We start from the raw sequence: 71876 nt of genomic DNA, 5'->3' as shown, positions 1-71876 counted from the left end.
ACCATGAATTTTTTTTGGCATTTAATTTAAAAATTAAATTCTACTGATCTTTGATTCCTTTCTGCTCTGTAATTTTACAAAAATGTAACTGTGTGTATGTATATGATGTTGATAGCAATGGATTTCTGCTTTTGGAGCTGTGTTTGTATTTACCTGCTCAAGCAAAAAAATGGGGCGCAGCTGAAGATACTCATCTTTCTTTGTCAGGGTGATCTGGTTTTATTGCCCCAAGCCAAACTTCATGTTTTAACATATTACTTGCAGTAATGGGATTTTGAGGGTCTTCCCATCTGCTGTATCCAGCAGGGATGACAGAAGTGAAGTTGGCTTCTGATTCCTTTATCGTTTCACATGACAAACTTATTCAGAGGAGATGCTTTAAAAAAATACTTTCCAAATTGGGACGTTGTCTCCTTTTTTTGCTGTAACTGCTCAAAGGATTTGCCATGGGGTATGTGGGACAGAGGGAGCTGACAGCCCCTTAGCATGCTCAGAGTAGTGCAGATTTTAGCTGGAGGGAGAAGTGTGAAACCTTTCATCTTGTAATGAATTTTTTTCTCATCCCACCCTGCCACCCACCAACAGAAAGTTTTGGGTCTTGCCACTGGTACAAAATGATTGGGGGGCTTTCCAGGGCTTATTTTAAAAAGATTTTTCCTGTTTTTCCAACTTTGAATACTGTGCTTGCTTCCATCTATGAAGAAAAGAGATGAGTAGTCCTTGGCCCAAGGAGACCACAAAGTTTCCCATCCTCAAGGAGAGTTTCCTCCAATCACTGTGAGACCAAAGATTAGAAGATGGGGTTGCGGGCTCAGCTCCCAGGACCATTGCAGCCTTCCTGGCTGACCACAGCTGGGTTCTCCAGCATCTTTTTTGCTCATCTTCCCCATCACCAGCTGGACCTTGTGTACCTCCTGCTGAAAGGAGACACAGGCATTTGCTGGTTCTGGGAGACCCCAGGCAGATGACACAGATGAGCTGTTGGGCTCCAGTTATTAATAGTTTCAGGAATTGCTATTAATACACTTGGAGCAACGGCGAGCCGTACTCCTGCAACATGTGACAACAAGCTAAATTTAAACAGGTTAAATTAATTTCAGCATTAGAAGTAATTTAAATTCAATTATTCATTTAAAAAACGTGGGACCTGTTAAGTGGCTGCCCATCAGGCAGAGCTGTCATGTCCCCGGTTCCTCCTCTTTCCCACAGTTGCTGTTGCCTTTCCACGGAGGCATGAGCACTCCGCTCCCCAAAGCCAATGTGTGGCAGCTTTGGGCGCTCAGAGACCAGAGCTTCTGCCTAATTAAAAGTTTCTGATATGTGTATTTGGTGTTTGGAGAGTAGCAAAGCAGTGGTGCAGCCGTGCCAGCACTGTAAAAGATGAAATTCAAAGGAACAGTAGAGGAAATATTAATATTTTAGAGTGTATGTGTGTGCAGGAGCACCTTTCAGTGCTGTGTAGAGGGAGTCAAGCTTTCAAGTGCCTTGATGATGGATCTTTGTTTGTCAATGAGCTCTTATAACTTTAACAGTTTTAAAACTTTATTATATTTTCAGTTTGCCAGTGGAGGAACTAGAGTGAAGTGGTTTGAGCTGGGGAGGAGAGGATGAAATGTGAATAGAGGCTACAAGCAGCTGGTGCAGGACCCTGGAGAAGATTTGGCAAGATGATGGTGGTGTAATGTGAAGTTTGGCCAGCAGTCCATCAGGCTCTCCTGCGAGGTCATTGCTTGCCCAGTCGCTGCTGTCTTGCCCTATAGAAACAAGCCTTTAATTCCCTGAAGCCAGTGTGTATTGCAAAACCCATCTTTCAAATTTCTCGATCCAATTTACTTTGATAAAATGCATGAGATACCTGTCAAACCGTTGCCTTCATTTTTCACGCTTACTTGGCACTTGCTAACAGTCACTTTTGTAAGTTTATTGACAAGACAAATGGCTGGCGTGACAGCACCCAACCCCTTTCCTTGTTTTATTTATCGAACAGTTAAAAGTTTTTCTTTAAAAAAACCCCACACCCACAATCAAAAAACACAACAAAAACCCTGCCCTGAGGCATTTTTCCCTTTTTGCAGAAGGTCACTAAATACAGTTTGGTTTTCCTCTCGAATAGACAATACTCTAGGGAAGTCTATGCAATTAAAAAGGAAAACTAAACGTTATTGTTACCAGTGTTGAGAAACGAAAGGTGTGACAGTAACCTGCAGGGAATTGCATTTGAAGCTGGTAAAAGTATTGTTGTTTTATCCTTATTACTTTTACTCTGGGAGATTAATTGTGTTATGAGGCATTATTTTATGATGAGACTGTTCCTGCCAAGCCCATCTGTGGCTGCGTCCAGGCTGCTCTCTTGAAAACTTCTCATTCTCAGGACTCGATATTGCAAATTGTTAAGGGTGTGTTAATCATTTCGGAAATCCTGTTGAAATGACTTCTTCAGCAGGTGCGAGGCGTGCTTGGGTGTTTGAGTCCTTAACCTCCAGTTTCAGTGTAAAACAGCCCGAGTTCCTCCTCTGCCTTCAGTCTTTTGGGGTGTTTTAGGGTTATTTGTAACCTGGGTCAGGTCAGTGGTTGGTTTATAGGGGCGCAGTGACCAGTGACACAGGAAACCTCAGCAGCAAAGGTGCTGACACTCTGCTTAGCTACCGTAGGCAATTATCTATTGCTTCTTGTTACTCTTAATCCTTTATCCAGTGTTAAGTGGTAAAGACCCACCAGTTTTCACTGATTTCCAGATTAATAGTTGTGGTTTGATACTTTTTTTTTTAAATTTATTTTATGTTTTAATTAATCCAAGCTGGGAGAGATGGGATGACAGAGAAAGTATGTGCAGAGATCACATGTGAGAATTTAAAATGTCTTCTTGGAGAGGGCCTTCGCTTTCAAGAGAGCTTACTCCTAACCTAAACCAGCTGCTGCTGCGTTTAAAGAAGGGAGCAAAGTGAATGAAAACCTCCTGTCTTGGAAGATCAGAAGGTTAGGGAAGATGGTATCAGTGCACTTTCATTAACCAAACCCCAGAGTTTCTTTGACTGCTGATCTTCTTGGATTTTAGATGTGGGATTGGGTCAATATTTGGATGGAAAACCTCTAAGGGAATCTCCAATACCTCATGAAGCACATGGCTTCCTGAGACATTAAATGGAGTGGATAGGACAGATCATAAGCTTGCACTGTAATATTGCAAAGAAATAATTTTGCAAATATGAACTCTTTGGATTACTGAATCATTACAGTGCAGGAAATAGCGCATATGGGGTGCATTTTACTACCCTGCTGCCCTGCCTCGGTTTTGGGGATGGCTGTTTTTTCCTGCCATTACCAGCTCTGGTCATAACTGATTTATTGCATGTTGGTTACTTTTGTCTGGAGCATGAGGACCCTTTGGTTCAGCCAGATGTTGGAGTAGGAAGAGCAGTGAGTGGCGCGGCACACCAACCTGTGAGGGTCCACCTGGAGCTGGAATAGGACATAGGTCCTCAGCCCTGGCTCCGGAGCACCTTTGTACAGCTTATAAACCCTGCAGAAAAGAAAAATGGGTTTCTTCATGCTTTCCTGCTAGATTTCCTTTCTTTTGGTTTGTGGGTTTCCTTCTGTTTTTGAGGTGGAGGGAGCTGAAGCGCCAATTTGAATGTGTCTTGTTAAATGTGATTTGACCTCTTCCGATGAACAACACTGTATAAATATTATTACTTGGCAAGTGAACCGAAAAAATGGCTGTGTTTCAAAAGTAATTTACAGAAAGTACTCTTACAAAGTACTCTTACTCTCTTACAAAGGGGAGACCTTCTCACTCTCTACAACTATGTGAAAGGAGCGTGTAGCCAGGGGGATTGGTCTCTTCTTGCAAGTAACAGGCAATAGGACAAGAGGAAACAGCCTCAAGTTGCACCAGGGGAAGTTTAGGATGGATATTAGAAGAAATTTCTACACTGAAAGTGTTGTCAAACCTTGGAACAGGCTGCCCAGGGAAGTGGTGGAATCACCATCCTTGGAGGTATTTAAAAGCAGGGCAGACATGGTGCTGAGGGACGTGGGTTAGTGATGGTTTTGTCAATGTTGGACTGTTGGTTGGACTCGGTGATCTGAAAGGTCCCTTCCAACTCAGAAAATTCTATGATTCTATGAATTCCACAGAGTGCCTGTTTCAAAGAGGCACATGTGATTTCTGCAGGAGAGTGTGTGTCCATAGGGATGGGCACAGGGAAGATGCAGAATGCTGTAGTCCACTGCCTCTCTGTGAAGAGATGCAGACCCTGGATGGACAGCAGGGCTAAAAACTCTTCACATGGGGATTGTGTCCCAGATTTGTTATAATGACAGCAGATCAGGACCTCCGCACTTCCCAGTCTTGTTTTGCCCTCCTATAGATGCCACTGACTTGTACAAAGTTCTCTTCAGGTGTACAAATGCCACAGAAGAAATAACAGGAACATTTTGTGTCTTAGTTGCAGTTTTAGTAGTATTAACTTTTTCTTTAACTTTTTTTCTTTCTTTCTTTGAAATGTGAGTCCTCAGCTTCCTTTAACGGAGCTCTGATTTTGGAGTAAATTTTGGCTTTCTCATCTTCTCAGATCTCAGAAATGTCCATTATTTTGACAGTAATTCAGCCAGCAGAGAGGAACCAAGCCATGACACTGAATGTTTCCTTACTAAAAGATGCCTAAGTATTCTTTGTAGACACTTTTGAATTATATCCATGAATTATGTCAGTGGAACTAACGATTATTCTCAGTAAATCTCACTTCTGTCAGAGGTACTTGAATAAATTGTATAGCTGGATGCATTTAAAAATACTTAGTAACACTTATAGCAGTGTTAGAAATAAAAATATGGGTAATAGATCATAATTTCCTCTCATTTCAAACACGTATTGTTTGTAAACATCCCATACAAGAGACGGGAATGAATATGGCATTTGCAAATGTTTCAATTTGTGCCAGAACTAAGGGTATGATGCAGTCTATAAATTCATTTTCATGTGCAAGTTGCTTTAGGACTCTTGCTATAGAAATTAGGTAGGGTGTTTGGCTGGCTGGTTTCTGTATTTTATCTTTATCATTATGTTTAGGCCCCTTTGTCATCACCCAACATTTGTTACTAATTGTTCAAACCCTGTTTTGATGGCAGGATTATTAATTTATTCATGGGGTGGAGGATCGGCAAGGGGTTAATCTTCACCACAGTCCAGCGATTCAACAAGACATTGCTGCTGCAGTTACTCTGCTTTGAAAGACCTGATGAGCAAAGAGCAATGTCAAAAATAAATATCCATTTTCTTGGGAATTTTTAATGACCTGTTTCTTTAGACAGGGAAGCAGAGCACAGCTGCTGTGTGCCTGAGCTGGAGCCTGCAGTCAGGCACAGGCGTTTTAGTCTGGGACCTCAGAAATTAAAAGAAAGCACCCTTGGAAGGCCAGAAATTAAAAGTTTGGCTTCAGCAACTTCTAATTCCAAACTTAGGCCTTCAGAGTGAAATCTAACTCCCAAGCCTATAAAGTAGCTGGTTTTTTTCTTCCTTTTGTCTCCTAAATGATACTGCTAGCTTCACCTCTAATGCAACACTTGCAAGCTAATATTTTATTTAATTTTCCTTTAGCCACAGCTGGACTCACCTGGATTAGGGTCAGACAGGAGGAAGCAGATATTTTTCCATGCTGTAATGTTATTTTTGACTCACAGATGTGCTTTGCTGGAAGCATGGTAGGAAGTATGTCATCCTCTGACAAACCACTTGTTCACAGCCAGTCCTGGGATAGATTCCTGTTTCAATGGGCTGGGGCTCTTGGCCATCAGATTAGTTGAACATGACTTTCACAGTGAACACGGAGTTTGACTAGACTAAGCTGCAAAATATTAACAGAAATTGAGATAAGGAAAAAAAAAGCAAGCTGGTTTCCTGTTTCCAATGGTCAAACTCCAATGAATGTCAAGCACAATATTGTGCAAATATTCGTCTTGATGACTAGTGGGATGCTTGATACAGTTTTGAATTTAATTAGAATATTGTCTTGATCCAAGCAGGATATTATGTGGAATAACAAGTGTTGGACACAAAGGAAACCATGTGAAATCTTACCTAAAATATTTAACAGTAGTGTTATTTTGTTCCTCCTAAATCAAACAAACCAGTTGAATTGTTTATCTTTGAGCCATGCAGAAGAAAAGGGGATGCCAAATACGGTTTAAATCTTTTGCTTGCAACAAGAATCTGTCCTCTGAAACACTTTCTGATGAAAACAAAGGCTTTTTGCTGGGCTCCAGATCAGCATAGTCCAATTGGTTTGTCTTTGCTTCAGGTTTGGATTTGGTTTTGGCTTGGCTTGGCTTTGGCTTTCGCAGCAGGGCAGTTGCTTCCCCTGCCACCGTCGATGTTTATTCCTGACAATCTTGTTGAAACTATTTTGTTTCCTCCTTGTTCCATTCTGTTTTTTTCAAATATTATTCACCTGGATAGAGTTACACAGGGCTAACTTTACTTTACTGCAAACATTGTTTATAAAGCCACGGAGGAACCACACTCATGCTCCTGGTTCTGGAGATGATGGGAACAACACGTCTTGCTGCCTGCAGGTGACTGTAGCTCACGATGGGGCTTTGCTGTGAGCCCAAACCCTGGGGCGACCAAGGCTCAGCTGGCCAAAGCCCTCTCTGAGCCAGTGCCAAGATTTTCCAGTGGACTTCTTGCAAAGAGGACCAGGTTTTGTCTTGTAACTTCTTGCCTTTACTCTTGTAGGAGAGAAACATTGAAGACGATGCCAGACTTTCAGACTAAATCCAGTCCTTGGCTGTGTTATCTCCATTTGATCTTGTGCCAATATTGTCCTTGAAATAGCTTTTCTCCTCTCAGCTTGCATTTCACTAAGTCAAACAAACTGTCCTCTTTTAGTCTTCCCTTGTATTATATGTTCTCCGTTGCTTCAGTGATCATCGTTACAGTTCTCTGCATCTTTGCTGGAAATCATTTCTCTGAGATGTAGTTAAAAGGATTTCAGGTGAGGTCACATCAGGGACTTGTACAGCAGAACGGCTATCTCCTTCTGTCGAATGTGTCTTGCTGGGTATGTTTTAACAATTAATTTTCTTTTTCTGCTTCCTGTTGCTTACCTTCACCCTTTGGTGCACCTGAGTCTCTCTTTGCAAAGCCTGTTTTTCTAGCCAAAGACCTCCCCACAGATTTCCCCCCCTTCCTTTTCTTATGAACATGCTCATTTTCTGCACCATGAAGCTCCATCCTGGTCCTAGTGCTCTTCAGAGTCCTTCTACTTCCCCTGTGTGAAATTTCATTTTTCTTCATTGACGATACTTCCTTGCTTCATATCATCAGCTATTTTACTCAGAATCCTCCTGCTTTGCATTATGAAAATATTACATTAAATTGGTCTGGAGACCAATTCTGGAGCAGGTCCAATGGTGATCCTGGTTTAATCATCCTGTTATTGGAGAAAACCGTGTGAGACTTCCTGATGACCAATTTCTTATGTCCTTTACAATTCTGATTGCTATCATTCCAGCTGGATGCATGGTTACGTGGCATTATGGCAAATATTCTAGTCCAATTTCAGAAATTGGGCAAGGCGATAGTAAGGATTACCCACTTGATAAAGAAAAGGAACAAAAAAAAAAAAGGAAAAAGAAAACAAAAAGAAAGTAGAATATTCTGTAGTAAAACAATAAATAGTGTGGACACAGGTTTTTTGGCAGATCGTGCGGTGGAGCAAAATCTGCCACAAAACCTGAGGGAGCAGGTGCCCTGGGTGGGAGCAGGACGAGCAGGGGGTGACCTCTCCAGGACAGGACAGACAATTTATTCAACTCCATCCCTCTGGGGCCGAGTCAGGCCAGCATCTGCCATTTCCCCTGAGTGTGATGGTCTTGAGTTATTTAACTCTAACTTAATTGTTTCTGCAATGGATGTTTTCATTAATTTCTTCCCAGTGACTGCTGCTACGGGGAGTCTGGCTGTTTATCTGGAAATAAAAGAGTTATCACCTGATAAAGTTGGTAATAACAGGCTTTCTGAAAGCTGAAATGTGGATTCCTTGTAGACATTAATGATGTGATATTTATTTATTGCCATGTTAATCTAAAGGTATTAAAATGGTTCATAAGGACTGGCCATACCTTTCAGTGGACCAGCTGGTCAGACTGATAAAAATGGGCAAGTTTTTAGGCATGCTGGTCCATTTATTTCAGTTCCGGTCAGTTTAGTTGGTCTAATAAAAAGATATAAATTCTTACATGCTTGAATTCTCCTGTATGCTGGTCACTTCCTGATATTCATGTAAAATGCATGGTTTTTTAATGTGAATGATCAACATTGCCTTTCTATCTCTGACTGGTAAAATCTACCAAGTCAGTGTTTACTCAACCTTATAAAATACTTTTTTTTTGAGCTACTACCTGCTACTACCATTCAGCTCATTGCTGAACTCATTTTCTCTAAGATAAATGAGAACAAATCCTTTGAACTTGCCAGTTATTTCTGTCTGATTTGGTGCAGGGCTCACTCTAACTGCCTTTTCAGTGAAATTGGTTATATAAATTATCAAGGGTCAGACTATGAAAAAGTTTGATTAAGTTAATTAGAAATTCAGAACTTGGCCTTTGGCCAAAATGTAATTTTCCTTCCTTAAGCCCAATTTGAAATGAATTCTTATTGCAGGTTTTAATCTAAAAATTCACAAGTTCTTTTAGCTTTTATCTTCTACTGTTTAAAAAACAATGCAATAATTAAATGTGCAGAAGTATCCAAATAAGGAGCTTAAACATGGATGAATTCTGCTGTCAGGGTGGGGACTGTTGCCCCTGTTGTACAGTGAAAGGCTGTCTGGGACAGGTGTTTATCAGCTGAGGTGGGTTATCTTAGGGCAGAGGCCAATCCCGTAATCCTTCAGTGGGTTGTAAATGAGGGTCCAGTGTCTGTGCTGGTACCAGAGCTGGGTTGTGGACCTGCCACAGGCACCCGAGCATTTGTGCTGCTTAATTGTCCCTAGCATGGTTTTGGTCCAGACAAGGTCTCTCCTGCAGACCAAGCCTGGGCTGGGTTCAGGGGAAGGCATGAGCCAGGGACCAACCTTAGGATGTAATTTAGACCTGCAGCTTGGGCTGTCCCAGCCTCCAAACTCTTACTGGTTTTGGAGTTACTGAGGAACCTCGAAGTCTCTGACCATCCTTCGTCACGGTTGTACCTGGATACACGCACATCTCCATGAGACCAGGATCTGACCACTGCCAGTGTTCAACCCTCTGAGATATTGCAACCCTGAGCCAGCAGTACATACCCACTCTGGGCAAATATAAAAGTGTGGACAACTGCACTGTACCCCAGTTTTCCAAACCTGATGAGTATGGAAGCCTAGGACAAGAGGAAATGGCTCAAGCTACACCAGGGGAGGTTTAGGATGGATATTAGGAGAAATTTCTTCACCGAAAGATTATCAAGCATTGGAACAGGCTGCCCAGGGAAATGGTGCAATCGCCATCCTTGGAGGTATCTAAAAGCCAGGCAGACGTGGTGCTGAGGGACGTGGATTAGTGGTGGTTTGGGCAGTGTTGGGTTGATGGTTGGACTCAATGATCTGAAAGGTCCCTTCCGACCCAGATGATCCTATGATTCTACCTTTGCTGTTGTGTCAGAAACATGTTTACCTCTGAAGCAGAGCAGAATTTGCATGTATACCCACAAAGCAGTAGAGGTAGTGGCTCTTTTTCTCTAAATGAAGTTTCTGCCCAATGGTTTTGCTGCTTGGCAAGCTGTCTCTCGGCAGGTGTACACAGCACAAGCTGGGAGGCTGAACTGTGCAGGAGGGTGGAAAGGCAAACACTGCACAACTTGCAGGTCTGTGCACTGGTCCTTGCTCCAGTGCAGCAACAGAAGATAAACACACTCCCCTGTTGGGTTTAAAAACCCAAACAACAAAAAAACCCCCCAAACTATTTAAAGGCCAGTCTTTTTCAGAACTTTTACAAGTAGATCTTACAAGTAGATTTTACAAGTAGAACAAAAGAAGTGTTGCCAGCAGATCCAGAGAGGTGATTCTGACGCTTTGCTCTGGTGAGACCTCACCTGGAGTACTGTGTGCAGGCCTGGAGCCCTCAATATAGAAAGGACGTGGACCTGATGTAGCGGGTCCAGAGGAGGGCCACTAAAATGATCAGGGGGTTGGAGCACCTCTGCTATGAGGACAGGCTGAGGGAGCTGGGGTTGTTCAGCCTGGAGAAGAGGAGGCTCCGGGGAGACCTAACAGCGGCCTTCCAGTCCCTGAGGGGGCCCTAAAGGAAGGCTGGGGAGGGTCTGTTTACAAAGGCCAGCAGTGACAGGACGAGGGGCAATGGTTTTAAGTTGGAGAAGGGGAGATTTAGATTGGATATTAGGAACAAGTTCTTTACTGTGAGGGTGATGGAGCACTGGAACAGGTTGCCCAGGGAGGTGGTTGAGGCCCCTTCCCTTGAGATATTCAAGGTGAAGCTCGACGAGGCCCTGGGCAACCTCGTCTAGTTGGGGGTGACCCTGCTGACTGCGGGGAGGTCGGGCTAGATGACCTTTGTAGGTCCCTTCTGGCCTGGACCAATCTATGAATCTATGAATCTACCTTGGTGATGGCTCTTTGAGATCAATGGTAACTCCAGCCCCAACTGAGACACTGGGACCATGGGCTATCCATCCTAGTGCTTATAGCAGAGACTTAAGTCAGAACCTGCAGACTCTTTTCCTGATAACTCAAAACATGGCTCTCCAAACCCTTCCCCTCTCCATCCCTCTGCTCACGTGTTTTTGAACAGATGATTCTGTGATAACACAACGAGGTATCATTAACCTCTGCAGTGTGTTTTGATGTTCAGAGGGGAAAGCACTGCCAAGGTGAATAATTTTCTTGGTACTTCTTTTTAATCATCACTGTGTTGAATGCAAGATGAATGACCAGTATTCCTGACGATACAGGACGATCAGGGGGAAGAGGGATGAAGAGCCCCAGGAAGGCACTGCAGGGCCGTCTGCCTTCTGTCGTGCTTAAACCCCCTTTGGGACAGGAAAGCAATACACTCACTATTCCAGCTAAATGATTTTATAATCACCCCCGGCCTTTGTTTTATTCTTCTGCCCATTCACCATTTTAATTATGATTTTTTTCTCCCTGGGCAGTAAAACCTCTTGGATTTTGCCTTTTTGTTCAGTTATTTCGGGAACTCATTAAATGCCTAAGTCACGTGTTCATTATTAGAAAGTGAAAACAACTCTCTAGCTGTGCCATGGGAGAGACTTCATGGTGAATTACCGTAGTTAAGTAGTAGCTTAACAGCTTGAGACTCTTCTAACATTAGGCAGGGTTTTTTTAAACCTTTAATGCATGGCAGATTATGATGCTTCCTGTACTGAGTGGTATGAGGTTATTGTCTGTGGTTGGTTTAATATGGATCCTTGTAGAGGGATAACACACAATCCTGTACATGTTGTAGAGGAATTAGATAATGTTCTCTGTTTGATGAGGACAAGGAATGATTTAAATACAGGGAGGGGAAAAAAAAAGGCCACCAACAATAAGCAAAGCCCATCTTACTGCTTAGCTACTCTTATAGTTCTTGTCTAATAGGATTCAGGTTGGAACCAAAATTGAATCATGACATAATTCATCAAACTTCAAATTTCACTCTAGTGTCATACCTAGACAAATATTTTCTTCTGAAGAAGTTGGTTCCTCTCACTCCTCTACTCCTGACAGTTGAGATCATTGAAACCTCTAGTGCAACTGGGAGAGCTAAAGAGCCCCATAACTGGTCCTAAGAAGCGCCGCACCCAGTGGTGAGACAGCAGAGAGGAAGAATCGATACCGCAGGGCTCTGCTGGCAGCAACCACTTGGACCCTCACGGGGAGATAATGCCATGTCCCTGAATGTCACTTTGGTGATAGATGCTGAGGTGCAGGATATTGCTGTTCAGTGACCGAAACAAAAACACGAGGAAAAAGGACTACTCACTCATGAGCTTTTATGGCCGTCCTTTCTTTGCTTCGGTATTCTTCAGAGCACAATGGCAGGTTGTATTTTTTTTTTTTTATATCAGTTACTTACTTAATTGGGAAAAATGTACCTGATCTGAAAAGTACCAGGTTGTGAGCTCAGTAAAAAAGTCCACAGGGAAAACTGTCCTGAATATCAACTAGTTTTCTAATCTGAAACATGAATCTTTTGGGATTCACCTATCATTTGGTATTTGATAGTAATTTTTGATCACAGAATTAGCTAGAAGTAATAATCCAAATATTTGCAGTTGTTCTTCTTTAATCAGTCACAGTTAATATATGTATTCTGGGTGTACAGACAAGCTTAGAGATATATATCCTAAAATGAGGACAGATGATACAGTGGGAATCCCAAGCAAATGTGTGAATACTCTCTGCAGATATAGTTTGCTGTAGCAGAGAACTACCGTCCTCTTGTAGGAACAGGAGGAAAGAAAGAAAAGCCAAACACCTCTACTGAAAATTGGAAAGTTGATAATGAAATAGGCTCTGGTGGTCGGTGGTCAGTGGTCAGTGTGGTCAGTGATCCTTATTTCCACTTATTAGACTGTGCCCCCTTCAATCCCAAATGAACCAGATGGGTAAGGTTCCTCTGTGCAGCCTCTCACCCACGGGTATTTCATGTAGCCCCTCTCAGAGCTCTGTGCAATCCGTGGGGTACCCATTAGGACTGGCTGTAGGCAGGGGGTTAGTGATGGGGAAAGGGATTCAGAGGATCCCACCCCCATGAAAACTCCACAGACCCCTTGTCCACAGGCTTTTGTACTTTTTTGGGTGGTTGAATTAGTGGTTGTTTTTTTAATAAGCTTCAGGAAAGAGTAAAATGGTACACAGCACTGCCCATCCTGGGCTGCATCCCCAGCAGTGTGGCCAGCAGGGCGAGGGGGGATTCTGCCCCTCTGCTCCGCTCTGGGGAGACACCCCACAATGCTGCCTCCAGCTCGGGCCACCAACAGCAGAAGGACATGGACCTGTTGGAGTGGGGCCAGAGGAGGCCACGGAGATGCTGCGAGGGCTAGAGCCCCTCTGCTGTGAGGACAAGCTGAGAGAGCTGGGGGGGTTCAGCCTGGAGAAGAGAAGGCTCCAGGGAGACCTTAGAGCCCCTTCCAGTCCCTAAAGGGGCTCCAGGAAAGCTGGGGAGGGACTTTTGACAAGGGCATGTAAGAAGGATATGGGGTAATGGTTTTAAACTGAAAGAGGGGAGATTGAGCTGAGATGTGGGGAAGAACTTCTTTGCTGTGAGGGTGGTGAGAGCCTGGCCCAGGTTGCCCAGAGAAGCTGTGGCTGCCCCATCCCTGGAGGTGTCCCTGCCCAGGGCAGGGGGCGGGACTGGATGGTCTTTAAGGTCCCTTGCAACCCAAACCATTCTGTGATTCATTCATCCTGGGACCAGGCTGCTAGTTACGCGGGAGGCAGCAGCTCCCTGAGATAAAAAGCCAACTGTAAACAGCAACCAGGCCGTCCTCAGCATCTTATCCTCTCCATCCTGCTCTGCTCTTGTGCAAAATCCCCCAGTTAGAGTGAGCAATACGGGCTCTGAGAGGAGATGGATGAAAATCCAGCTGTTTGGTAAAGGCACAGGCACCAGGGCCTCTGACAGCGCTTGCAGCCCTGTGGTCTGTTCCCCTGGTTACAGCTCGTCCCTTCTCCCTCTCCGTGCTGCTATCTCCTGCATCTTCCTCAGCCACAGCATGTAATCCAAATGCAATGTGTTACGTACTGGCACCAGGAATCCTATTTGTTTTGCTGTGTTAGGTCCCAGGAAGGCAGTGGCTGCAGAGGACTTGAAACCAAAGCCATGTTTTGTGTTTGTATCTTTGTTAATCATTAAAAGTAAATAAAAACATGAGAACAACCCCATACTCTTGCCTTTTTGATCCCAAGCATGAAGCTAGTAATTAAAAGGAAATACGACTTTCTGCTTCTACTTGAGCAGCCGTGATAGGTGGGTTAAAAAAAAAAAAGCAAAAAATATGGAGCCTCACATGCCCCTGTCATTTTTCACAGGAGAATGCCCATTAAATGTCAGAACCATGAATTCACATGTAAGGAGCTCAGCCGCGTCCTGCTGAGCGATGTGCACAGCATGTACACACATTACAGATGTACAGTGCCTGGGGGAAGGGGCAGTCGGCCTTTTGCAAATATTCCCAGAGTTTTGGGCAAGCTCGAAGCTGGTCCCAGCACCTGTGTCCTTCGCCACCTACTCGCTCAGGGTTAAGCAGGTTAGTACTGTCAAGACAAAAGCATCCACAAGGTAATGCCGAATAATTTTGAAGCAAGTTTTGAACTCTATTAAATTTTTTCTGTTTTTATTTTCATGGGAGAAAAAGAAGGAGGAATGAACTATGGAGTGAATGTCTTTGACCTCTAAAATACAGCTGGGTGTACTAGCAGCAAGTCCTGCCGAAAAAAAAAAAGTAAAAAAAAATGCAAAAAAAAAGCAGAAAACCAATAGCTTTGACCTTTCTTTGGGCCTGTCCCACCACTCCTGCCCCCTCTTTTCACTGATTGCCACCAGCACAGCCCTGGCCACGCAGCAGGGTGGTTTTGCAGCCGTGCTAGTTCCCAGCAAGACTGGCTCCAGCATGGAGCCCAACTAATAAGCCCCACAGAACTTATTAGCTCGGGTTTTGTGGAGTGTGTCGCCTCTAATGAGGGTGTGCTTCGCTGCGTAGGGAGCAGTCAACTAATGCACCCATCCAGGATGGGGTCTCCCAGGTTTCAGACCCTGCTCTGCATGTGAAGACGTGGGTGATTTGTAATGCAGGTCTCTCCATTGCTATTCAGGGAGTTCTCCCTGTTGTTTGTGTTGATTTATAACAATTTTTGAACTGCTGGGAAAGTTTCAGAATAGTGGAGGAAAGTTGAGTTTGTATTGCTATTAAAAAAGGAAAAGGGGTGAAAAAAGCGCTAAGGTAATGGGTACAAAGCACTTGCATGGCTGCTGTTTTCTGTAAGAAAGGGTGACACAACTTCAACATGACACATCTGAAAAGGATTAAAACCTAGTTAGCTAATTGGTTTCAGGATGATTTTATTGATTTCCTCTTCCAGGGGTGAATCAGGTGGTTGTGGTCTTGCTGCAACTTCTGTGCTGCCTTAGAATCATAGAATGGTTTGAGTTGGAAGGAACCTTAAAGACCATCCAGTCCCACCCCCCGCCCTGGGCAGGGACACCTCCCACCAGACCAGGTTGCTCCAAGCCCCGTCCCACATGCCCTTGAACCCCTCCAGGGATGGGGCAGCCACAGCTTCTCTGGGCAACCTGGGCCAGGCTCTCACCACCCTCACAGCAAAGAAGTTCTTCTCAATAGCTAATCTAAATCTCCCCTCTTTCAGTGTCAGACCCTTGTCTCTTGTCCTATGGCTCCCCTCCCTGATGAAGAGTCCCTCCCCAGCTTTCCTGGGCCCCTTTATGGACTGGAAGGGGCTCTAGGGTCTCCCCAGAGTCTTATCTTCCAGCCTTCTTGTATGCGTTTTTCTGGAAGGATCTCCTAAAAATTGTGGGGGGTTCAGAGGGAAGCTTGAACGACTGGAAGTGAAAAACATGCCTCAAAGCAGAAGAGTTTAGACACCTCTTATCCTTCCCTTATGTAGGTAAGGGTAATGTGGTCTGCAAGAGCAAAAATGGAAAGGAAAACTCGTAAGAGGTCATCTTTTCCCACTCCTGCACCATTTTGTGGCTTCTCATTGAAGTTTCACAGGAAATAAAACCAAGAGTCTGGCTTTGCTCAGTGAGGAGTGACCAGTTCCCTAGACTGGGAACTACAGCCAGGTAAATGTAGGCTTGTGCTGAGGCTCACATTTAGAGGAGATATATAGTCACTGTGGGTAATTATTAAGCTGATTGTACATTTCCCCAAGAAAGTCTCTTGTTCAATCAGGGTTTCACTCTGGGCAATGTGGTGTTTTCCTTGGGAGGTTGGACTATGTACAACTGCTTGTGCAAGGTTTTCAAGCACTGACTGCCCAGCACCGAGTTATGAGGTGATCGTTGCTCTGGTTTTGCTACTGGTCATGTAGGAGTTTAGATGTCACCTCAGCAGACATCAATAAACCCTGCTGTGATTTCTTAGCACAGCAATTTTTGCACATGACTTGTGGGTGTGGAAAGAGAGGCCCATGAAGACAAGTCACTTCTCACGATCTATGTGGTAGAGCATGGTGGCACATGGAGACCTCCTGTGAGAGTGGTGATGTTGGCAGGAGCACAATGCCAATGTGGTAACACCAATTCCACAGCTCTGCTGAGTCAGCCAGGTGCCCGTGCGTGGAGCTGCATGGCGCCTTGCAGACCCACCAAGGCAGACTTGGTCCATCTCCAACCTGCGGCCCTGGCTCATTGCAGGCAACGAAATGCCTTGTTGTGTGGCTTCTTGTTGAAATCTGGCAGTGGAAGAACAACATGAAGAACTGTGTCCTGTGGCTCTGGACTGAGATAGTGGGGTTTTTGGCTTAATAGCCCGATTATCTCACTTTCTTCCCTCTTACTACACTTGTTCTAATGCCTACAGTGACACACAGTGGTGATGAGTTTCTGCTGTGCCAAAGCCTTGCCACAGGGAGGTTGAGGACATTGTAGCTGGTTGGAATGGTTGACGGCCAAGCTCCCCTTGCAGGAGCACACTGCCATGGGCTGGATCTGTGTGCGATGTGACTCGGGCTGCAGGTGGCTCGTCAGATGGTCAGATAAGGAAGCTTTGGAGCTTTTTACTCTTCCATCCAATATATTACCCATTTACTACTGAGCTTTTTCATGATCAGTAGAGAACTATGGGTTTCATAAGCTGATTTGTACCATAAACACCGCACTCAAATCCTCTTTATTTTTTGTGACAATGCAGGTTTTTTTATCCTTTTGTAAGCAGCCACGAAATCAGTTAGCTTTTGGCTGTCGTATTTTCCTTGCTTCTCATGCTCCCGTTGTGCCAGAGAGCCTGGAAGGAAAGCGTAGCTCCATTGCTCCTTAGGAGAATGTTTTTCGGTGTCATTGGATGTGTTCGCCTTTTGTTTCTAGGTAGTGTGTTCGCAGGGGAGGTAGATGACAGTTTTCGTCAGTATTATTCCATTACTCCATTTCCCATTAAGATTTTCTGGATTTTTTTCCCCCCTGCTTTGAGGAGGAAAATTATGATGAGAAGTCTTGGGCTGTCTTCCTGCTTGAGCTGCTGCTCCACCACTGGGTAGCTTCAGGCAAGCCCCTATTTGTAAATCCCAGCTTCTCCAGCTATTGAGATGATAAAGAAACATGGTGACGTATCTTGTTTGAAAGGTCTGCGAGTGGGGGGGGCAAGCTGTAAACAAATGCACTGACTTGGAAAATGGGTGAAAAAGAAAAGAAAGTGTGTGTTTGTCAGGCGTTGTCCCTCCGAGCAGCTACGGTACCTGGAGCGTGACTGGAGCTGTGCCGGTGGAGCTGGGGCTGGGGCTGGCGAGGAGGAGGAGGAGGGAGGCAGCTCCGTGGAGCAGAGCAGATGTGCTGAGTCTCCATCATCTAGAAAACGCTTCTCGCTGGCAGCACAACACAACTGTACGGGTCAAGGTCAAGTTGCTGGCAGCCTGCATCCTTCCAGAGTTGAGCCAGAGTGGCGTTAAAAAAAAAAAAAGAAAAAACTCCCCAAGTCTAAACAACAAACCCCCCTTTTCCTTCCAGTTTTGATGGCCAGCCCTGTGCCCACTGCTGTGGTATGCAACCAGCAGGGACCCGAGAGGAATGGGCGGCTGTGGGCAGGCACCGATGCTGGGCTGCTCCTGACATTTCCGCCTGCAAATGCCCAACCAATTGGCGAGGCTGGAGCAGCGACACATGAAATATGATGATTTTCTGCTGAAGAGGAGGAGGAGGAGGAAGGGGGGGTGGGGGGGGAAGAGGGTGGGAGGACCGCTTGCTCCCGATGGTTTGCATGCCGGGGGCTGCGGAGAGGACTGGCCGGAGAGGACTGGCCGGAGAGGACTGGCCAGAGAGGAGTGCGGGGTGTGGAGCCGCAGCACCCCGGGGATGGCCCCGTGCTCCCCGCTCCCTGACCAGGAGGATGCCATCATTGCCACCCAGGTGGGCCGATGGCCGCAGGAGAGGCGCGAGGCTGCTGGGGGACGCTGCCGTGGGGCGCCAAGGCCTGGGGACCCACAGCTTTGTGGGGGACCCCCCCCATCCCCGATGACTCCGGGGAGCTGTGCCACGCATGGGGCTGCTGGCGCTTTGGGTGCTTGTTAGTGAAAGGCTGAGCTTTTTTTTTTTTGGGGGGGGTGGGGGTGGTGGAGGTGGTGTTTGGTTGGGTTTGCTACAAAAAACCCAAATCCCACTCCTGGAAGAATGCTTTATTGCTGTGCCAGGGCTGCTGGGTTCAAACTTTGCAGCCTGATCCTTAGTTTGATGGGAAGCACTTGACAGAGCTCCTCTCTGCATGTCATTAACCCTCTCACACCAGCGCCTGGGATGGAAACTGTTAATACCTAAAAATTCAGTTGCCAGAAATTTAACCCTGATAAGGAGCGGCCGTACAACTCCCTGAACCGCATCCAGCAGCTGCTCATTTTTATAATGACTGTGCATTTATCCCAGAGCTGAGTGGCAAGTTTTCCATTTATTATTATTCTCCCGAAGGAGGGGGGGGGGATCCTATTAAAAAAAAAATAAATCATAGAATAATATTCACCAAGAAAGACAGCTCATGCAAACCACACCTCCCCCTGCTCTGACTGTGCCACCGCTACTGCTTTATTAATTTATTTGTGCTGTGAGTGACAGTCCTCCAGAAGTGATAATTGGTGCACTGTATCTTTAAAAGGTTAAAACCCTTTTCAAAAAGGCCTAGACTCATAGTGGGAAAAGACAAGAGAGGCTTTGGCTGGCTTTGGATCCAGAAAACAGCTGCTGATTAGAGTCTGTGTCTTCGGGCTGAATTTATTACATATTTTTCAGCAGCAGGGATTCTAGGAGGAAGCTTCCGTTTGGGTTTCTTGATCGTGGTTTATTTTTATTCAGAGGAATAACAGAGGAAGGATTTGTTCCGGCTGGAGCATGCTCACAACCTGCAAGATCTCCCATTATTAAACTGCCTAGTTTGGGCTTTAATATACATGTGGTGGTGTTTTTTTTTTTTCTTTTTATTAGCGTTATTATTATTTGGCAGCGTGCATCTCTATTTTTTTTTTTTTTTAATAATTTATTTTGAAAGGAAGCTGATCTCGTAATGAGCTTTCTCCTTCCTTACTTGAAACAGGTGCTAATGAAAGAATGCAAATAGCACCGGCTGAGCCGAACATTTCATAAAGAAGGGAACAGCCACCGACCCAAAACGGTCCGGGATCTGCCTGCCGGCACCCAGCAAAGGTAGGCACTGGGGCTGGGGGGGTCGGCTGGGGGTTTTTTTTCTGTTGTTCTCCGCGTTGAATATTTGCAGGCGGTATATTTTTCTCCTCCCTCCCTCTCTGCGGGTGCACAACCGGACGGCGAGATTCCATTTTGCCTCCCGAAAGGTGTCAGGTTGCCCCCGAGACGCTCGCCCGCCGCACACCGAGTGTGCGCATATAGAGATAAATATATATCTACGTGTATGTGTGTGCGTTCCCTGGGTGGCCGGGCTGGCTGGCGCAATGGGTGAGCTCCCCGAGCCCGAGGTAACCTTAGCGGTGTCAATCAGCCCCCAGCCAGCCTGTAACCCTGTCCCCGCCACGCTCCCGACGACTTTGCTCCTGCTTAATTAGCCCCGGCTGTCGCATGAATTTATCGTCGCTTGACAGCAACTTCATTTTCTCCCAATATGCATAGATTAGTGTTATTATTTTTTTTATTTCTTTTTTTTTTTTTGCTGGTGGGAGGCAGGATGCCATGCGTGCTAGCAATGTGCGGGATGCACAGAGGCGTGCAGAGGGACACGCGTCTCCCTGGCCACCTCCGGCCGCTGCATTAGCAGAAAAATGGACATGTTGCTCCGTGGGGAGCCCTTGTCCTCCTGGGGCGACGTCAGGAGCCTGTGCCCAGGCCCTGCGCCGCTTCCCATCCCACATGTGTGTTCCCTGTAGAGCACAAGCAGCTGTTACCTGATGTTACGGTGTGTATAAACATATTTAAATATATAGATATATATTTCAACTCTCATTTTAACAGCTAGATTCCTGCCGATGGCTGAATCCCCTTTTGCCTGCACGAAGCCTGGGCACTGGCTTTTCTTTTTTTTCACCCTGCCTGATTTTATTTGATTCGCTTGGGGCAAGCACTGGGATATCATCCCCAGAGGTTCGTCCTTGGCTGAGAGCTGAGTTTCCCCCCGTGCCCAGGTGGAGGCAGCTCCATCTGTACCTTTCCGGGCTCCGGGTTCTCTGCCCTGTTCCCACAGCCCAGGCTCGCAGCAGGGACTGCAGTGGCCTCTCCGAGGGCCAAATCCAGCCCTTGCTGGCATCATCCAGCTCCTTCGCCTGAATCAACCTCGGAGGGCAGAAATTAGCCCTTTGTCTGGAAGTTTGCATTTATATGTCAATGTGTTTAAGTGAGTTTTTGCAATATTTTTCTTTTCTCTCTGTGCATGCAAGATTATATGTAGGCTTTTTTTCCTGACTGCTGACTGTTAAGGAGAGGATCCGCAAAAAGTTTACCCAATTAATTGTGCAAGCTGAGGGTGGGCAGCACATGAAATAAAATACTCATTTTATGTAAACAATCCCTTGGGGCTTCCTCGAAAGAGAAGTTGTGAATCTCTAACCTGACAGATAAAAAGAGTAATCAAACCTGGATATGCAGTCTGATCTTCTCCCCCCACCCTCTGTTTCTCAAAACAAATAATTTTTAGTTAGGAGCTTGGTATGAGGTGCATGCAGGAGAATGTGTTTAAAATATGCTGTGGAGCCAGCAGTGGGGAACACTCCTTGAAGCCTGTTTTTTGGCTGGGTGCAAGATCGTGGGCTCCTCGTGTCCTCTGCCCTCCTGCTCTGCCAGAAATGGCAAATCCAAATGGTGACGGGTGCTGGTCCCCCCCATCTTTGTGCTTTGGGATGCAAAGAAAACAGTTATTTGCCCAAATCAGCAGTGCTCAGCTTGCGCCAGGGCTGTGTGGTCCTGCGGGGACGGGACTTTCTCTCTGGTTTTCATGCCATGACAATGAAGGAGCGTGCCCAGTGCTGCACTCTGATATGTTTGATTTTTTTTGGTCCTTTTTGGTCATGGCAAATCCTCCCAGCTGCAACCAACATGGGGCAGGGGGTGTCGGTCTTTATTTCTCCCTCCCCTCGGCTAGCCTGTGTGCTCAGCGGGATCTCTGCAAGCCAATGCCATGTGGGAGCTTGTTGCTCAGCTCCAGTCCCGAGCTCTCACTCTGCTCAGCCTGGTCTGCATGAGAAATCTCCCGAGAAAACCCAACCGGGTGATGACTAAGGAGGAGGAAGGGAAAGTGGCATTTTTCCTAGCAAATCATCTCCTGTATAGGGCATGGGCTTCTGCTTGGTTGCCTCTGGAGCCATGAAACCCTTTGTGCTTTGCCCGGCCCAAACCCTCCTCCTGACAGCTTGAGCAGGACATGGCAGATCTTGTCTCGTGCTGCACCAGAGCCTGTGTGTTCCTCTGCAGGGGTGGTGGCACCTGAGTCCCGCCAGGAGCTGCTCTTCTATGAAGTCTCTGTAATGCCTTGGGACCCGGTGGGACACGGTGGCCCTGCATTCCTCTGACTTTTAGCCTTTCATCACCTCCAGGGAAAGGGAAATGAAACTGTTGTTCTCTGAGGCATCAGAGCCCAGGTCATCTGACAGTCTCGTGCTTTCAAAGGATGTTGTTCATTATTTTGCTTGAAATAGTTGTAAAACTCCTTTAAACATACATGACGTGCAAGGTCATGGCTTTCAAATGGCTCTCCAGCATCCTGGCTTGTTTCTGGTAAAGGTTGTGGCTGGCCTGTTCAATCGAGTTATGTAAATGGGGATATTTGCTGGGAACTTGGGATAGCTGTGGATGGGCCGAGAAGTTTTATGGACCCCTGGAGGAGCCCAGGTTCCGAGTGCCTCCTCCTCAGATGCAATATAGTTTTGAATTTCCACCTGGCCCTGGGCTGGTCCAGCAACTACCAGAAATCTCAGCTCTCTCTGTTCACGATGTGGAGCTGGTGAGGAAGGGATTGGTGCCAGGAGAGCAGGAACATAGTATTGACCTAAACCCATCATTTTTAATTGGACCAGCTGGGAGTGAGTCTTTCTGCCTTGTGCTTGTAGGAGCACAAACCACTCTAGGCTTCTTTGGGGCTAAAAAAAAAAATCTCCTTTCTCCATGTAAAGTTAAATATCTGCAGCTGGCTCAGTTAAGGCAGATGTATAATATGGGTTAGTATGTATGCACCAAGGAATAGTACATCCCAGCACGCTGATTTATTTAACTGTTTAAAGGTGCAAATCATTTTCTGAAGAGGATCTTCAAAAATATATAGGAGGGCTGGCTGTTGCTTACCCATATTTAACCATATTGCTGCCCTTACTGAAAAAGGGATGTCAGAATTCGTAGGCCAAATCTCTTCATTTAGTTCTTTAAAAAGCTCAGAAACTTTTATGCCAAGAATGGAAGCGTAGCAGCTATGTAAGTCATGGATTTGCTCAACTGATCTCAGTGGTGAACTGAGGTTGGGGGGAAAAAAAGCAGTGTGGCCTCTTTTGTTCCCGTTTAACCTTTCTGCGTCTTACTTTTTCTTGTGTGTGGGAAATGAGGAGGAGGGAAGGGGGAGCCATTTGGCCAAGATCTCAGTATGAGTCCCTGGCAGATTGAAAATACAAGTAATAAGTTTTGACTCTAAGCTCCAACTGCAGACAGCAGTGCTCACTATTATTATTCTTTTTTAGATGACTATTTGCTGGGTGAACACTAGTGCCGTAGGAAAAAGTGTGGGAGAATCTATTTTACTGTACAGATAATCCTATGGCTAGATGTTTTGATGTGCAGATGATCCTTGCTGGGAGAAGCAGGAGCAACCCCAGCTCCTGGGTGTGTGGGTGCTGTGGTGGGGTCGGGGCCGTTTGGAGGCGATCACCACAACTGGTTGCTGTTACCGATGACTTCAATAATTTAACAAGGCACGTTGCATGTGGCGTGGCCACCTTGGGCTCTGAGGGCCGCGTGTGAAAGCCCTCATGGCTGAGGGACATGGGATGCTGCTGGCATCCCCTGGGAGCAGAGGGAGGAGGAGCCCTGGAAATAGCTGCTGGGATGGTCCCCAGGAGGAGCCCAGCTGCTGGTCCCAGCCTGGGTTCAGTCTGGGTGGGTTGTTATGGCCCAGGACACCCTAATGACCCTGACCCTAATGGTCCTGGCTGATCTGCCTCTCTCTGCAGCTGGAGGAGGAGGATCCCACAGCCCTGATGATCCAGGGCTGCTTGCAAGCTCCCTGCATGGGACTCCCAGCAGACTTGAGACCTTCAGATGGGTTGTCCACCCCTTGAACAGCCCAGATTTTCCAGTGCAGTGGAGAGATTGCCTCTTGCTTCCCCTCCCATGTGCCATCTCATTACTTTGGCAGCTCTTGATGTGGCATCTTTGGAAGGAGCCTGGTCAATAGAATCTGGTGGAGGAGACAATCGCAGGTGACTGGACCATCTCCTGCGTCTCTGGGGGAAGGGCCCAGGGCTGCTGCTGACTCATGGCCCCACTTAGGGGGCTGCCAGCAAAAAGAAATGAGTAAACCCTGATGTAACAAGTGATCTGCTGAAAATCAGTCACAGCAGAATTTATCATTGTCTTAAAGTGTGAGTGAGAAAGGCGAGCAACGCTCATGATGATGTCAGGGATGATCTCAGAGTCCTTCAAAATACACCTCTGCTACAAACAAAGATTCTAACCCACTTTTTTAGTTGCCTTTAGAGTTTAATCATATTTTATATATGTTGGTGGTAGCTACTGCCAAGTGATGGATTTGAAATCAAAAGGTCTAATACGTTTGAAATAACATTTGCAATTGGAGCTCAGACGGTCTTTTAAATAATTGCTCACGTGCAAAAGAGCAGACCCCTGGGACAGGCTCAGCTGTGTGAGCATCACCCCCTCCTGCCCTGGTCCCCCTAACCCACGTCCATCCTGTCTCATCTGTGTTTCAAAGGCTTTTCCAATCCTCACCAGCCAGTTCCCCTTTGCTCCTGTGTTTTAGTCCCTGAAAACAAATTTATCATCCCTCATCTCTCTCCTTACGGCCTTTGCCGGATTCTGTGTTGGTTGTCACAGTTCTGTATGTTGTGCTCATGTTCACCCTGGTTTTGGTTGCTTATAACTCATATTTTCAATTTTTTTTTTTTTTTTTTTTGTGGTCTTGGCATCATAGTGAATTTTATGGGAGAGTGAAAACTGCTGAGCCAAACAGGTTGTTTTGTTTTTAATGACTGTTCAAAAGCAGTTTGGCCAGGTTTCTTCTGAAAACTATTTGCTGCAGAGAGTTTGTTGCTAGAAATTAATTCTCCAGAAGACCCCTGTGCAGCGGGGACATCTCCAGCAAGCGCAGGCAACTTCTACTTCACTGATACTGGCATTTGATTATAACTTTGATTAATTCATTGGAGAGTAATTTTATGCAGTGGGAAAAAAAAATCTGCTACCTGGCAAGTGAAGGACATGCACTGTGCACGCGGGGCAGATTGAAGGAAAATATTTAGAGTGGCTTCGTGTCTCAGAACAAGACATGGTGTCGTGCCAAGAGCAGGCAGCCGCGGGGGTCAGACCACCCACTGCAGGGGTGAACATTGATCCTGGTCCAGCTTCAGCAGCAAGGAGAAGGTGTGTGTGTGGCTGGGGGGCTGCGAGGTGCACGAGGGCTCAGTCAGCAGAGCAGGGACTGCAGCCTTTAAATAAATAAATAATGTAATGGATGGAAGGTATTGCTGTTATAGCCAAGGGATTTGCTTTTTGGAGTGCTTGACAGGCTGAGAGAATTGGGGAGGGCGTTTCAGCCTGGAGAAGAGAAGGCTCCCGGGGGACTTTAGAGTCCCTTCCAGTCCATAAAGGGCTCCAGGAAAGCTGGGGAGGGACTCTTGATCAGGGAGGGGAGCCATAGGACAAGGGGGAAGGGTTTGACACTGAAAGAGAGAAGATTTAGATTAGCTATTGAGAAGAACTTCTTTGCTGTGAGGGTGGTGAGAGCCTGGCCCAGATTGTCCAGAGAAGCTGTGGCTGCCCCATCCCTGGAGGGGTTCAAGGCCAGGTTGGAGGGGGCTTGGAGCAACCTGGTCTGGTGGGAGGTGTCCCTGCCCAGGGCAGGGGGTGGCATTGGGTGGGCTTTAAGTTCCCTTCCAACCCAAACCATTCTGTGATTCTATGATATATACCTGACTTGGTTTATAGTGAGAGTAAAGGATGTGCTTCTCAGTTGGGGCAGAAAATGCATTATTTTACTCCTCAATTATGCTGTGGATTAAGCATCAATGGGATTTAGTTCTCCCTTTTAAGCCATAGTGACCTGGAAGCAAAAGTCCTGTTGAAAGTCCTAAGACATGTAACATATGAAATGATTGATTTTCCCCCTCCCTCTGCACACTTGTGTGTCCGTGAAGTGAGGCACATGTACATGCTTTCCCAATGCTGGGGGATGGTTGATGGTTGGGTTGATGCTACCCAAGGTCTCTTGTGTCTCCCTGCCCTACAGGCAGTTTAAGTTGTTTCTGTTTTTACAGAAATGATTACTCTGTAGGGCAAAAACTTTGTTCCTTGGCTTCAGTTCCTCCTTGGCACCTCAGCAAATGCCTGTGTTGCAGGTATTTGGCACGCTGGTGAGCAGAAAGGTGCTCTTGCTGTTTGTGTAGAGTCCATCTTTGTGGGACCCTGGTCATGGTGGAGATTTCAGGGCGCTCCATCATACGGGGTTTGATGATAAAATCTGAAAGGAGATGTCCTTCGGTGAATCGTGCAAAGAGAGTGAACTTGGGCAGTCCAGAGGGGACAATGTACTTGGTTGACCACGGACCATGAAGGAGGAGGCTGGGCTGTGTTCATGGGGATGCTGTGGGGAAGAGCTTCATTCTGGTTTCACCTCTTATTTTCTACAGTCTGTATTTCCATGCTCTGATTTCAACTGGCAGGGATCGATAACATAAATTACAAGGCATTACAATGATGTAAATAACAGCAGAACTTTTCCAGTGTCCTGGAAAACTTGCATGGAGACTACCAGGAAGGTAACTAAATTCCCAGAGTAGCTAATTTGGCTGGAAAATTTGGCTTATTGACGGATGCAGGAATGTGACAAGTTATGATTAATCTCTCTTATTCATATGCCCGCAGCTGGAAGGACCTAGATTCCTTTTGCCATTGAAAAGGAGATTCCTAGATTCCTTTTGCCATGCTCCCTCCTGGGCAAACCAGCTCATCGGTTCTGGCGCTGCTGTGCACTTCCCAATGTTGTCTCCTGGTGCGATATTCTCACTTATGAAGATTTTGCCAATCATGTGATAAACCTCAGATAGGGAGGACTCTAAGGACGCTGTAATTAGTCTGTATCCATAGTCATTCTGCACTTCGTTTTGGGAAGCTGTGTACGCTTTTGAGGCACAAACCCATCCCTGAGCAGTCTGTTGTTCCTTACAGAGGAAAAGGCTGGGAAAATTGAAAAATCAAGAGGCCAATTTTCTCAGTTAACTGTACATAACAGGTTTCTGCTGCTTCTGTTGCTATTTCTGTCAGCGTTTATATGTTTTTTTCTCAGTCATTTGGATTTTGCTCAGCGTTTGCCACTGCAAAAGCTGCTCAGGGACTGCTGCTGTCTGAAGAAGCATAGTCCCAAGACAAAAATGCATATTGGGACAAAACTGTTGATTATGAAAAAAACCCAACTTATCTGGTTCTCCATGACTGAATAACCATAGAATGAAGTTGGTGCTCAAGAGCAAACCGCAAAGGTGGGGGGAGAGAGAGGACGCTCACATCAATATCACATAAAGGTTGCAAAGTTAAGCAATCAAAAGCTGGAATAAGGGAGCATTAGGTTGAATGTGTGATTGTAACTTCCCTTTGTCTGTGGGGTGTTTATCAGATAGAACGCAATCTTGAGTTATTTACAGCTTTCAATAAATAGATATTTAAGATAAGCGTGATCATGTAATTAAAGACTTTTGACACATGGCCAGATGCTCTGCCTTTATGTTTGTGTAAATGAGAGCCGAGGATGGCTCTGTACCACCCGCCTCTGCTCCAGTGCCAAAAAAAAAAAAAAAACCAAAAAGATTTTTTTGTCCCAATATAACTACATTTTTTGCATCTAGATGGCATGGGGGGATGGGACTGTCCGCTCCCCAGGGCAGAATGGGAAACTGAAAATTGTAGCCATCTAACTTGCTCAAGGAGACTAGATGTGTTTCTGGAACTGTTTATAAAAGGTGTACCCTCAAGCAGGAGAGTTGCCTGGGTTTTCCAGATGGTGTTTTGTGAAGGAAATTCAAGCTCCCCAAGGGACAGGTGGTGACTCCATCCTTGAGCACTGCTCTCCAGAAGTCAGGACTGAGCTTTGCTCTGGGCTCCTCATCTCACAGGCTGGGTGGGACTGAAGCTTTGGTCTGCGGCTGAACCCCAGGTCTGCAGCAGACCTTGCCCCAGAAGTCCTCCCATGCCCTGTGAGAAGGTGACACGGTAGAGCTGGGACTGGTAGAAGGTCTCACCAGGGTAGCAATTGCAGACCTCAGGGTGCAGGGTTGGAGCAAGACCCAGAGCGTGCATCTCATGGACAAGTGAGCTCTCGGGACTTCGTGGATGGTTTGAGGTCATCTGGACCTGCCAGGGAGGACTTGAGGAAATAAAAGTGCTTCTTGGAGCTAAGACCTCTGCACCTCAGTGCAATGGGTAGTTAACCTGAAGCGTGGGGCTTGAGCTTGTTCCTTGCAAAAAATTTACTTGAGTGGGGATAATTTTGTGCTGCAAAGGTGTAGATGAACAGAACCCATCCTGGCCTCCTGGAAACACCTTCCTGGCCCTTGTGTATTCCAGCACACCCTGCAATGCAGAGGTATTGCTCCAGGCAAGTACTTGTGTGACTAATTGGGGTCTTGTTACTGAGTTTTTCCAGCATCACATGGGCACCATGGACTTCATATCCCCAGAGGCACCTGTGGGCTTAATCCTAAGAAAAGCATGACAAAGGATACAATATTTTGGTGATGCAAAGCTGGAAATAAGCGTAGAAGAAAGGAGGAGTGGAAAGCTGAATTTGTAGGGTATATATACTGGCACATTGTCTACTTATCCTTAACAAGATGGAATTGTTACATCAAGTTTTGTGTAATTTGCCATAGTACTTTTTTTTTTTTTTAAAGACAGAGTTCTTGGTGTTTCAATTAGGATGTGCCACTCCTCTCAAATTTATGCCAACAGAAGTCATCCATAAACTCAGTATTTGTAGACTTGGTACTGATTGCCTGACTTCTAGTGTTGCAAACAAAATATTTTACACCCGCATACATATTTTTGCATTTGCACCATAGTAAAATCCATGAAATGGTACAACCAGCTCCCAACAAACAACCCCACTTGCTTTTTTGGGGAATTTTTTTTACCAGTCTAAGCCCTTTTAAAACCTTAAAGCTGCATAAGCAGCTTAAACCCATCTAAAGCCTTAGATCATTTTAAACAGCTTGTGCCAATATAAGGACTTAGATTATCTTAAATACCTTAAAGAGATCTAAAGCTTTAGTGAAAGAATTTGGCCAGTCTCAGGTTTGGTTGATGTTTTGATTGATTTCGTGGGTCCTTGGTGACCACTGGGTGACTCTGCCCAACCCCTCCTCACTGGAAGATGCCCTGATTTTCTCTATTTTGTGATTTTTACACGTTGAATATTTGATGCTTTGACATCTGAACACGGCACTAAAATCTGGATCTGTAACCTTAACTCTGCCCTCGTACTCAGGTTATGATCATCTGTAACTTCTGTACATGGCCCCAGGTTATTTTGGCTAAATATGTGTCTAATTTGCAAGAGAAAATGAATTCTATTACACCAGTTGAGGATTTTCAAAGAATCATGAGTGCCTGAACTGCCCTTTGCAGTCTGAATTCTTATGAATTGCTTATATAGCTTTGAAAATCCCATCTTAAGATGTGGTAGCTTAATTAAACCTCTTCAGAAATGTACATAAACAGAGGAATGAGTCCAGACTGTGACTTAGGTTAATTTGGACATTCTCTACTTATTGCCTGCTCCTCACTACTGCATCCTCATGGTGTTAGTGTAAGGTTGGATTATTCCTTCATTTTTGCAAGGAAAAATCAAAAGTAATTCAGGCTCAAAGAGTCAGGGACTTTTGGTTTTTTCCTAATTTAAATTAGCTGGAGTTTCACTTCTGCACCAGGAGCCCTGAAAAGCTGAGTTCCTTGCTTTCTCTTAGAGCACAGATTTATGAAAGCTGAAGGAACAGCAGCCCCAGGAATATTTTCTTTAGGAGATGTGCTGATAATAACACTACAGCAGTAAGAAGACACCGTCAGTGAAATTTCCCACTTGAACTCCTTAGCTGAGAAAAGTGACATTTATCTTTATCAGGAGTTTATATTAAAACAGGTGGGTTTTTGCGGCAGCTCATGCAAAGCAGCGTTAAGCTTAAGCTCTCTTCTCAGTTACTGTAGTGTGGGAACAGACCTAAATAAATGGGAGATGAAAATGTGACAGTTCATAGGAAAGAGTGACCTGGAGCAAACCTGGTATCTCCATTCGTCACCCTCATGGGCTCTGCCATGTGCAATATCTGCTTTTCAATCTGTCCTAGGTATCGCTAAAACAGATGCACAGAGATCTCTGACATTATAAGGAGTCAGTATTTTAGGACTTTCATGTATGAGAACTGCTTTAACTTGCAAGAAACTTTAGAAAACTAAGAAAAAGTTTCAGTTTCATTTTGAGAGACACGGCTGTTCAAGCTCGAGTGTTAGATCGCTAACAAGGTTATTCACAGTGCAGCTGCTAATAAGTTCTGGTCTCCTGCATTTTATTCACTTAATAAATTAGTGTATTTATTATTCATAGAAATAGTAGGTGAGTGCTTGCTCGAAGGTGAATTGCTTTCTTTCAGCCTGCCAAGCTCTGAATTCTCTTGTAGATAGTATCATTCATACTTTAAGCAAGAAGCCTGAATGCTACCTTAGTATCTCTGAGAATATCTAGTGGAAAATTCTGGAATTTTACAAAATGCCTATTTTTCAAAAAAGTAAATTAACAAAACCCAACATAAAATACATCCAGAAATTCCTGGGGGTTATGCAGTGCTGGAGATTTCAGTCCAAGCCTGGATTTTTGAGCGACTCACTGTGGGTGCAGCTCTCTAGTACATAATTAATAAAGTTCCTTTCCTTTCTTAGAATATCTGGCCCAAGGAGTCCAGGATTAAGTTTGCTAGAAATGTAAACACATTGCAGCTGGGTAAACCACAGCTGAATCAGGGCAGAGAGCAGAGCAGCTTTATAAATCTGATTTTTCCTTTCTGACTGGCTTCCCCTGTCTGTAACCCAGTGACTGGGATTTGATTTCCTTCTGTAGGTGTCCCACAAAGCCCTGGATCTTTGCACTGATGATCTCAGTGCTCTTCTCTGCTCGGATGAAATGTGACGGGCTGGTTGCTGCTGGGGATTTCTCCTCTTGCTGCAGAGCTGAGCTGATTTTGGGGACGGACTGGGACACTTCTTCCCTCTTGTGGAAACCCATGAAGCACCTGCTTCTTTGCTAGTGACAACTTGGTGCAGTGACTTCTTTTTTTTACTCAGCTTAGCTGTTTTTACCTTTTTCTACCCTCGATTTGCTGCAAGCTCCAGAGTGGTCTCAGCTCTGTGTGTCTCTGGTGGGAGGCTTGAAGCAAAAATAAAGCAGCTGGTGCAGGTACCCCCTGCAGCAGCCTCTTGATCTCAAAGGTGCCCCCCCCCCTACTCTGTGCCATTGGCAGAAATGAGAGAAAACATTTCCTAAAGCCAATACTAACAGAAAAATGTACGAACCTCATGAAGTTCAACAAGGCCAAATGCAAGGTCCTGTACGTGGGTCGGGGCAACCACAAGCACAAATCCAGGCTGGGTGGGAATGGCCAGAGAGCAGCCCTGAGGAGAAAGACTTGGGGGTGGTGGTGGACGAGAAGTTCCACACGCCCTGACAATGTGCGCTGGCAGCCCAGAAACTACCTGCACAATGGGCTGCATCCCCAGCAACATGGCCAGCAGGGTGAGGGAGGGGATTCTGCCCCTCTGCTCTGCTCTGGGGAGACACACCCCACTGTTGACTCCAGCTCTGGAGCCACCAACAGCAGAAGGACATGGACCTGTTGGAGCAGGTCCAGAGGAGGCCACAGAGATGCTGGGAGGGCTGGAGCAACTCTCCTATGAGGACAGGCTGAGAGAGTGTGGGTTGTTCATCCTGGAGAAGAGAAGGCTCCAGGGAGACTTTAGAGCCCCTTCCAGTCCCTAGAGGGGCTCCAGGAAAGCTGGGGAGGGACTTTTTAAAAAGGAATGTAGTGATGGGGTGAGAGGTAATGGCTTCAAAATGAAAGAAAGGAGATTGAGATGAGATGTGGGGAAGAAATTGTTTGCTGTGAGGGTGGTGAGAGCCTGGCCCAGGTTGCCCAGAGAAGCTGTGGCTGCCCCATCCCTGGAGGGGTTCAAGGCCAGGTTGGAGGGGGCTTGGAGCAAGCTGGTCTAGTGGGGGGTGTCCCTGCTCAGGGTGGGGGTTGGGACTGGATGATCTTAGAAGTCCCTTCCAATCCAAAGAATTCTATGATTCTGTGTTTGTTCCACTGCCGTTCACAGCTGGAGACGGAAATAGCCACCAAACGGTGCTAAAGTAGGAATTAACAGATTTAATACAGACAATGTGGTGCTTTGTGAGCATCACCCCAGGGCTTCTGGCAGCCCCTATGTCCTCCCTTTGCCTGTTGGGGACCATCATGCTGCCAGGCAGGGCCCTGAACCCTGGAATGGATGTAGTTGGGCTGGGTATGTGATAAGTGTTGTTGAATTGTGTGCCAGCCATTATGGGATGTGGAGAATAACTCAGCGTATATGAGCTTGTGACAAAGAGCCTGATGTAGGCAGTGGAGGTGAGCAGTTTCCAGATTTTCTTTCTACCCAGTTTGTTCACCCAAACTGCAGAGGTACAAAGAAGGCCAATGGCATCCTGGCCTGTATCAGGAACAGCGTGGCCAGCAGGAGTAGGGAAGTGATCGTGCCTCTGTACTGGGCACTGGTGAGGCCTCACCTTAAGTACTGTGTTCAGTTCTGGGCCCCTCACTGCAGGAAGGACATTGAGCTGCTGGAGCGTGTCCAGAGGAGAGCCACCAAGCTGGTGAGGGGTCTAGAGAACAAGTCATATGAGGAATGGCTGAGGGAACTGGCTATGTTTAGTTTGGAGAAAAGGAGGCTGAGGGGAGACCTCATTGTCTTCTATAACTACCTGAAAGGAGGTTGTAGAGAGGTGGGTGTTGGCCTCTTCTTCAAAGGGAATAATGGCAGCACCAGAGGAAATGGTCTAAAGTTGCGGTGGGGGAGGTTTAGATTAGATATGAGGAAGAATTACTTTCCTGAGAGAGTGGTCAGGCACTGGAACAGCCTACCCAGGGAGGTGGTGGAGTCGCCATCCCTGGAGGTATTTAAGAAACGTGTAGACATGGCACTTCAGGGCATGCTCTAGTGCCCAAGATTGTTGCTTTGTGTCTGTTTGTGGGTGGGTGTGGTGTGTGGTGTTTTTTGTTTTGTTTTGGTTTTTTTGTGGTTGGACTTGGTGGTCTCAAAGGTCCCTTCCAAACATGAAGATTCTGTGATTCTGTGAAGTCGGTGTTAATCCACCTGGCAACTGCATCTTCCTTGGAAGGGGCCCTGGTTTCCAAAAGCATCGCCATCCAGGACAGCATTTAAACATGTGCTTGCCTGTAAGTGTGTGTTTAATTGCTGTCCTGGATAATGTGGTACTTAATCGTGTTCCTAAATGTTTTTCTGGTTCAGGGCCAGTGTTGGCATCCTGTGGGTTTGCACTGCTGCCGTGTGAAGAGCTGCTGCTGGTGGATGTGGCATTCCAGCCCCACAGAGCGTCGACAGTCATTGGGCGAGTTATTGCCCTTGAAGAGATGAGCAATGGGTAGGAAAGGAGGCTTGAAGCTCCCTGGTAAAGAAGAAATCTGTGTTATTTAATGGGGTGAATTGGTGAGTACGGTGAGATGCAGAGGGTGATTAAAACACACAGCATTTGTAGCAGTGAAGGATTTGTAACGTGGGTAGATTCGGGTGAGGATTAATGAGCCTTTTCAGCTCTCAGCGACTTGCTGAAACTCCTTTAGCCTCATTTGTTTGGGGACTTAGTCAGCAGCCTGGGGCTTCTCCCAGACTTCTTCGAAAGCTCAGAATTGTTTGTCTGTGCCTAGGCTCAGGCATGCGGGGAAGGGTCTGTGTTCAAAAGAAATGTGTGAGATGTGGAGCTGAGGACTTGGACCTGCCTGGGCACTGACCGCAAAAATCTGTGCAAAGCGGGGAAATGCGATGGCAGAATATTTCCAGTATCAGCTTAAACTACTTTTTCTCCATATTAAAACCTGGCAAGTTTTGTGGTCTCTACCAGGAGGAACACCAGGGTGTCCCAGAGAGATTCTGGGGGGGCTGGGCTGAAAACACCCCGTGTCTGTACCCCAGGCACCCTGGCAGGACACATCCCTCCTCTCCTTCCTTCTCTCGCTGACAGCTTTGCTGAAGGCTCTTTGCAGCCCAAATGCAGCTTTATGCAAAAACTGCTGATGCTGCACCGGAGCTGTGCATCGTACTCTGAAAGTTCCTCCTGGTGTGGAATGTTGCCATGATGTGCCTCCAGGTCCTAGTATGAGTCACAATATCACACTTTCTCTGAGGTGCCTGATGTTGACTCCATAATACATACATTTTTTTTGAAGCTAAACAAAGCTCAGTGCTGCATCAGGGCTGCAAAGCTTGTGAGATGTGAAGCCAGGTGGCAACCATGGCATCCTCTCCAGGAGATGTGAGGATGAGAAGAAGCTGAAAAAGTCAGCTGTGCCACCACCATGCACAAAAACCACGTGTCAACGCTTTGTCGCTTTGTCCTCCTCTTTGTATGGTGGAGAATGGTCCATTTTGTGGCTGGCCAGGTTTTATGAGGCCAAATATACTTGGTCAATGTACCAGAAGGTTGTCAAAAACCTCATGCTGAAAGTGAGGACTAGCCTCGCCAGTGTTTGGATGTGGGGAGTTAGAGCTAATGAATTCCCAACATTACTGGGCCAGAGATGAGCACGAGAATGAGTGGGCACAAATTAATGGAAGGTTTGGGCATGTCAGGAATTTAGGTGGAGTTTTTTATGCAGGGAGGTTGGTGTGTGAACCAAATTGCAGTGGGAACAATTAATATAAATTATTTTTAAAAGTGCTTGTACGTAAGGACAAACAAAGATTACAGCTGATAACTTCAAAGAGGAAAATCACTCCATTTGCATTTGATGTTGGGGGAAAGAAAATTCCCTACTCTGGAAAGGAGCAGACTTGGGGAGTATGTGAAAATTTGAAGTCTTAAGAGAAACTGGCTGCATCTCCCCTTTATGCTGTGTCATAAAACTGGGACAAGGAGGTCACTTTGTCACTAATGGGCAGTGCATTTAGAGTTGGTGAAAGGAAATAGATCAGCCAGAGCATGGGATGGAGTGCTGGAGGAGAAGAGATGAGATGGGAGATGTACCACCAGTGGTGGGGGATGCTCCCATGGGTACGAGGTCAGCTCTGGTCCTGGTTACTTCCCCATGCTGTGGTTTGGGTTGCAAAGTGGAGATTCACCTGCTCATCAGTGAGCTTAATTAACTCGCTGTGAACATCAGGGAGGAATTTCATCCTCCTAGTACCACATCCATCCACATAGGAGTGAATGGCGATTGGGTATGGCCCTGTTTCACCTTTCTCAGGGATTTGTCACTGCCTCCAGGGGAAGATGAACTTGTGGGTCAGTGCCTTGTCACCTCTGTTAGCCTGATCCCCCATTTCTCTTCTCCCAGTGATGGTAGGGGATGTGAGTTGATGGTAGGTTGGAAGGTACGTTGGTTACCTTCTAATTTCTGCTGCACTCTGGGTTCTTGCCTGGTTTGAAAGCATTCGTGTGAGCCCCAGCTCATCTAGGTGAGGTAAGGTTATGCACAAACCCAAACTGAGAAACTTCATGTTAAAACCCATGCTTTCATGCCAGCCGGTGTGGTGTCTCGGTGGCGATGTTGGTTGTACAATGGGTGCCTCACAGGGTTGGGGCCATCCCATGGATGCCTGCAGGATGCTCCCACCATTCTTCAGCTGGGCTGGACTGTAGGACCCCACAGGAGACTCCAAGTCTACCTGGCTCCTCTTGAAGTACAGTCTATCCATTTCCACCTTTGCAGCAAGTCATACATTTGGGACCTGACTTTGACCTACATGCTCTGGGCCAGGGAGTATTTAGGTGAACTGAGAGTTTTGGTCAAGGAGGAATACATGGCTCGTACATACCAGAAAAGCCAGACCAGCAGCCCTGCTGAGCAATGCATTTGGCAACATGGGGGCCAAAAAATGTCCTGAGAACTGGTTAGTGCAGGCAGGGACACAGGCTCGTGGCAGCGTTAGCATCAGGAAGAGGATTAGGCAGGTGGGGAGGGCAGCTACACACCCGTGAGCATGAAGCTGCACTGATGAACTCCTCTAATTGAGAGATTTAGGAGGCTTGAGTTGCTCTTGCACCTTCTTTGTAGCTCTGGTCTTTGCTTTCTTCAGCCCACCTCTCTCTAGTGGTGCTGCCAAAGCTCACTGTCCTGTTTGCTGGTGGTGGGATTGGAGGATGGGATGGGAAGAGGAGCCCCATTGGCCCAGGGAGTTGGAGCAGACTCTCGCAAGGACCCAGACGTGGGTTATGACTGAGTGGCAGCAGGAGGGAAAATATGTTGTGACATTGAAAAGTGCTGCTGGTGGTAAGGACAGGGCGCTGTCACGGGGACAGGGTGAATCCTGAGGGGGTCACCTGCCACTCTGCTGTGAGTTAGAGAAAATTTCCATGCTTTAGTGAGTCCAAAAAACCTCAAAAAGAATGAAAAGTCAGAGTAAAAAGGGAATAGATCTATTATTTCCTGGTAAAATAACATGTTAGGGTTTTGTCCTATCTGTGGGGCACCTCGCGGAGTCCCCTTTTGCATCTCCCAGCCCCGAAGGAGATGTGGTGCAGGAGTCACTGGAGAAGAAAGATGGGGTTTTTGTGTACCCTTCCCTGCTTAGACATGAAACCCCTCAGAATCCACCACATCCTCATGGAAAAGGGTGAGAGGGATTATGTCCATCTTACAGCTGGAGCTTTGGGGTGTCAGGAAGTGAAACTCTGGTGCCACAGGGGGCTGCGGAGTGGGGGCTGCACTTGCACCCCACATTTGCAACCCATTTTTTTAACCCAAAGATGCCCTTAGCCTTTCCATGGAAGCAGGGTGCAAGCTGTCCCTTTATTTTTGCTGTTAGTCTCTATAATGGGAAGTTAATACTCTCTGGGCTCTCTGCTGTTCTGCAACAGAAAACTATATTGTAGGAATAATTGCCTGCACATGAAATAAAATTATATTCTGTCTTTTTTTTTTTGGTACTGTGGAAGCGGCTTGTCTTCCCCCAGCTTCTGCCTTTGTGTGCTTTCTTTGGGGAGGTACCTACAATCTTTTAATTATTGACCATGTGGCGCAGGGCAGAGTGACATTATTTGTCAGTAATACAATACGGGAGGAGCTGCGCTCCCCTCTCTCTCATTTTTCCGATAAGCACATTGAACCCCACGTGGTGATGTGTCCAACCAGCCCTTCCCTTTACAGCTCCCCATACCTGCTCGTGGTCCTTGCCTCCCTCCCCTTGCACGATTAATTAAGTGAGGTTTAGCAAATGAAGCTCTCGCCTCCATTGGGTGACGTTACTATGAGGCAACCTCCCTCGTTAGGAGAGTTTATGTCGATGAAGCTCGGCTGCATCATCTCCGCTGTAAGGCTGCCTGGATGGTTGTGTGGATGTTGTCCGTGTCCCCATGCTTTATGGAAATAAATCGGACGAGTCCCGGGGCATGCAGCTGAGTCACCTTTGCGTGTGCATATGAACTGAGCCTTGGAGATGACACATCTGCTTGTCCCGTTAATTAAGAGGAGACACCTCATGGTTAGGGCCAGGCAGGAGATGGGAGCACCTGTGGGTGCTGCCCTGATGGAACTGAGGTGGGAGAGGACACAGCTCCCATTGCTGGTGGTGGGGACCCTCAGGGGATGGTTTGGAGGTGACAATTTGGGTACATTCAGTGGGGTTTAGTGTCTCTGCTGGCCATGGCCCCCTGGCAGCAGAAGGAGACATTCAGGGATGTTTCTTAAACCTTTTCGTGCCAGTGGTTTTGCCCATCTTTGCGGCACACATGTAAGCAGGGTCAGTGTAAAAGCACAAAATTTATTTTTAAGTTTTCAGTTAAGTTTAAGTTTAAGTTACTCTGAATTACACACAGACATCTTTTTTTTTCTCAGGGTTTGCAGGGCAGCATTGCCTGGAGGCCAGATCAGACCCACGGCTCTGCAGCCCATCCAGGCGTGTGGTCACGGATAACCCTCCCTCCCATGAAACAAACCTTAAACCATGAGCCATAACAGGTAGAAAAGAAACACAATCAGGAAGGGCTTGCAAGGTAACAGAGAGTAAGACAGTGGGGGAAAAGATGACTGTGCAGAAGGATGGAGCAGGTGGAGGAGTGTTGTCCTCTGCAGAAAGAGAAAGTGAAAACAGCAGCAAGACCCATGGGTTATCTCAGAAAATTTTCTAGAGAATAGAAAAATAGTAAAAAAAATTTCAGTTTCATGAAAACAGTATCTTCTGAGTAAAAGGTTTTGCCCTTTTTGCACTTTGTGTTACTGTGCTCATAAATATACTTTAAACTTGGATTTTTATTAAAATACCAATGTTCTGTAGAAAACTATTGTATTTTCTGAGGAACTTTCTTCTAAGCCCACAACCAGCTAATGCTTCCTTTTTCATCCTTTGTGCCACATTATCCTATAAAATACAACTAAATACTGTTACTTGTTCTTGCAAATGCTATAGTGTTCCTGGTATATTTACTAAGCTCTTGGCTTCTATTCCAGTGACGCTGATTGCCAATGGAGTAATTGCACTTTCTTTTATTTTATTAAAAAAGCACCTTTTCTTTTAAATACTTAATGCTGTCTTCAAGTGTTATTTTCCATCATATCACACTTTTTCTTAATTACCCGTGCAAAATGAGGTAATAACCTGCCAGAACAGAATGGTATATATTTTTTTATACAAAGTATAAAAAAGTGTATACAAAGTATACAATTTTTTATAATACTTTTTATACAAAGTATATACAAAGTATATACAAAGTTTTATACAAAGTATAAAAAAATACATTTTTTTTTTTCACAAAGTATAAGGCTGGAACAAAGGACAGCAAAATCTTTAATTTTTTTCTGCAACATCCAGAAAGTTCACTGTGTTTTTGTGCTGGAGGTACTAGCTGTTCAGAGGAAATAACCGCAGCGGGATTGTTGCGAGGGCAAGTCAAACTGACGTGGTGCACTGAAAAAGTTGTTGTGGCTTAAAGAAGCTGCATTCAAAGCAAGCCGGGAAATATAGATGTGTATTTTTTAAATACAATTACTTGCTCTGTCCTCCAAATTACCCCAAGTGTGCGCTCCTGAGCGAGGCCTCACCGAAAGCTCCCTGCCGAAGGGCGCTGTGGGAAGGAGTGCTGGTCCTGCAAGGCACGGCACGCAGGGCGGCAATTAGGAGTTTTCCATGTATGCAAATAGGGAGCAGTGGTTACACCCGCAGACTGCGACTGCTACCGTCTGCCAGTGGGCACCAACCTCCTTCCTGGCAAAGTCTGTCTTGAGCATCTGCAGGGCTTAATAAGCTAGAAAACAGGCCCTGGGGAAAACCCCTCTCCCTCCCTGTTTTTCTTTTTTTTCTTTTTCTTTTTTCTTTTTTTTTTTTTTTTTTTTTTTAATTTATTATTTTTTCAGCACTGAGCAGAGATTTGCAAGACAAAAGAGTTTGCTTTGCATTGTGCATGTTGTTTTGTGTCTCTGGGTTACATGGAAACACACCTGCCATTTCACTGCTTCCTGCAGCAGATGCAAATACAGCATCCTCTCAGGAAAATGTTACATCCCTTAAAATAAACTCCGCTGCTCAGTGGAGCGCGTTGTCTCTGGTTTCATGCTGGAATGTGGCTGCAAAAACAGAAAGCCACAGGATAAAAATACAGTTGCCCACTGGTAATAATGAGGGGTTTCGATGAAAGATGCATGCAGATGCTGCTGTTTATTAAGTTTTAGTGCAGAGGTGTTGGGGGGTGGGTGTGGGGTGGGTGTGGGTGTTGGGTTTTTTTGTTTTTCTCTCTCTTCTTCCTCCTTCCCCTCCCTGTTTTGCTTCGTGGAGCCCCTTGCCTGGCTCTGTGCCCACGAGCCTCTCAGCTGGCCATGATGGGCAGCAGCCTTGGCTTTCCATTGCCTGGAGTCTATTGTTCCCTGCCTCCCCCGGGGCTGCCTTGCTGTCGGTTTCTCCTTCTTTCTTTCTTCCTTTGCCATTAAGCTTAAAAGCCCTAGGGCCCTCCAGTTCAAGGAGGACAGGGAGCTGCTGGAGAGAGTCCAGCAGAGGCTACAGAGGTGGTCAGGGACTGGAGCATCTCTCTGCTGAGGAAAGGCTGAGGGACCTGGGGCTGTTCAGCTGGAGCAGGGCAGACTGAGAGGGGATCTCATCGATGCTGAGCAAAAGCTAAAGGGCGGGTGGCAAGAGGATGGGGCCAGACTCTTCTCAGTAGTGCCCAGTGACAGGACAAGGGGCAATGGGCAAAACTGGAACACGGGAAATTTCATCTGAACATGAAGAGGAACTTCATTCCTGTGAGGGTGGCAGAGCCCGGGAACAGGCTGCCCAGAGAGGGTGTGGAGTCTCCTTCTCTGGAGACATTCAAACCCCACCTGGACACGTTCCTGTGCAACCTGCACTGGGTGACCCTGCTTTGGCAGGGGGTTGGAGAAGATGATCTCCAGAGGTCCTTCCAACCCCTGCCTGTCTGGGATTCTGTAATAGGAGAGTTAAGGACAGCTCAAATGGGTGATAAATTGTCTTGCTTTTGGTTTCCTCATCCCAGAGCCAGACCACGGTTGGTACACAAAGACCTTGAAACGTGCCTGATGCTGGAGTTTCACTCTCAGGTCAGCAGGTGACTGCAAAAATGAATAAGATTTCTTTCAAGAGTAGAAAAACTGAGAGGAGAAGTGACTCCGTTATGCAGCCATGGTGCACGCAATGGGGCACAGGGAAGTGCAGAGTTTGGAGGGGGCAGTTCCACCACGCATCTCTACAAATGTCTCTGAGCATCAGCTGCTGACTCAGAAGGGCTTGCTTTTAGTTGTTTGGGGGGGTTTTTTGTTTGTTTTTGTGGTGACAGCTAGGTGTGGAGTTACCGTCATTTGGGGTGGGCACTCCGGTTTGCAGGATGTGGATGTGGGGAGAGATGCATAGATGCTCAGGGTTTATCACCTGAAAAATACGTGCCTGAGTCATTCAAGAAGCTTTACTATCTTTGAAATTACAGATAGGGTTTTCTGCCAGCATTGTTTCAAGACAGAAAGCTGAGATAACCCACCTGGAGGTCACAGTGGTTGTTTGGAGTTACTGGCTGGATTTGGATTTGTTTCTAGTCAAAATAACTTTTGGTCATTGAGTGATGGAATGGTTGGTGCGGGAAAAGATAGATTTGCATGGGAATAAGGAGGGATCTGCCAGGAAGAGAGAAGTTTCTTGAAGGTGATGTCAGATGGTAGGGTTGAAAACGAGAGCAATAGTATGGCCAGGGGGAGCGAGGATGAGGAGCCCCATGGCCCTGGGACATCTGTGGGACACAGCTCACAGGGGACACTGTGGGCAAGACAGCTCAGGGAGAGCACTGAAAGGAGGTGATCAGAGCATCTTGGTAGAGAAGGGCCTGAGTAGCACAACCATAATTGATGGAAATTACTGCTTAGAGAGGCTTGAGGTTTTCAAGAAGCTGTGAACTCCTGAAGGACAATCTTCTATGGGGCCAAGCTCTTTGGAGCCAGCAGGGAGGAAAGCTGAGCCTGAGATTCTGCAGTGGGATGGGCTGGGAAGAGCTGGGTTGTGCAAAGGAGAGCTCGCAGGTGTGACTGTCACCATGTCTGTTTTCACAGCCCGTGTTTTTCTTGGCTCCTGAGTGCAGGATAGGGGTACCGGGGCATGCCTCCCCATGCTGAGAAGAATTCCCCTCAAGGCTTGCTGGGCTCAGGTGTCTTTTCCCCAGAATTGCTGCTGGATCGCTCCAACTTGCTGCTGGCTTTTCCCCTTTTGTCCCTGGCTCTTGGTTGGCAGCGTCCCATCCCTGCGGTGCCTGTGGATGGGTCCTGCTGGGCGGGGGATGTGTACCACCTCTGGGGCTCCTTTCACACCGTAATCGCATAGTGGGGGCACAAATCCATCTGTCTGATGTTGGGGTAACCCCTAAGAAACTAAACTGGCTGCCGTGGGCTGATCGTCAGCTTGCACAGAGGTATGTAGGAGCCAGATCTGTTTGTGATCACTGTTTTTTAATGTGCTGTGCGATCTCCTGAGGAGTGGGGGGGCTTCTCCTTGAGTGATTGCATGTGTCTCTCATTTCGGTGATGAGTATTTATCCCTCCACATGTGGGAACGGCTTCTTTCTGTTGGCAGCATCTGCTGAGACTGCATCTGGCTGGATGCCCTTATCGCCCAGCTCCCTGCACGTCTGGGGCTGTGAGGTACAGGGCGAGCCCACCCGTGTCTTCCTTATGGCTCCAGCTGTGAGACGGGACCTTTACCAGCCCTGGCTTTGCCTTTTCATGCCTGCTGGCCACTAGGAAGCTGGGGTGGTTGGAGTAAAGGGCATCCCTGGTGCGAAGGTTTGGCCCTGAGGTTGCCCTCAGGGGGTGGTGCTGTGTGATGGGCTCCCAAGGTCCCTCCTGCTTCCCTTTGAGGAAACTCATGTTCTTGAAGTTCAGTTCATATCTTGTTTCCTGAAAGAGTTCAGAAAAGGGAAGTAGCTCTATTTTAAATATCCTCTATCCGTTTGCTTTATATTTTCTCAGCTGGGGGCTATGAACCTGCTCCCATAGGCATTAGAACACCCCATGGGTGGCTTTCACCTTGACTCCTACTCATTCTTTATCCCAACAGTGATTCTGATCTTTTTGGCTTCTTGGTAGAGACTTGCAGACACCAGGAAAGCCCTCCTTCACCCTCCCTTCCACATCTGCATTTCAGGATGGTACCAGGAGGATGTGTAGTCCTGGTGCTGGGTGCCCTGTGTGGGGTGACAGCCCGAGCCACAGCTTCTCATAGAATCACAAAATGATGCCTCAAGTGCAATATTTCGCACTGAGGGTATCACTGCCTCCCTTCCTCATGAAGCCGTCCACATCTGTAACAGCTGTATTTGTTTCCAAATCATATTAACATCTTTTAATCTCCTAAATCTGCGCAGTGTCCTAGCAGACCAGCTGGCTGAAGCGGTGGCAGGCGGCTCTCTGTGCTGCTAGGACTCCATGCTATAGTGTGAATAATTTGCAAGAATGAGCAATGCCAAACATTCTGCTCAGAGAAGATCAGAGGCTTTTTCTTCTTTTAATCATGTGCTTTCCTTGCCTTATGAAAACATCTCAGTGCTGCTCTGGCTAATAGCAGGAATCCTAAGAAAACACAGAGAGGGATCTGCAGTAAAGATCAAGCTACCGTCAGCTTGCCCAGACAGCTCTGTTATCCCAGCAGAGCGAACCTCTCCAATGGGGCTCCAGTAACCTCACCAGAGGTAACCGTGGGCAGATGCATCACCTGGATATGATGTCATCACACTCTGCTAATGTTATTTTGTTCAAGGCAAGTGAAGGAGGTTGATGAAATGGCTAGAAGCATTAGCACACAGCACTGAGGACTTTACCAGGGTGATTTATGCAGCCAGCTGGAAGAGATCCCCCGTTTGGGCAGTGTGACACTCCCTATCCTTTCTCAACATGCTCATTCCTGTTATTGTGACCTACATGCTTGAGGCACTGAGGAGGTGCTTGGCATGACCTGGCCTGGGGTTTTTTGCCACATTTTTCCTCTCCTGAGTTGCTGGACTCATGAAGAGCTTCCCTGACATGTTTTGTGAGCCTGGGAGCTGCCTCCTGCCTGGAGCCTTAGTATAGTATTAGATGCAACTGAAGGGATGCAGGACTGCGGTAGATCTTATCCACCATTTTCAAGTTGAGGCATGAGCATCAGTGCCCTCTGAGATGTGACCAGGATGCTCTCAATGTGTGCAATATCAGCTGGAAGCAGAGGAGGAATTCAGGCTCAGGTCCAGCTCCCACGGTGTTCCACGAGGTAGGGTTGCTAGACATCCGAGTAATGTGAGATTTCCTGTGTTTCAGACTGTGAGTTGTATTGAAAATGGGATGCTATCCTTCCTCTGTTTCCTGTGCAGTTGTAATATGGGACATGAGAAATCCCACTGCCACCTGCCCCTTCCTCAGATACATTTCTAAGAATCATCTTCATTGTCTGTGTTTTCCCCCAAAGCTTGCATTTGGCCATCAAGCTGTAAGGACAAAGTGACCATTGGAACATTTCAGATTTTGCCATTTATCATGTAATCTACCCACTGGCTTTCTCAGACCTTCAACCAAACTGGTTACTGCTAAGGTAACGAAGGGCAAAGGAGCTGGGGAAGGGTCTGGAGAATAAGTCTTATGAGGAGGGGCTGAGGGAGCTGGGGTTGTTCAGCCTGGAGAAAAGGAGGCTGAGGAGAGACCTTCTCTCTTTCTACAACTCCCTAAAAGGAGGGTGTAGCCAGGGGGGGGTCGGTCTCTTCTCCCAAGTCACAGGTGATAAGACAAGAGGAAATGGCTTCAAGTTGCACCAGGGGAGGTTCAGATTAGTTATTAGGAAAAATTTTGACATTGAAAGGGTTATTAAGCATTGGAATGGGCTGCCCAGGGAAGTGGTTGAGGCACCATCCCTGGAGGTATTTAAAAGATGGGTTGACATAGTGCTTAGTGACACAGTTTAGCGATGGTTTATTATCAGAGTTAGGTTGATGGTTGGACTAGATGACCTTAAAGGTCCCTTCCAACCTGGACAATTCTATGATTCTATGATAAAGGCAAAAGACTAAGTGATGTCTCTCAGATGATCATTTTATTATGTAATTAAATGCAAGATAACAGCAGGTTATCCTGATTGCTCAGTGACAGCTGATTTTGCAGACAAGGGAAGCGCTTTGGGTCTCAACTCTCCAGATTTCTGGAACTGTTTGACACAGTGTCACGTGGAGAACTACACACCGAAGAAAATAGAGATTCGCTTATGGAGAATTAGGGAAGGCTGTGAAAGGAGTGCCCTGAAGATCAGTCGTGGGATGAGCTTCTCTGTGACATTGATATTGGAGCAAGTGTGAAGAATACCTTGAGGAGATGCATGGACAGCATGTTAAGTGGCTTCGTGGGTGGAAGGGAGGATTGCGATGGGAGAGGAAGCACTGGAGGATCTCGGCTGCTTTTGTACAAAGTTCTGGTTCCCCATGGTCAGGAAGATGTATTCAAATTAGGATAAATGTGACGACCAGCTATTACAGTGATGAGAACAGAGCAATTTCCTCACCAAGAGGAGATTAAGGGCATATCTACATCATCGTAATGAGAGGTCGTCTTGTCTTAGAGTTCATAGTCCAGCGTAAAGCACAGGAGTGAATTTATAATGATGGAGTTGAATTTATGACTTGCCAAATTCACTGCATAAATGATCAAATGTGCATTAAATAGAAACAATTATGGATGATTTCAAACAGGATGCAAACCAGTGACTGCAGTGTGAGTGTCTTGGGGCGCACTGTCCCCACCAGTGCTATTATATTATTTGGAAAAGGAAGCTGCTTTTCTGTAGAGATGTACTAAATCAAGATCTGATGATTTTGTGCCAGCAAAGCTTGGTCTCAGGTAGACTTTTTGTCTGTCATACCTTGCTCCTGAACAGGCAGCTCTGTGTAAGTGCGATACTCGATCTGGGAGGAGAGCATGGAGCAAACACATTTGTCTCTGGACTTCTGAAGAAAGCTGTGTGGGTTTTGCTTCCTTATTCCTGGCTGCAAGAACCAAGTTGTGCCTGATGGTTCTGGTCATAATTGATGAAATACTGACCATGAACTGCTAACGGATGACCGTTTTTTATTGTGAGCTATGGATGCCCCTAATTTGAGACATTCTTCCCAGCCAGGTGGGTGGGAACTGGGACAGCTGCTTTGGGGAGCTCTGTCCAGTTCTTTTGTTCTCCCCAAAACTTGCAAAGCTCACGAGCGGTGGAAGCTTTCCCTGGCTCAGCTATATGAGGTCCTGAGTCAGTGCAAGAGTCAACCTTACAGATTCAATGGCTCAGACTTGTGATTTAGTGTCTGTTTACTGGGCTTTTTTTAGGAATAACACTGATTTCTCTTCCATCTCCTGTTCTATGAAGGCTGCTCCTGGCATCCAGGAGCATCTGTCTGCTGGACAGGTCAAAACCATGTTCCTCCTCCAGCAAGCCATGGTGATGCCCATGTCCCGGACGACCCTGGTCTCTGCCATCCTTGTTGCTTGTGCTGCAAGAAGTGTTGAAGTCAAAAGCTGAGCTCAGCTTCTTTGCATTTTAACAAGTTGCCTTTTTAAAAACAATTCTATTGAGTGAGGATTGATTTTTTTAGAAAAATCAGAAAAGATGCGGCACTTGCAGAGTTTGGGAGGGCTGCGTGCTGGAGCCAAGAGTGTGGATGCTGGAGTTTCTCCCTTCTGGACTCCCCCAACCTCTAACAGGGATGTTGTGTTCAATAGCTAGGCATGTAGGAATGCCAAACAAACCAAGCTGCCGGCTTTTTGTGCCGTGCTGTAGAATTACACGCTGCCACTGCACTTTAGGCCAGCCTCAATTACTTGCTTGTTATCAGCGTGGAGATCAAAGTACATCATTTAAAGAACAAATGCAGTAAATACCTTGAATTTATGTATTGACTTTTTTGGAAAAGTGGATTGTCACAACAAGCTCAAGCTAATCTTTTGGATTTTGAATAAAGAACTGGGAAGAGGGAGAGACTTAAGTGTTACCTGAGGTGTCTGGATTTGCATGATGCAGCGTGATTTTATGCGGATACTGCTCCCTGCTGTGTAATTCCCGTTTCCACGCCTTGGCATTGCTCTGGGATCTCTGTGTAATCTCAATATCCTCCAATCTCTGGGTACTACAGGAGTTGAGTCAGGGCTCTTTTCATCTTCTAAATGCTGACTTAGACATTAGTGATTTATTTTTTCTGCTCTGGGTTTATTTTTAGTATCTCCTGAAAAGTTGCATACCTTGAAGAGTAAAGCCAAAGGCACCACTGAAGAGTCTGCTGGTTACTCAGGTTCATCTGGCCCTTCCTTTTAGAGGGATTTCTTTCACTGCATAGCAGCTTTCCTTCATGAAACATGGGATATTTGGAGGAAAATGTGTTAGTGAATTATCACTCAGGCTAAATCCTTTACCATTTTAGTGGGGTCTGGAACTGGGGAAGAGTCAAGGGGCAGAGGAAGAGAAGATCACTGAGAAATTGCTTCCATCCCATCCAGCAGCAAGTCTCTTATCTTCTCTGATGTTAGAATTGCTGTCTGTAGTTCAAATTAACTAGGAGCGAGTAGTATGTAAAATATGCACAGCCTCGGTGGATTTAGAGTGCAGCAGCCATGAATATAGTGGAAGTTATTTGCCGTTGTAGCAGGAGGTCTGGTATATAAATTACAGGTTATATAATTTAAATGTGTTAATGAAATAGTCAAGCTAAAGCCTACTCTGACAAGCGAAATGGCTAGATAGAATTGGATTTCGTGGATCTTATGAGCAATTTGAAAGACACTTTTTTTCTTTAAAACACTTAGTTATGCTGCAACCTTGATGTTTTAATTATATTGAAACTTCTGGACTTGCACATGGTGGGGATTGTTATTAAGGTGTCTCTACAATGAGTTTCCTTATCTCTTTCAGTTGAAGGTTCTGAATATAAAAGTGATGGCCCTTACATGTGTGCTTCATCCTGTAGTTTGCTTGCTGTAACAAACCTCTTTATAAGAGTCTAAATGATCTGTTTGGGGTTTTCTGTGCAAGCTGCTGGGAGAACTTGTATGTGTCTTGATGGACAATATAAACAATCCCTTGCCAAATGAAAATGCAGTACTTTTCCATATTTCCCTAGTTTTTGTAAGAAAAAAAATAAATCTAACAGTCAACCCTGCAGATGTCTGTGGTGTTGTTCCATCCTCAGTCTTGCTTTCCCATCCTCAGTTTCCAAGGCAGAGCAGGAGATCGCAGCCACGAGCAGTGCCCTTTGCCAGTGCTGCAGAGCATCATCCCGCCTTGCCTTGGGACCAGCCTGCAGAGCAGCTGTGGGAGGGGATGGCTGGGACCAGCTGGGACGGTGCTGTCACAGACCTTGACAACATTTACACCCTCAGCCCTCAGGGACTGCCAGGCTGTGGCTGCTCTTCTCCTCTTTTCCAGCTGGATTGGGAGGCTGGAGGTGAATAATTGCTGTTTTGAGCTCTATCCCTTTGCCCCTTCTTTTTGTAACAGATGGAGAGAAGGTGAGAAGCCATGAACTCTCTGTCAGTGGTCTTCTGAGAGCAGTCATTTCTGTGCTGCTTATCCCAAATTCTCCACTATGAAAAAGTCACAATGTCTGCAGAAATCCCAGCTCAAGGAGCAGCTGGCCCTGGGTCCAGCAGGTGGGGCTTGAAATGGAGCTGGGTGGAGAGGAAAGAATTTTGAAGGACTCTCCCTTTGCAGAATTTGTGCACCTTCTGTTTGCAGAAATACCAGGAATCCCCAGCAGTGCCCCTGACATATTGCTGAGCCGCACTTCTTGGGAGGGTAAATAGGAATAAAGGCCTTTTTAAGCACTGGGTTCATTTGACTTGGGTGGCTCCTTCCATACAGATGGAAGAAGACAGCAGCCCTTGCATTTTTCACGAAAAAGCTGGATTATTTAAATTTTCTCTGTCTGAAAGCCATAGCAGGACAAGGCAAAAAGCTCCAGCTGATGCAAAGGAAAGATTGCAGATGTCTTGCAAAGGGAATCTCACCCCATTGTTCTGTTTCTGTCCTTGGCTCCAACTGCAAAATCACCGTCTTGGTATGGGTCCTTGAAAGCCAACTACGTTGGAAATTGAGTCTCTACTTGTGGTCTTTCTAAACAGCAGCAGCATCAAAGGGCGGCATAAATCCAAGAGGCTGGGGATGAGGCACCTTCCACCAAAAAACTTTGGGGGTAGAATTAGCTCTGCCCCGATTGCCAAGGCTCAATCTTTTACCTAGTAAAATAATTCATTACTCTAATGGAGATGTGCAAGAACAGAGGAAGAAATAACAGCCCCATAAAATGCCCTATCCACCATGCTGGACTAATGTGAAAAAATGCCCATGTACGATGGCCGTGGGTCCCACAGCACCCCTGGGTGAATGGGGGAATTTTTGTTTCAGGGAATACCCACCTGCATGCATCTCTTCCTCTCCTCTCTATTTTTTTTGCAGGGAGGGGGGGACGGAAGGGTCATCTGTCAGTCTGGTTTTGGTAAATTTGGCTGAAACCACAACAATTTGACATGGTCTGGAGAAGAAATGAACCAGTGGATGTAGCCTTTGCATAATTTGGATATCCAGTGCATTAGCACCTAAAGGAAACTGCATGTTGATATTATTTCTTTTTTAATCTGGAAGTGGAAGAAGCACACTTTAAAAAGAACAAACCAAACACCACACCAACTTTCTTGGGTGACAAGGGAAGCTTAAATGCAGTTTCACCAACATTTGAGAGATTCCTGTTATTTTATACAGAGCAGAAATTAGTCTTAAGAGGTAATAAAGCCGGCAAGCTTCTTGAAGCTGGAAAATATCCCTTTCACTAAATCACTGAAAATAAGGTCCAAAGATACAGCAAGCATTTATCGGATTTTTTCCATTTCTGCATAGCTTTTTCTACAAGAGATTCTGTTCTTTCTGAGCCTTCCCTTAATCTACTTCTGACTTTTTTCTTTTTTTGAAGGAAACTTTGCTGGCTGAAGCTTCACTCCTTTAAAAGCTTTCTGTAAAGCCTTGGTACTCGATGCTGCAATCAGCTCAGGGGCTCTGTCCTCGCAGCCTGCCCTGGAGTTGTGCTCTCCCAGTTTGCCTTGTTTATTCCATATTCCCCCAGGTTGGTGAATTAAAATGCCCAACTCTTGCAAAAAAATATAAAATAGAATTACTGCAGGCTGCCTGTGACTGTCTGAATGCAATCAGCATGTGGAGGGTGGATGTGTTTTGGTGTTAAACTGAGCTGTTGCATTTTGGCTAGGTTAGACTCATTTGTTTAACACAGAGCATTTAATAGGGGAAAAGTAGCCCATGTAATCATTGCTGCATCCCCGTTTTTTCCCTCTGTCTATCTGGATGTGGAGAAACACCCTCTTGCATGGGGAGGTGTCCGGCTCAGGAGCTGGACCATCTGGAGGCAGCTCTCCAAGGCCAGGTCCTCTCCTGCCAGGCTGCTGCTCCGCGTCACAGTGGGAGATGTCGCCGGGCTGGGCTGGAGCTCCAAACCTGCCCCGAGGAGGCTACAAGGAGACTGTCACCCATCCCAGCCCTGTGCCAGGACACAGCCCAGGAGTGTGACCTGGGGGGTGGCATCTCCATGTTGCCTCCTCTCCATGTCCAATATAGGGAGGGTAAATGATAGGAAATGAGCTTGTTTGTATGTCTGGTGTGCCTAATAGCTCCAATTTTGTCAGCTTGAGCTGCTGCTGTAAGTGTATAAATGTGTTCTGGTTTATTTGGGCAGCAGATTTGTTTTTCTTTATTGGCTTAAAAATAAATTGCGCAGCCTATACTGTTTAAGCCACCAGCTGGGCTGCTCGCTCAACCGCTGGAGAGCCCTTCTCCAGTTCTGTGTTGTCGATTTAAACTGTGCTTTAGCTGGTGTGCTTTGCCTTACACATCTTACTTTATGCCCCCCCTGCCCCCACCGCAACATTTGTTGCTGTGATTTTTGGTTGTTATTTTCTCTGCCAAACAGGCATTCCCTGTGCTTGCTTAAGTTGCTGTGGGTATTCCTGTCAAGGGTAATGCATTAGTACCTGTTTCATGCTGATGTGTATACAGGTCTTTTGGATACTTTATGAATTAACAAAAAGTTAATTTGCCCAGCACGATACACCTGCAAGTCCACTCACAGAGCTGGGCACAGTGAGTTTTCTGGCTCTTCCACAGGCCAACTTGCGCCTTGAAGTTTCTCATGGAGAAAGAACAAAATACCCTCTGTCTCCATTGCCAGAAATTACACATCCCGATTTGTTTTGGGAATAATATTGCCCCTTAAATCCTGTGTATTCTTCTAGCTTGTTTGTTTTGGTGTTACTCTTGGTTCCACCATGGAGAGGGGGGAGCTCAGCTTGGTCCTGAACATCGAGGAGACGGCCTCTTGACTTAGTCCCATCATTTTTCTCACCCGGATGTGTTTCTGGAGAAACAACCTGGTGACATCTAAGATTGTAATTTTTTAGCTGCATGATGAGCTGTTGCCTGGGGATGCTGCTTGGGTCTTAGCACTGGGAAGCAAAGGGTTTAATTTTTGGTTGGGGATTCAGGTGGGTATGGACCCTGGCAGAATACTTCTCATGCAGAATAACTCTCTTTGCTCGTGAGTGTTTCATGTCAAGGGAGCGTTGTCTGGGTTCACGAGGAGGAGACGCAGCCTCTGCAGCTCCACTGGGAGGGTTTGTTCTGTTTGGATGCTCATGATGTGGATGATGGCTCTGAGAAACATTGAACACACACAGGAGCTCTCAAACTGCATCCGCTGCTGACTTTGGCTGTAACCAAAGTGGCAAATGAAATTCGGGAGAAAGTTTCACACCTCCTAGCCAGCCAGCCTCAATGGAGCTGTTAGCTCCACTTTGGCTTTTTTGCACCTAAGTACACCATGGGACTGGGTTAAAGGAACAATTTCCCACCATTTCCCTTTCTGTAGGACTTCAGGAAAAAAAAACAAACCAAAAAACTGAAGCTCTCCATGCAGTTTCCCCACTTGCAAAATTGTATTAATGATGTTTGCAGGCGTTCATAAAGTGTTTTGTGCTCCAAGAATAGCAGTGTTATGTCAGTGCTGTGCATTGTCATTATTTATTATCTCGGAGCTAATGGGATGCAATACAAAGAGCGTGGCATGATTTCGGAAGCTGAAGGCATGCCGTGTTTCCTGATGACAATGTGAATGATTGCGGCTTTTTGAGGCAGTGCGAGACATGGAATTTGTCCTTTGCTGATGAGGAATCCCTCATTGTTCCTCCAAGCGAGACTCACCAGGCGGTAGGTGTTTTGTATTAGTCTGGAAGGATACTGGAGAAATTTGAGAAAATAGCTGGTGTAAATTTGTGGTTTCAGCAATATTAAGAAACTGTTGACATGTTGGGAATAGCATTTCAGGGTGTAAATGCATGAGAAACTCAAGTATCTCCCTACTGCCTTAAAAAAGCATTTCAGCCTTGAAAGTCCTGCGTGACCTGTCATTCATGGGATAGCATTTTGAATCCAGAAGGAAACTGTATAACTGCATTTTAATTCTCCCCCTTATTTCTCCCCTAGCTCTTCCTCAAAACAGGTCAGCACATGTGTAGTGGAGCAGCCATATGGGCTGTACCTTGGCTCTATCATCTTGCTGCATATCAAAAACTGAGTGGTGCTAGGTTTGGTCTGGTCCTTGAGCAGGAGACATCCAGGCATGGAATCATAGAATTGTCTGGGTTGGAAAGGACCTTTCAGATTATTGAGTCCAACCATTAACTATCAACTGACAAATCCACCACGAAACCATGTTCCTCAGCACTACGTCTGTCTGGCTTTTAGATACCTCCAGGGATGGTGATTCCACCACTTCCCGGGGCAGACTGTTCCAAGGCTTGACAACCCTTTTGGTGAATAAACTTTTCCTACTATCCATACTATCCATCCTATGCATCTCTCAAGCAGCAAGGTTTGGGGGAAGCAGCCTTGTGTTGCCAGCAGAGCTGCCAAGTTTTGGCTGACCTGGCCAGCAAAGGAGCCAAGGAGAAGACCTGGTTGGTCGTAGTCAATGAAGTTAAACCTTATGCAAAATCCAGCTTGTGAGCCCAAAGGTCTGGCCACTGCCTCATCCAAGTGCATTTCACTTAACCTGATTCTAGGTTGCCACGGTATTTTGCATGTTTAATTGAAAAATGTTTCAGATGTGCTCCAATGGCTGCATCCCATGCTTTGAAGTGAATGTTTTCCACTTAGATTTAGAGACAATTTTGACACTAATACTTTTGTGAAGTTTTGTCCTAAATACTTGCGTCCCTCTGCTCCAGGGTCTTCACTGACATGAAGCTGGTCTTAGCTCTTCGTACACTGTAAACTGGTTTAGATCTTTCAAAAAAGAAAACATCCAACTATATGTTAAAAAATGCAATCTCCCACCCTGTAATTTCAGATAATTAAATACATCGTTGCATATTTGTAGTCTGCACAATCAGTTGTTCAAACACGACAGTCTTATTAAGTATGGATTGTAAGTAGCCTCTAGAGTTTAAACTAGTGCGTATTTATTTAAAAAGAAAGAAGAAACAACCTGTGGCCAACAGAAATGTCGTGTTGTACATCCTGGCTGACCTGCTGTTGTCTATCAAGGTATGTTTGAGCTTTCAGACATTAGAACTTTTCAAAGGAAAACACATGGATCCCACCTCTTTCGTATTAATATTTCCTGAGTGCTTTTCCTTTCAAGTGTTTCTGTTTTCAGTGGTGCCTTTTTCAAATTAAAAAGGCTCCCCAAGCCTTTAAACACAGCATGTGTCCGAAGTGTGGAAAATTCTCTTTGAAGAGTCACAGTGTTTAAAAAAAAAAAAAAGAAAAAGAAAGGGAGGTAAAAAAGAAGGAGAGCAAATGCTGGCTGGTGTGGTGTGAAGGGCAGCTCGGTGCTTTCAGACAGAGCATTTCTGATTAGACATGGGCTTTGCCGGGCTGGTGTTACACATTATCCAGATAAAGATGAGTATGCATGCGGGCATACTTTGAAATATTTGTGTGATCTATATTAATCTAGTTGATGTTAACGGGAATATTTGGGCACTCATGCTGTTTGCATCTGACGTAGGATGTGAAATAGCTGAGTGACTCTGGAAGGTTTCACGTGAGCTTGGGGACACCTGACAGTCCTGGCATTGTGGGGAGAGGAGGGAAGAGGGGGAAAGAATCTCTAAAAAATATAGACTTCTTTTTCATATCATTGCATTTAAATATTCCTTGGACACTGGCCAACGTGCTGTTGTTTTCAATTAAATATAGAGTGATTCTGTGGTAAAATGTGATGGTCAGACTCGTACATTGACCTGCGCACCCTCTCCTGCATCCACCAATCCCATCAGCCGCTCTGGGACAGTGACTCTGCAGGATGGGTTGCTGGTCATGTCATTGCCGAGAACTTGATTTTGAGATTTCTACAGGGTTACTGCAAACAACTTCAGGATTAGGGAATACTTTGCATTACAACTTGCCAAAACTCTCTCTCAGCCTGAACCGTCTCTCTGCTGAAGTGCTCTGTGGGTGTTCCCTCCTGGGCACCCTGTTTTTGGGCTTCCCAGGGCTTCCCTCCTGGGTCCCTCAGCATCCTAGGTGGGTGCCGGAGGGGTGGGGCTTGGGGGTCCCTGATGTGTTGTGATCCCCCCATAGCCCCCTGATCTGGATGAACCGGGGGCTGCCAGAGCCCTGTCTCCTTCCCCAGGTCCAGATGAAGCTTCAGGCTGTTGTGGCGAGGGAAGGCACAGCTCGCAAATCCCCCATGGCCTCTTTAATTGACGAGGAGCTGTTCTGTCCTTTTTAATCGGTGCAAAACTTTGCCTGCAAACTAGCTTAGGTGGTTATTTGTAGTCTGTCATTATCTGATTATTACAATGCTGATTGATGGGCAGGGAACGTGGGGAACGGCTGACCCTGAAGCTACTGCAGAGCGCGGTGTATTGAAAACCTGTGAGAAAGGCAGTTGTGTATCTTTTAGGCTGCATTAGACAGCAATTAAGTACCTCTCTGTTACCAAAACAGCCTCCAGGATAAAACTGGATACTTGTAGACTGCTTGTTTTATTTCTCTGTTTGCTATCCCCTTTTTTTCTGCCTACTTTGTGTTGCTCATGGTAAGTGTAGAGAAAAGCTTCTTTCTGGTGGGGTTTGAAGTTGGCAAGTATAATGTTAAATTACTGCTCATCTAAGGCAGCAAAGTTCAGGGCAGGAGCTGTGAAAATACTGGGGGAATAGAAGTAAGTCAAAAGTTTAAGGAATGATATTTCTTGTAGCAGGCATTTAATTAGTATGAAAGGAGAAAAAGAAAAACATTTTGGCTTGGTGTGACTTTATCTTCTGTGAAAATCTCTGCATTTTAAGACATACTGTCTCTCGTGTATGTGAGGCCCGAGACATTGGTGTCATAGGCACCTCTGTAGGAAAAGAGGAGACTGAGAGAAGCTGCCTCATCCCCTGGGTCACAACTGGGAAGAGAATTCAGGGTTTGATTCCCAATCCCCTCCCTTCTCCATGGGTTGACATTTCCTTATTCTCCATCTGCTGTGCACTGGAGTGCAGTCATAGCACATAAATTGTCCTTAAACCTTGCCAGATGCTTGATCAAAGGTGCAGAGATAGTGCATAGGTTAAAGGCCAAAATTAGACCTGCGGAAAGCAGATGCAAGGCTGAGGTGTCCGAGGGAACATCGTGTTGGATAAGGGGTTTTGTAGCTGTGATGCACAGCTGGTGGCAGGAAGAACAGGGAGAGGAATGGATTCCTTCACTGCCTGCCCCTTGGGACTTAGGATACCGAGACAATATAGTCTGCTCTTAATCGATTTATTTTTATGTTTTTTTTTTTTAAATAATAAAAAAAAATACATCATAAGAATGGGAACGTATTTGCTTGAACGTACCCAGCAGATTTAGTTGGCTTCTGGGAATCCCTCTGAACGTGAACTTGAACTCCAAGGGATGCAGCCGCTGGCCTTGGAGAAGGTGAATAAAAAGCTCCGCTTGCTATATCGTAGCTGGTCTTTGCATTTTTTTTTCTCCTTTGAGGCTGTGCTCCTTTGTCTTCCCAGGCTGTTTCCTGGTGCTTAGAGAAAAAAAGGCCACAACCGTGCTCTGAGAAGAGATTTGTGCTATAATGAGAATCCTTTGCTTTTATTAGCACTATTTGCATAGACTCAGAGCATGTGGAAGATAAGAGGCTTAAGCTGTTAAGTGTAGGGAAATGTAAGGCAATAATGAGGTTACAGAGGGAACCCTTGGCAGCAGAGCCCTGTGCCCTCTGCTCAGCCCTGCGGCAATGCCAAAAGTGGGGCGCAAAACCGTGCAGACCCTCGGAATTTCCCCCATCCTCCAAGACGGGCAGCACTGGATTTTGCCTGAAATACTGCCTGTTATTTCCCCTCTTTGCTTCTGCCTTTCTCCTGCTGTATTTATAGCCTTTGCTCCTAATTTCTTCCTGTCCAGTGCAGGGTTTATCACCCATCTGGCATCATAAGCAGTGGGAGGATGCCCAAGGACCTTCAGAAAGTGGGAGCAGGCGGAGGGGGTTGTGCCTCCTCCCGTTCTCTATCTGCTGATGCTCCGGGAGCCCACACGGGTGGAATGTTGCTGGTATGAGATGGACAGATTTTCTTTATAATGCCATTTACTTAAAGACTTGTTTAGATGCCTGACTGAGGACAGACTCCTCCTTGGAATATGCCATTTTGCAAAGCCAATACAAGCCATATCTTTTTATAGAGATATATATGTATGATATTTATATATATTTATAGGTATGATTGCCCCACTGATGGAGCACTCTGTAGATTAGTAGGAAATGTAGTTATTAGCTCTTGATAAGCAGCCACTTTTCATCCCAGCTGTTTTTTAATTAAACATCAATGTGAAGTGCAGCTGTTCATTCAAAGGACACTTTTTACTTTGTAAAGCGCAGCATTTTTCAGTGTTGAGTCCTGTAGCTCAATGCAAGAAGAAAATTCTTCATAAGGTCCTATTTTCATTCTCACTTGATTTTTTAACAAATAATGATGGTGAACTTAGCGAACAGCTGATGGTGAACTTAGTTTGGAAACTATTAGCAAAGGTGAGATGTGGTCTTCAGTAACGGGGAGAAGATTTATTTTATTAGTTTCAAAAAATATTTTTAGATCTTGGTGCTTTTGTGCTTCGAAAAAAAAAAAACAAAACGTGTAATTTTATGTGTACAGCTGTGACTTGAGGCTTTCCAAAAGCTTGAAGCCCCGGCAGTTGTTTGATAATCTGTGAGTAAAATCAGAAATTGGTGTGAGACAGTACTGCAATGCTGAAAATATCGGGACTGGCTCTTCAGGAGGCGCAAAATTCTGTGGCTGAAACCCGAGTATTAACCTGGTACAACTCTAAATGGCATAAGCTGCCTGAGTGGATGTTCTTATGGGAGTCTTCACTGATGGAAGAGCACCAGTAGTGGTTTTGGAGAGGATTTTTATAAGCCACCAGTGATATTACAAGCAATTGTTGATTTTGATTGTTAACCAGTCTGCCAAAACAGTAACTGTTCACTGTTTTGATTTAAAACAGCAGGGCTGTTTCTGATAAATCAATTGTGTTTGTATTACTGGTCATCTGGGTTTTTTCTTTCTTTCTGCTCCTTTTCACTCCCCGCTATAGGGATATTAGCAACACCCATGCTGGGATGGAAGTTAAAACAAGCTTTACAACCGCTAAAAAAGTGCGAACAATCCCTGGACATCTCAGTTTTCTGCTTGTTGGTGCTACATGTCATGGTTTCTGGGAGCTGAGCAAACTAAAGTAGGGTTCCCAGGTGATCTGCTCAAACTATTAAGCTGCTTCCGAGAATTTCCTCATTTAACATCTTTGCATTTTTGCCATAAGCCCACCTGGGTGGAGCATGTTGCTTTTAAGGTCCCTGTGATCTGTTTTGGAGACCCCTGGGCTGCAAAGAAATTATATGCATAAAAAAATAGGAACTTTCACTATTTTTATGGTAGCATCAAAACAAAAACACTTGCACTAAGTACTCCCCAGCAGCCTGCCCAGCCATCTCCAGGGACAAGAGGGGTGTCATTGTCATGCCGCACCACACATGGCCTGGACACCGATGCCTCCATTGCTCAGGACTGTTGGTTCTTGTATTTCTGTGCAAAAGGAGGGCCAAGGATTCCTCTGTGATTTAGTAGCACATTATCCCCAGTTAACACCAATGTAAGCAATGATGCGAGGTCAAGGGAGATGAAATCATACCTTAAAATTCTTCCAGCTGGGACCCTGGATAACAGGGACACCAGAGCTGCTTCAGGCATTGAACCACTGATGGCTTAAAGGTGAAAATCCTAAGGTCTTACTCCTAATGCATCAAAACAGTATCTGTTCCTTGCAGTTAGAACCCTTGAAGTCTGGTCCTGTACATGTTGGACATCAACATGCTCAACACTGACTTCTTTTTCTGTCTTTTGTGTCCATTGTATATGATAGGGAAAGCTGCAGTCTCAGCCTGCAAAACTATTTTTGGAAGGAAGCTCAGTTCATTAAACCTGCAACTCGGTATTTTTTTTAAGGGGCGAGGGAGACGGGGTGGTTTGCTACAGTTTATTTGACCCAGTTAAGGAAAATATCAAGTCGCCTCAGGCAAGTAATTAATTTGTACATACTTCCTCCCGCTTGCGGCGTGTTGTAGGCAGCCAATATTTTCTGCAGGTGAAGATGATCGACTTCACGGCTCGCAGGAACTCTGCCCAGATTTGCAGCTGCCGTATGGTATGTTAGGTAGATCCTACATCTGAGAGGAAAGGCAGCAGGTCTGCAAGAGAGCTCCAGATGGTATTTATTCGAGACCTCAGCAGTTGACTTGGGATGATATAAAGCTTTCCCTGTTGCTTTCTCTTTGGCAGAAGCGTTGCCTTTCGGTGTCATTTCCAGACTGACTGTCAGGGCTGGATTCAAGGGTATTTTTGTTGTTAGCTTGAAAGCCCTGTCTGCAAAGGAGATGCCGAGCAGGAACGTCTCCTTGCAACCTCCTTCTGTGCTGTTCAGCCCCAGCTCACAGGGACCAGCAGCCTGGGGTGAAGATGATGGTGTTGATCCCCCACTGCTGGGACAGGTTATTGTGGGCTCCAAGGTGACCTCAGCCCCACCAGCTGGTCATTAAAGATGAATCCATCCTCTTCCAAACCCCAGTGCTGGGTCATTTCGTCTCTTAATGCCTGTCCCACTCCAAACTATATATTTTTGCAGCTTAGCACGGTGCCTTGGCTTGGTTTTTAGAAAAGCATCAAACGTTGTGGGCACAAGGCCAAACCACAGTGGTGAGGAGGTGACAGCCTTGCATGCAGTAAGGCTAAACTCTTAGAATTGAAATAACTTGTTTTCAGGCTTGGAGTCAAAACCCTTGTGGAGCCCAGTTGCAGGGAAAAGCCAGTTTCTTATTATTTGAACCTCTGCGATGGGAAACTCCTGGTTACCCAAACTGATTGCCGTTCTCATGAGCGTGAAAATCCTCAGGCATCCAAGTACCTTCAGCCACACTCGCGCCATTTGCATAACGAGGAATGTCTGGCAGGTAAAAAAAGTCCTTGAAAGTTGTTTTAACCTGGAAATCCTGAACTGGCAGAAGGATAAATCCCACACTCTTGTCTCGTTTGTGGGGTAACATTTAAAAGAAATAGAAATGGTATTTTGCTGGTAGCTGTGGCAATCTGTTATAGAGAATATCTAATTTAATGAGTTGGCACTGTGGTCATTCGGAGAAGCTTTTTATAAAAAAAATGTACGTATCTTCTGTAACACGTACAATTTCTAGCAGCAGTTGGCTCTTTAGCAGGAAAGTAGGTGCATGCTGTCATCAGGAGAAAAGTGAAAATAGGTCCAGATTTGGAAAAACAGAGAGTTTGCTGAAGGGCTGTGTTGTATAGAAGTGGGCTGTCTGAAACCACCCGGACTGGCAGGGCTTGGAGCAGCTCATCTGAGTAGACTCTTAGGGGGCACACACAGATTTAGAAAGCAGTGACCAGTTGATAAAAAATGAAAAAAATACACTGAAAAGCCAAATTTGACATTACTTCTGTGTTGTAACTGTAAATGTTGCTCTCAGGTGTGTATAGATGTGTGTGTGTGCTGTGCCTGTTGCTCTTGTCCAGAGGGGAAGGCTGTAGGTCCCCATTGACTGCACCAGGTTCAGGCAGGCTCCAGAAGGGGCCGCTCCTTTTTCAGAGGGAGAAATCATATAAAACTGAATCTTCTGTGACCTGACATAATACAAAAAGTTGTTCTGTGGGGTTTTTCTTTTTTTTTTTTTTTTTTTCACTGTGTTTCCCTTGTTGGGGTACTGATGGTGGTTGAAGGACTTCCCATCCAAACCATGGGAATGGGAATAACATTGGCAAATTCATTAGGAAATGAATGTAGCAGATTCAAGAAAAAGAACAATTAAGTCACCATACTCCTTTCTGGGACCAGCATTCCTTGTGCACAAGTTCATGTGCTCTATCGCATTTCAAGTTATCCAACTTGCAGAGTTTCTACCATAAACTCTTTGGTGACTTATCATCCAGGACCCCTTACTCTCTGACTTATAGAGAGAGAGAAAGAAAAAAAAAAAAGGAGAAATATATCTTCTATATTTGTATGGGGTATCTGCCATTTTTTTTTCTGGTTTATTTTCCTTTTATTAAGCTGGAAGTAGAGGGACTATGAGTGTCTTTGATGTGGTTACTTCGGTGCTAAACGTTCCAGGTCATAGATGTGCTTAGTCTGCTATTTACTTGGGAATAATCACGTTTGTTTATCCTGTTTTCCTACCTGGAATGTTCCTCCTTCCTTTAGACAAGTGTGGATGGTTTTACTTGTCTTTAGTGATACTGGAGTTTCAGCTCCCTTAACTCCTCTGAGATAATGGGATAAGTGCAGGATATTCTTTATCCCCCTCCCAATAACTTGTCTTCCCCGCCCCCCCGCCCCTCCCCCAGTGAAACAATCTGGTTTCTCTTAAAACTGCAGCATCATTTTTCAGTAGAAAATAAAGTGGAATAACCACAGTTCTTTGATTTATGTGTTAAAAAGAACATAATGGACACAGAAGCACAACTAATATTTGTTTTCAAATGCATCTTTTGATCTGTTCCAGTATCAGTGCTGGAAAGCACGTGGCCATTTTGCTGAGCTTCTGTAATTTATTGTGTTTTGGGTAAAAGCAACATTGTTAATCTAAATTGTTGAAAAAGGGAATGGGTTTGAACATAGTGAGAGGCATCAGTAAAGAGAGGAATGGACAGATGTCCTGCCGATGGGAAGGGATGGGAGAGGAGTTACTGAAAAACAGTGAGGAGGGGAGTGGTGCAGCACCGGGAGCCAGGATGTTGAGCAAGAAATCCCGGAGAGCCCTGAGGAACTGCATCTGAGTCCAGGTTTGGATGCATATTGGCTAAATAAAGAGGTTTTTCAAGCAAAATGACCCCCAGACCGGGACTTTTCTCAGGGAGGTTCCTGTGCTCTGAACCCAGCCCTGTCAGCAGGAGGGAAATTCCCTGCTGCCTCGCTCCCCAGAAATGGAAATCGGAGCCTGCCGAGGCAAGCGCTGCTGTTAGAGGTCGTTCGGGCTCTTTCGGGAGATGATTATTTGCATTTAGTTCTATTAATTTCCTCTCCTAAAATGTGCCCCGTGGGCCCCAGTGTTGTTGTGGCTGTTCAGCCCTGGGTTTCATTGAAGCCTTTTCAGTATTGAGAGGATGCTGGAGAATAAATTTCACTAGTTAGGCGTGATTCAATTCATGCCACTCTACTTGGATTTATGAATCAGTGCTTCTCACTTCAGCTTGTATTGCTGGGGGTTTCTCTCCTCCCAACACCCCCTTCCCAACACCTTGCAGTTGTTTCCAAACATCTGGCTGGCCAGCGGCATCACCAGTTGCTAGCACAGGATGAGAAAAAACCCATAAATCAGAGCTGCTCAACTCAAGAAAATGGTTTGAAAACTGTGGGGTTTTAAGCATGATATGGTTTGAGATTTAGGGGTGAAGACTTATTTAAGTTTTATCTCATGGCTCGTGAGGATTTGGGTTGCAGGTTTTCTTCAGGCTGTCGTTGTTAAGGAAAACTGAAACTCTCACCGGCCTCCAGGAACTGGGCCTTTAAGGGAAATAATGTCAGGATATTCTGAGTAAAGTGCTGAGTTTGCAACATTCAGATAAATCTCAAGTGAAGGAGTTCAGACATCTCAACAACGGCGTCATAATCTGATCTCTGCTGGTGGGATGGCTTTTCCGTGTGCCCCGTTTGGTGAGATCCTGCAGGATTTTCCCCCCTGGCTGAAGGGAACCAGCCTAGTAGGGAGGAATTATCACATCCAGCATCTTGCTCTGCACACCTGGCAGGGAAACCTCCGTGATGGAGAGGAAATACCCAGACATGTAGGTATATGTATTTATATGTACATATATCACAGAATCATAGACTGGCAGGGGTCGGAAGGGACCTCTGGAGATCATCTCCTCCAACCCCCTGCTAGAGCAGGGTCATTCAGAGCAGGTCGCACAGGATCGTGTCCAGGTGGGGTTTGAATGTCTCCAGAGAAGGAGACTCCACACCCTCTCTGGGCAGCCTGTTCCCGGGCTCTGCCACCCTCACAGGAATGAAGTTCCTCTTCATGTTCAGATGAAATTTCCCGTGTTCCAGTTTTGCCCATTGCCCCTTGTCCTGTCACTGGGCACTACTGAGAAGAGTCTGGCCCCATCCTCTTGCCACCCGCCCTTTAGCTATTGCTCAGCATCGATGAGATCCCCTCTCAGTCTGCCCTTCTCCAGCTGAACAGCCCCAGGGCTCTCAGCCTTTCCTCAACAGAGAGACGCTCCAGTCCCTGATCACCTCTGTAGCCTCCGCTGGACTCTCCAGCAGTTCCCTGTCCTTCTGGGACTGGGGAGCCCAGAACTGGACACAATACTCCAGATGTGGCCTCACCAAGGCCTCGCAGTGGGGGAGGATGACCTCCCTCGACTGCTGACCACACTTTTTTTAAATGCATCCCAGGCAACCATTGGCCCTCCTGGCCACCAGGACAAGATATATATCTGTATACATATTTATCCAAGTCTTTGCAGGGATGAAATACAGTGTAATCGTACACACTGGCATAAAGCACTGTCCTCCCATTTATCCCAGTATGATGCTGTCTTTGTGTGGGTATAAGTGAGGACGGGGGATGCGCGGCAGCCCAGAGCAATTCAATGATGGCGTGGTCCTCCGTCAGAGAGGATGCTGCTTTGGGAGGATGGAGCTTTCAACTGCATGTTGTGAAGAGTTTGTTGAGGCTCAGCTCAGCTTCCAAAATGCCTTGCTCTGGGGGGATACAAGTCCAGACCTGCTGCTTTCCTTGCCGAGGGACGATGTCTCTAGAGCTGCGCCAAACCCACTCATGACTGGCCCTGAAAACCCCCTCAGAGCACTGTGGTTTTATTTGGGCTGGTTTCAGTGGCAGGTAAAGCCGTTGAGCTGCATTAAAATGACCTCGCGGTGAATTGCATGCGTAGGCTGGGCTGAATTGCCCATTTTATTCAAATTCTTACAGCTGAAAAGAAGCCTGCTGTGTTCAAGTGTCAAGAGGGGCCAGCGCTGAGCAATTCATGTCGTAGCACTCAGCAACTCATGTTGTGGCTCTGCCTTGGTGAGGGCAGGACCGTGAGTGAGGCCGAGATGTTAGGAAGTGGGGGTGAATTTTCTTGATAAATCGCCAAAATGGATATTTTCTTAGTTTGGTTTGCAGCAGAAAGTAGGGGTTTGGTGATTTTTTTTTTTTTTAATAATAAAATTTGAAGATGAAAAGCACTTAAAAACCTGGGGATTAAATAAAAGAAAGTGTCTGCTCACGTGGGAATTACCCCGCACACAGCTGAGAAGCATCCCAACCACATGCCTCGGGTTTGATTTCCTCCTGACAGGTGACAAAGTGCTGAGGACAGGCATTGTGGTGCCCAACGGGACCCAAAAGGCTGCAGGGGCTGGTGTTTGCCAGGCGAGCGTTGCTGTGAGCCCAGCCCCGACCCATCCTCCCTCCGCAGCTGCTCTCGGATGCTGTGTGCAGGAGGAGAGAGTTGGAAGGAAAAAACATGGCTCCCAGGCAGATTTGGTAAAATTTGCATCTGGTTTCTGTTGGTGCTTGTCTCCAGGCCAGGAAACGTGCTTTCCTTGAAAGTTTTTCTTGAACCGCGTGATGCGGCAGCTCAGGGTGCCTGAGGTGCCGGCTCGGCTCCCGCCACCAGACAGAATTGGTGGCAATAAATGGGGGTATGCTTTGTGCTGGTCAAACATTTCATAGAGAGGAATCGCAACCCCTCTTTGAAGTACAGTAAGAAAATTTTAATTGTCCTAATTAGTGCAGGAAAATAAGGTATGTAATAAGTAGGACTAATAGCCGAAAAACGGCTTTTAATTTTGAGTACTGCAGTTCTTGTTCTTGCCTGAAATTACACATGTGAATGCCTGATTTGTCAGCTGTCAAGAAACTTGTGCCACAGCAAGGAATGAAGGCATCCAAAATCAGAAGCTGTTTGTGAAAATAAAAGCCTTAATCTCGGTGCTTAATCCCTTCATGTAACGCCGCTACTGCTGCTCGCCCACCCACCAGACTGCCACCAACCTCTTTTAATCCAGAGGTGTTTCAAGAGCTGATTTGTGGTGACTACACCCCACTTCAAACCCTTGAAAAGCAGAGTCGCATGTGGCCTCCCTGCGAAACCACTTCATCTCTAAGCCCCGCTTCTTGCTTTTGTGCCGGTGATAACCCAGAGCAGCGTCGGGGAAGCCGGAGGATTAACATTAATGCTTGTGTAGTGATTTGAAAACAAGAGCTCTGCTTTACCGAGGAGCAGTTGTCTCCTCTTGTCAAAGAAAAAAGGATTAGCTCCTTTCCTGAAAGCACATTAATTTAGCCAAAACAACATCAGTTTGTGTAAAACGTGTGGCGGGGGGTGTAATGAAGTGTGGAAGCGGCTGTACGACCTGATGCTCCTTTTCCCAGTCAAGTGTTTCAGGGCTTCTGGAAGCAAAGGTCCTGCTGGCAGCCCTGGCTGAGGGAGGGGTTCAGGCAGGGTCTGGAATCAGAAATAGTTTATGTTCAGAAAATAATAATAATACTGAAAAAAAGCTAATTGGACTGGGTTTTCTAAGCACCACTGAATCCTGAGATGGCAACCTAGGGAAAAATATTTCTATCCCTTACAAATCAACCATGCTTTTCACTGGAAAATCTATAGTAATTTTCTTTCTTTGACCTTGGGAGAACCTGGGATTTTGGAGAGGGGTTGGCTGGTGTTTGTTAAGGCCAAAGAAATACAGGAGCTCTCCACAAATGATGGGGTTTGCTATTCTATGGCATATTTAGCTTTCCCAGGAAAATGACATCTAACATTTGCTTCCAGTGCCCTTCCCTGACCTCCTCCCCCCCACGACATTATGCCAACAATATTTCTGCAGAATATTGCTTATCTGAATAAACTCTTATCTCCTTGAAGGTTTAGGGTTGGGTTTTGTTTTGTTTTGATTTTTTTTGCCTGGGCAGGAGAAAGCTTTGCCTTGGAGTCAGGACTGGTTCAGGCCATGGGGTTGATGCATTTCTAGCTCTCTCCTGGGTTTACCGGTTGGTGCAGAGCCCAGCGATGTGCGAGCACAAAACTCTTTCTGTAATAAGGTCATTTAACATCCAGGGGAGGAGAACAGCTTTTAATCCTTACTAGATCTGGCTGGGCCGGATTCAGACTGGCATTAACAAAGCCTTGAGGCATCCAGTTTCATCTGCGGTGCTAATTTAAAGGAAGAAGGGGAGATATGTCACGGCCAGAAAGGGGGCTGAAGAGCTGTATGGTTGAGATGCCTAGTTCAGGAATTGCACAATTAAACTTAGAGTTTGTGGTTCATGCAATAGATCACACGTATACAGATACATGTTCATTTTATATATATATATATATATGTAACAAATATGTATTATGTATTATATATTTATTATAGCATATTATTATATGTAGTGTTATATCATATTATTATATCTATAAAATATTATACATCTATAAATATATACGTACAAAACAGTCCATATTTATATATAATATATATATTATATTACATGGACTCCTGAGGTGATCCCCTGACTCTGAGCAGAAGCCAGGACTGGTGTGAGATCCATGACCCCAAGCCGCACCCTCAGAACATGTTTATTTTGAACCTCTCTTGTATTACGTATCGAAATCCTGTTTACAGCGGTGCTTTTGCCCAGCCTCACCGCTCCCTTATTTTTAGATTGGATGCATTACGGTAAGGGCAAGGATTCAAGGTTGTGGCCAAAAAGCGGCGTGCTGAATGGCACCCGAGTCACAGCAGAAGGGATGAAATCAAACCCCACCTTGACTTGAAAACAAACAAAAAGTGGTGTTTCAGTGCAAGAAGAAAGGTGTTTGCAGGACCCAGCTCCTGTCCAGATGGTGCACTGCAGGGTCCGTCCCTCCCCGTGAGGAGCAGTGATTTAAATCAGTGCGCAGCGGGCAGTAATGGTAGAAATAAAGTGATTTTAATTTCTGGAATCATTGCCATTATGTCATATCAATTCTGTATAGAACAATCAGCATCTGAATCTGATGGGACATTTTGCAGTTGCCATTGGTAACATTCACTACTCCTTCTAAAAACACTGAGTCTGGAGAAAGGATGTTAACGCCAAAAGCTGAGTGGTTAGCAAAAAAATTGTGTTTATTTTCCAGGATGTATTTTATTTTTGGGGGTCATTTAAGGATAATAACAGACAGTGATTGATCAGGGGCAAAGTGGCTCCATCTGGCTCAGTAATCTGACTGTTTTGCATTGCCTTCCCAGGCAGTTTTCCCGGTTACTGTTAAGGAGCTCAATTCTATCCTTAAAATAGAATATTATATTTGTGAAAATGGCTTAAAATCCCCAGTGGTTTCAGCATAGATACATGGTAGTGATACAGTAACATTGCTAATTGCAAAGCTCTCCTCTTAACAGCCTTTTATGCATGCGTTATGTTTTTTATGAATCCTTAAAAGACTTCTTTTCTAACATCTTATGGCATAAATGACTCATCTCACCTGACATGAATAGTGAGAAAATTGGAGCCTGCTTTTTTCCTGCCTCCTTTTCTTCTGATTTCAGAAAGCATCATTTCTCTGCTATGGTTAAAGCCAAAGCCTCAGCATCCTTTCAATTACTTCGCAAGTATAAGAGAAAAACACAGTGCTGGGGGGAAGAGCAGGATGAGGAAGGACAACACAGTGGGGTACCTTTAGTTTTTTAGAGGCTGCTTGAGGATTTTTAAGCTCAGGTTTTGGGTCATGTTGTGTTTAGCATTAATTTTTTAATTAAAAATTAGCTATTTTTTCCTCCAAAACTCTGAGCGTAAGGTCACTTGCTTGGCCTGCACTTCTCACTCTGCTCCCGTGTTTCCCCCCTCCCTCCAAATCAAGCCATTGTCAGTACAAAATGTGTCTTTATTTTTAACTTTCCCCCTCCCTTTGCATTATATCTTTTTATTTTTTAGTTGCCTGTCAAAACAGGAGAGCACCAAAGTAAAAAAATAAAAAACCTCTAAATTAATCGTTATAGATCAGACTTCCTGCATGAGCCTTTTGCATCAGGGTGATGACCTCACCTCCGCCGTGTGTGACAGTGGCGCCTTCCCCGGCAGTGACGCTGCCACCACGAAACCCACAGATGCCCCAAGAACGCCGGGGAGTCAGCACATTTCAAGTTTCTTTGCCTTCCTCTCATAAGTGCCTCAAAATTATTCCCAGCTTTTAAAAATGTTGCCCTTTGCTGACAGAGGCTGATTTAGAGAGAAATGATATTTGAAATATTCATAGCAAGTCTGTCGCTAATTAGTGCTTTACGGAAGGGCTGTTGGGGTCCATGCATGCTGGTTTCTGGGCCAGGATGTGAAAATGGGAGGGGATGCAGCTCTTTGCTTGGGCACTGCTGGGCTTCGTCCTCTGTGCAGCACAAGTGCAAGTTTTACTGGAAGAAGCTGGAAAGTGTCCTAAGTCACCTCACTCACCTCTCCCCCCAGGCGGCAGTCACTGCAGGGGGACAGAGACTCTAAAGCAGTCTTTTATTGCAATATCTTTGCTTTCATGCTCTTCGCAAGCACAGGGCTTGGAAAAATCAGCACTGCTGGGCTTCTTCAGGCCCAAGGAGGAAGGTGAATGCTGGTGTGCTGATGTGTTCCCAGAAAGTTTTGACTTTTATGGGTGTTGACACATATAATCATAGAATCAGAGAATGGTTCGGGTTGAAAGGGACCTTTAAGGATCATCTGGGCCATGGGCAGGGACACCTTTCACTAGATCAGGTTGCTCAAAGCAACCTGTGAGCAAGTCTTGCTAAGGGCTTTGATGCCTGTGATGAGTCTGACAGTCCTCTGTGGTGGCAGATACTGGGAGCAGGAGCTACCAAGGTGGTGGAGCTGGAGCCTCAAACCCTCCACAGGCAGGAGAGGGACGGACATTCAGACTCATGGACCCATAGACTAGCTGAGGTAGGGACCTCTGAGGCAGGCACCTCGGCCAACCCCCCCTGCACAAGCAGGTTGCTTGGGACAATTTCCAGTTAACTTTCAAAAATCTCCACAGGTGAAGACTCCACAATGCTCTGAGCAACCTGTTCCACTGCTCAATCACACTTACAGTAAAACAAACAAACAAAAAAAGTAATAATTAAAAAAAAATATTTAACAAGAAGGATCTCTGCATAGGAGGGATTATAATTTTGGCTATTTGCAAATCTGTCAGTGATTAAGAATGTTACTAATTACAAGTTATTTCTAAATGTTTAAAGCATTGGGACTGTTTGCATTAAGGCACAATTTCCTTTATTCTCACTGCTCTTGGATAAGCCAAACTGAATTTATCCTTGCAGTGGTGTCATTGCCTTTTCTCTAATACTACTACCCTACCTGCTAATACATTTTCCTATGGAAACACTCCAAATGTTCCGACGCCCACGTCTGCCCCTTTGATTTGCACCTATTTATGTGAAGTGCGTCCTTTGAGTTTATTAGAAAAGCTGCAATGAGATGTACAGGCACCTCAAACAACAGTGACGCTGAGACCAAATTAAAGGTTTGGAGGCAGAAAGTGTGTTATCGTCTGTTCTGTATATGGAAACAGCTGTAAGGAGGAGCACAGTGGCCTCTGTAGGGTCAAATGAGCATTGAGGCTTTTGGAAAATGAACTTGCAACTGCTGAGCTTGGAGTCCAAGTGTCAGACGTGGTCTGTGCTGTGCAAATAGGCACATTTGTGCTCACTGCTCATAGGGAAAGACTCTCACCTTCTCGTGTTTCTCGTTTCCGCCTCATGAGCAAACAGAAATGATAGTGGTCTTAATAGTAGACTGGCATCTCTTCATCTCGGAGAAGGACTGATGTGCTTCAGTTACCCAAGCATCACCTTTGCGCTGGTGAAATGCAGTTATTTTGCCATCAGGTGCTTAATTGGGAAGTGTTTTTCCTCCTGATGTCGAGCCACATGCAGCTTTTCAACTCCAGCATTTAGGATTTGAAAATAAGAGTTTATTTCATATAAGGTGATGGCACCCACAGAAATATTTCCCTCTTCTCATTTAGTCAGGTGGCCCTAGGTCAAACGTGTAGCAAATTGCTGGCTTATGTGATGACTTTCACCAACTTGACTGCAAATACTATGCTCAATTAAATGGTTTTGCAGTAGTAAAATGGAGATGGAAAACAAGCAACACATTTGGTGACCCCTGGAATGGGTGCAGTCCCATTTCCTATGAACTTGTGTCTTGAGGTCTTCTGGCTTTCTGACTAAATCAAAAAAGACTTCAGAGCACTTATTAGGCATCAGAGACTCTACATCGGACAGAGCTATTACGAATGCCCCGACTTTGCAGGACAAGCTTTGACTGGCTTTCCACGCCTATTAGACATCAGAGAATCCACATGGGAGGGGATGTTTCACTGAGGAATGTATTCTCCAGTGTCTAATAATTGCAAAGAAAGCTTTTCAGCAGGTTAGGGCATGCAAAATATTGTTCTCCTCTTGAATTAGTGGTCTAATAAATTCATGCTGCCATTTTGCAGGGTCCCAGGTAGGGTCACTCCCTTTTTTGCCATGAAGTTTGTAGGAAAGTAATAATTTAATTTGCTGTCTCTTGGTCTGATGTGGTAGTAATGAACTCGGTGGTTTGGAAGTTAAGGGGGATGTGTGGGTGGGAAGATGTGTATGTACCCAGCAATCTCACAGTCCTTTAAGCCCTTTATGTGAGCTTTAGGAGACCTGGTGAAAAATCAGAAATCTAAACAGAAATAAGCAGTGGAAGGAGCTTTTCAGCTGAGACTTGAAATCAAACCATGAAGACACCAAGCACAAGAAAGCTGTTTGAGGCTGGGAGGGACATGGAATGGAAAATCCATGCTTTGGGCTTTGTATACCGGAATACAGGAGGGCGCAGGGCATTGCGTGGAGCTGGGAGACTGTGAGGAGCATCCCTCATCTCAAGAGGTGGTGGAAGATGTGTTGGGGAGCTGCTGAGTGGTGCAGGACACAGGAGTAGGAGACTGGGCATCATCCCCCCTGCTCTTCACAGATCACTTCTTGCAAGCTAACAGAAGAATAATTTGTGCAAAACTTGGGAACTTTTGACAGAGACACACAGCACTTCTTTACACTGTTTTACAAAGTATTTTATGGTTAAAAGATATGGAAGAGCTTAAATTAAAATAATTGAAGTTACCTGTGGGGACTAAGGCATGAAAGAGTAAGGAATGTAGACCTGTCCGTTAGGGATTTACAGAAGAGCTGAGAGCAGTAACTATTAAATATGCAAATATTGAAATGTCCTTTATCCCCTCATGTTCTGGGGTGACGGGTGAGGGTATGTGGAGGACAGATGAGCAGAGGGGTGAGAACTCTTCCTCCCTGCTCTTGCATCTGCTCTTGCTCTTTATACATGGACAGTAATGAGGGAAGATGATAGCTGGGTATTTATCTGCCTTAGATTTTCTAATTAACTCCTGGCTAATGAGAGGAGGAGAACACTTTGTGTTTCTCACTCTTTGGGTGGATGTTAGCGTAAGCAGGAGGTCCTGGCTGCTAGAAGGGAGGAATCAAGAGCCTGGTGGTTGCAATCCCATTGGGATTGCAGTGCTAGCCTGGAGGATTAGCCTGGCTTTTCGGAGAACTGGAGCAAAGCCAAGGAAAACTCCATGTTGCCTTAAAACAGACAGTGGGCTCAGAATAGCCTCACTGAGTTTGAGTCTCTTCAATGCACATGGTGTTGCTGGAGTTGTGGGCAACTCGAGACGTGGAGTCAAGAGCGCTATTTCAGAGCTGGTAGAATGTCATACAGCCCACCTTTGACACTCAGTGAAACACCCTCAGCATTTAAGGGAAAAAAAAAAAGTGTCAGTTTGCAAAAAATTCAAGTTGTTTTCCTCATATTTGACTTCACTGAAATGATCAACTGCTGTGAAATTTCTTTAAGTTCTGAGTATCATCAAGGGTTTGCCAGGTTTTAAATCAAATGACCCCAATAGACTTTTGCTGCCTACTCAAAGTACCAGATATACCTTGGGCTCGAGAAAAGCTTGTTGATTGGTATTCCAGAGGGTGGGTGAAGAGCCGTGAAGGACTGATGCTTCTGGTGCGAGTAGAAAGCTTCCTCTTTGCCCTTTGGATGCTTGAAGAGGCATTGTGGAACGTCCTTGTTTGTGACCGAGACTCGCTACCACCCACCCTCCTGCTAAGCGATGGCTCAGGAGAGGTGGGTGCAGGTTTTGGGTTATTTATGTGGACTTTTGCCAAACAGAGGATGTGCTCCAAGAAAGTTGATGTGTGTTACCCAAGCAGAGAGGCTCAAGAACCTCACTGATTCTTTGATTAAGCCTCTTCTTATATTGCATCATAAAACTGCCTGACTGGGACCACGGGAAAAAAAACTGAAATTGCTACAAAGTGTTTCCTTTTATAACTTTTATAACGTTGTTTTATACTTTGTTTTGTAACTTTGCCTTGTGAAGAGCTTTGATTAAGGTGTCCATTTGCAGTTGGAAATTAACCATTTATTAATTCACTCGGGAGAAATTGAGCATCTGATGCAATTAGCTATGCCAAGGTGCTGCTGCCTTTCAGAGGAGCTGCCAGTCTAGGACATAAGGTCGATGAGTCTGCGAGGGTGCCAGGCTTTATCAGGCAAAATTAGCAACTTGTTCTCATACCCTGGACAGTATAAGCCTTTTTTTTTTTTTTTCTTTTTTTCTTTTTTTTTTTAAATAAAGGACTGACTCTAAAGAAGTGCATCCTTCTGTGCTGGAGAACAAGCAAGCATTGTAGGAATGGTTTTTTGGATTGGCACAGCTTCCGGAATGTGGTGATGAGCGGGTTTTGCTGAGGCAGAGAGTAGCTGAGGGGTACATGCAGAGGGGCAGGATGGACCCTACAAGGAAACCTGTTGGGAGCCCAAAATGCTGCACCCCCCCACCCCTGACCAGGACTCATGACAGCTTAGCTATAGGGTGGCCCATGAATGCCTCCTGTAGAAGAGGGAGGGACTCTTCATCAGGGAGTGCAATGATAGGATGAGGGGGAACGTTTTAAACTGAAAGAGGGGAGATTTCTATGAGATCTGAGGAAGAACTTCTTTGCTGTGAGGGTGGTGAGACCCTGGCCCAGGTTGCCCTGAGAAGCTGTGGCTGCCCCATGCCTGGAGGGGTTCAAGGCCAGGTTGGAGGGGGCTTGGAGCAACC

This window comes from Numenius arquata, chromosome 21, assembly GCF_964106895.1.
Source record: "Numenius arquata chromosome 21, bNumArq3.hap1.1, whole genome shotgun sequence".
Taxonomy (NCBI): domain Eukaryota; kingdom Metazoa; phylum Chordata; class Aves; order Charadriiformes; family Scolopacidae; genus Numenius; species Numenius arquata.
This window is presented reverse-complemented; position numbering follows the sequence as displayed.